Source organism: Lygodium microphyllum, chromosome 3 (genome assembly GCF_053477565.2).
Source record: "Lygodium microphyllum isolate KBCC chromosome 3, Lygodium_microphyllum_v1.1.10, whole genome shotgun sequence".
Classification (NCBI taxonomy): Eukaryota; Viridiplantae; Streptophyta; class Polypodiopsida; order Schizaeales; family Lygodiaceae; genus Lygodium; species Lygodium microphyllum.
In genome coordinates, this window is record NC_141137.1 from 164,356,052 (window position 1) to 164,428,140 (window position 72,089).

Sequence of the window (72,089 nt, forward strand, 5' to 3'; positions counted from 1 at the left end):
AGGTGCTGTTGTTGTAGCATGTGAGGTAGTATGGGTGCAAAAGTTATTGACTGATTTAGATGTGCAGGTGGAATGTCTAGTTGTCATTTATTGTGACAACATGAGCAGTATACGGTTGGCTACTAGGAACCCTGTGTTCCATGCTAGGACAAAACATATTGAGGTATACTGCCACTTTGTGAGAGAGAAGGTACTAGCAGGTGAGATTGACTTGGTGTATGTCAGCACACAGGATCAGATAGCTGACATCTTCACGAAGGCATTGGGTACAGAGAAGCTTCAAAAGTTTCAAAGCTTACTTGGAGTTGTAGAGATGCAGTTGAGCTTGAGGGGGAGTGTTGAGATGACAAGCTCAACATATGCAGACATTAATGATGGACCGCCTGGTTAGATGGGTCCACACATCTACACTTAGCATGTGAGTGGTCATTATGACTCTCACATGGCCACTGACTCATTACTTATTATATTCAAGTTGTTACACCTATTTACAGTTGGCATAGTTATAGTGCCAATCGACTAGTGTAATTGGTTATGCATTGTTTGAGTTAGTAGGCCACTTTCCTTTATGTTGTATCTTATCTATACTTTGTGTACGTTGTAAAGTGTGTGGAAGAAGAAGAAGAAACCAGCAAGAAAACATTTTGGCCTCCATCTCTCTTCTTGTCTCTTGAGTGAGCTTCTCCTTGTGCATTCTGTGTGTGTTCAGCGCAGCATCTTGAGCAAGTCCCCCCACCACGCGATTCGTGACATAAACAAGAATCACGGAGTCTTAGTGGACCAAAAACATCATCTACTACTACACCTACAGTTAGCCCTTGGTCTGGGAGACTAAGGAGTAGCCCCACATCTTCAAGTGGATCTATAAGTGTTGCAGGGAAGGACAAAGGAAAGAAGAAAGTGCTGGATGGTAATGATGCATCTACCAATCATTTGGGATTTGATGGAGATTCTAGTGGTTTGGGGAGTTTGAATGATGAGCTTGGCATTCCTTCAGTCAGGACGCCAGGTATACAGAGAGCTCATAGTATTGTAAAGACTCCATTGAAGGTTATGCAGCTCACAATTATGCTTATATGGTGAAACTAGTTGAGGATGTTGAGCCCATTTGTTTTGAGGATCCGATGGTACGCAGATCTAGTAGGATCATATACCTTGTTAAACTATTTGGTTTTGAAGGTTATGCAGCTCACAATTATGCTTATATGGTGAAACTAGTTGAGGATGTTGAGCCCATTTGTTTTGAGGATGCTATTGGTCATGCTCATTGGGATGTAGCAATGGATGAGGAGATGGCTGTATTAGAAGCCAATAAGACTTGGGACTTAGTACCCTTATCTAAGGGTAAGAAAGCTATTGGATGTAAGTGGGTTTATAAGATTAAGCACAATGCAGATGGTTCTATTAATAGGTACAAAGCTAGGCTAGTTGTAAAAGGCTATGCCCAGACATATGGCATAGATTATGAAGAACCTTTAGTCCAGTTGCTAGGATGGAAACTGTTAGATATGTGATTGCTTTGGCAGCAGCCAAAGGTTGGAGGTTGCAACAAAATGGATGTGAAGAATGCCTTCTTGCATGGTGCTTTGCAGGAAGAAGTGTATATGGATGAGCCAGCAGGTTATGAAGATTTAGAGCATCCCATGTATGTGTGCAGGTTGAAGAAGGCACTATATGGGCTCAAGCAAGCACCTAGAGCAAGGCATGACAAGATCAGAGAGTATCTTGTCAATATTGGTTTTTATGTTTCTGATGCTGATCACTCACTTTATGTGAGAAAGGGAGATGTAGGTTTGGTCATCATAGTCATCTATGTGGATGACTTGATTATTATAGGTGACAGTGATAGTGGGATTGCTGAAGTCAAGGACTTTTTGAAGAAGAAGTTTGAGATGAAGGATTTAGGTGAGCTAAGGTACTTCCTTGGCATTGAGGTGATCAGATGTGATGATGGTATATGGCTGTCCCAAAGACAATATGGCTTGGATATGTTCTCCAAGTATGGTATGACAACATGCAAACCACTTTCAGTCCCGTTGGAGCAGAATGCAAAGTTGAGTACTGATGTTGGGGATGAGATAGAAGACCCTACTATGTTCAGGAGGATAGTAGGGAGTTTGGTTTACATGACTATCACAAGGCCAGACTTAAGCTATGCCGTTGGCCTTGTCAGTCAATTCATGTAGATGCCTAGAAAGCCTCATTTGGATGCAGTTAGACGTATATTGAGATACGTGAAGTCCACTTTACATTATGGAATTTTTTATGAGGCAAGTAAGGACGTACATGTCTTTGGATAGATAGATGCATATTGGGCTGGTAGCATGTCAGACAAAAGATCTACAAGTGGATTCATGTTTTCCCTTGGTAGTGCAGTAGTTACATGGAGTAGCAAAAAGCAACCTACAGTTGCTTTATCGAGTACAAAGGCTGAGTATAGAGGTGCTGCTATGGTAGCATATGAGGTGGTATGGCTGCAAAAGTTATTAGGTGATTTGGATGTGTAGGGAGATGGTCCAATTGTCATTCATTGTGACAACATGAGCAGCATACAACTAGCTAGGAATCCAAAGTTCCATGCTAGGACAAAACACATTGAGGTGCACTACCACTTTGTGAGAGAGAAGGTACTTGTAGGAGAGATTGACTTGGTATATGTCAGTACACAAGATCAGATAGTTGGCATTTTCACAAAGGAATTGGGTGTAGAGAAGCTTCGAAAGTTTCGAAGCTTACTTGGAGTTGCAGAGATAGAGTTGAGCTTGAGGGGAGTGTTGAGATGGCAACCTTAACACATGCAGACATGGATGATGGACCGCCTGGCTAGATGGGCCTGCACGTCTACACTTAGCACGTTGGTGGTCACTATGATACTCACATGGCCACTAACTTATCACTTATTATATTTACTTTGTTACACCTACATATACCTAGCAAAGACATAGCGCCAGTTGATTAGTGTAGCCGGTTATGCACTGTTTGACTTAGTAGGCCACTTTCCTTTATGTTGCATCTTATCTATACTTTGTGTACATTGTATAGTGTGTGGAGGAAGAAGAAGAAACTAGCAAGAAAACTTTTTGGCCTCCATCTCTCGTCTTGTGTTCTTGAGTGAGCTTCCTCTTGTGTATACAGTGTGTGTTTGGCACATCAGCTCAAGCAAGTCCCCCCACCACGCGATTCTTGACACTCATGGCATAGCTTGCCTCAGTACAAGCTCTAATATATGAAGTGGATGCTATTGATATTCTCCTAAAAACTATGAAAAAGGAGTTTCCTACCCTCGTAACCACTCTTACCAACATTCCAAATCCTACTACCAATCCAATCTAGTTTGGATGAAGAAAAGAGGAACTAGAAAGAAAGAAACACCAGCCATGCATCTTCAACATCCTGTGATCACATTTTGGTACATACAGTTCTCACTAAATGTTCTTTTTGTAAGAAAGAAGGGCATATTGTAAACAATTGTTGGAAGAAGTATCCCGAAAAAATGAAATGTAACAAATGCAAGAAGACAACGCATATCACTAGTAAATGCTCCAACAATCCTAAAGTACCCAAAGAACTGGTGGTGGCCAACTATGTCTCCAATCAATCTAATGATCGAATTTTTTGAGTCTCCAAACCATCTATCTATAAACACTCTTGTAGCCTGATCTATAAAGGCATCCCATTTTTTTGAAGGGGGGGACATCTTACATGCTTTGTAATCCAATGCCACCCTGGCATTGAGGGGGGGTGTTAGAAGATATGCATAGGAACCCACCGTAAGCAAGGGTGTATGAGGGCAGATGGGTGTGAATAGGGTGAAGGACAAGGAAAACCTTAACTCTAGCTTGGCAGTGGCTATATAAATAGCCTATGGGTCACTATCAAGGTGTGAGAGAGTGTACCCAAGTTGTACTTGTAAGCAACTTAGTAAACAAGATTTAGTTCTTGTACTTTGAGCTCTCTTCTCCCTCTTGTGCACACATTCCGATGCTTTTCTCTCTAATATTTTCACATGGCATAAGAGTTGTCTCTCATGTACTCAACTTCCCACAGTTGTATCTCAGTTAAGTGTACAAGAAGAACTCCATTTTTTCATCCTATCTTCTTCACCTCCATAGCATGTTTTGGACCCCCTGACCTTGGTGGACTTGCTGCATGCATAAGAGGGCATTTGAGCTCCTGCTATCTTCTGTAAACCTTCTCTCCACCTTGGGGCATAGCTCTATGGCATGTCAAAGCTTGACATTGGGCAACTAAGAGAACGACATTGCGGGTTTTCTTAGAATGGCATAGTTTTGAGAACATTCTAACAGTGTGTACAATGGCGCGACCTGTAGCAGGCGCAATGATGGCGGTGACCATGGAGCTTTGATAGCCCCCCAAGTGGGATATCTCCACACAAGAGGGTTTCCTGAAACTCTTCCTCTGCTGCTCCCACAGAGTTAAACCCTAACTGTGGGTTTCATGGCAGCCATAGCCACAAGCTTGAAAGATTGACCTTCTTTTTTTTTGTCATCTCCTACTGTCACTTACAATGATTTTAATCACTGAGTTATCTCTTCCAGAGTTAGTTACTAATCTGGAAACTCCATTTGAGAGGTTCTTTCACTTGGTAGGGCATCACCAAGCTCATGAAGACTCTACCATCTCTAGTAGCATAAACTAGAGATGAGTGCTTATAAGCACTAAAGCACATTGCTCAATTATTTTGCTACTGGTATTTAATTAATCTGAGTTTTTCATTAGAAAATCAAAACCATTAAGTTCTCTACTTCATTTTGTGAGGCTATGTGTACAACTATAAAGACATAGACCATCCTATCCTAAACTTGTGTTGCTTGCTACATATCATGTGTGGTTTCTTTCAAATATCTTGGTCAATGAAATTAGAGAGACGAGTGTCATTGTACTCTCCTCAGAGTCATGAGAAACAAGCGTTGAAATCATAGACCGTCCAACACAAGGTTCATCTACTAAACCATACCACAAGGAGGAGCTAGAAGTACAGTCTAGGTTCATGTCGTTGAAGCCTAAAAAGACCATTAAACCTCAAAAGAAGATTGCACATAAGAAAGGACCACCAAAGTCATATTTTGAAGTGCTACATATGTATGATTTTTAGCCTTTCTCTTCATTGCATTTTTGAATATCAATTTTTTGTAAGGGCATCCTTGATTTTCTTTCGCATTCATTGGCAAGTTTGTAAGGGACTAGACACTTCCCTTGTCTTAGCAAGTGGTAAGACCTTCCCAATGGCTAGAACATATGCTGATGTCCACCCTCAAATTCGTAAATTTGATGGCAAATATTTCCAACCATGGTAGGTACTTATCAAGTACACGATGATGGAGGGAGGGTATTGGCCTCTCATTAAAGGCACTAGAGTTGTAAACTCTACAAATTCGGTTGATGTAGAGGATGAAGAATGTGCCAAAGAAATCATCATGTTACACTTAGATGAGTCCTTGAGTCATCATGTTGATGAACTAAATACTGCTAAAGAGAAAAGCTCTATGGAGCCACTGGTAAAAATACTAAAATCTTCCTTAAAATTGAATTCTTTAGCTTGGAATATAAATCATGAGAAGACTTGGAAAAATTCATTTCTCACAAGAAGGGTCTCATGGCACAGCTTGCCTCAGTACAAGCTCCAATACATGAAGAGGATGCTATTGCTATTCTCCTAAAAACTATGAAAAAGGTGTTTCCTACCCTTATAACCACTCTTACTAACATTCCAGATCCTAGTACCAATCCAATCTTGTTTGGATGAAGAAAAGAGGAACCACAAAGAAGGAAGCACCAGCGAGGATCAGCGTACGCCTACTGGAAAGCATTGCGGCAGGGGTCCTAGAGGAGGTGGACTGGAACGATTTCGTCCAGAAGACTATAAAGAGTTCAGTCGCCCTTCTAGCTCCAGCTGCAACGCCAGCCGGTGGGGAATCCTCAGCCTCCATCGCGCGATCCACGAGGAAAAAACTTGCCATCAAGGCCTCCACGATCAGGTACGGAGGTATACTTACAGCAATCATTGACGAGGCCATCAAGGGTGCTGGCGTGGAGGGAGAGAAGATTGAGCACCAAGACTCACCATGTCGAGAGGAGGAAGTCTCAAGTGAAAGGACGGCTAGCGATGTAGGGGACCCTGAAGTACCACCCCCGCAAAAGACCGGGCCTTAAAAGCAAACGAAGGATTGCAAGGGCCAAAAGAAGGTGAAGACACTGAGCAAAAGGGAGCGAGCCGAGGTGAAGAGGGCTCGAAAAGATCCATGTGGGTTGGAAGAACAACTGCAGGAGGAGGAGGAGGAAGAACTCGCAAGAGTTAAAGAGGAGTCAAAAAGGGCAGAAGAGGAATGGCAGAGAAGGGCAGAAGAGGAAGCCTACGAACTGAGCATGAAGGAACTGGCTGAGTTGGCTGAGGCCACTCGTAGGTCTGTTGAAGAAACTCACAGACTAGGAGAAATCAACCCCTATGGTCCTCACCATGAAGCTGAAGTGAGTGGTAGTGCGAGGGCAGCCCCGATGATCGCAGGCAAGGGAAAGTCACCATTACACCCCCTTCCTCCCTCCTTCGTGTCAACGCCAACAGACACCCCAAATGCCCCACAAGTGTTAAAGAGAAATCAAGGCCAAATTCCCCAATCCCAAGCAATAACAAGATGCCATCGTCAACTTTAAATAAGAGGATGCCATCAACTCAATAGTCTATCCTAGATGCTAAGGAGGGGAAGTTTAAGTAGAAAGTGCCAACATTGTCTACGATGAACTCCAACAAGGACCTTCCAAGAGGAGCCAATTGTGAAGACCCCTTGCCACCCAACACCTCCAACACACCATTGCCAATGCCAGCCCCTACAGTGAGACTGAAATCAAACTAAATCCTCCCAAGAGGTTAGGTAATGATATGTGCCAAGTATGCCACACTAAACCTAAACTATCGAGTGAATTAATACCTACATACTATCATCCATCCATAGTCCAGCTTCTTGCAATAGGCATGGTTGCCAATCCAAGTGATAGCTTGGTCAATAGCATAAGACACCTTGATAAGAGCTTCACCTTACTGCATCTATGAACGCCTTGACTTAGGTCTAGATGAAGCTACATCTATAGCTATTAGAAGCCTTCATTGTTCTTGGGAGGAATTTGATTTTATCTTCACCAAGCATGCTTCTATTGCCAAAGAATTCATAGGCACTCAAGTGATGCAAGAGCAAGCTTTGATAGGCCATTTGATTATGCCTTTTAAACATGATGATGTAGAAGCTACATAAGAAATCACAAACTTAGAGGCACTTGCCAAACCTGATTCTCCCTATTGCAGAAATATTTACCCTTTGAGTGTAATGGGAAAGACTAGGTTGTCAGATAATGACAAATGTTGAACAATGGTGGGCCAAAAAACTACTAAGTATAACCTCACCTCCATTGCACCAATGTCATTTTGAGTGGTAACCATCACATAGAGTTAACCTTTAGAGAATCATGTCTTGCTCCACCCTTATCTAGAATGAATTCTTAATGAAGAAGAGCTTCACATTGCTAGTTGTGTCAAGATGACCTGAGACTTTCTTATAAACATCCTCACTTACATCACACATGTGGGCATATAAACAAGTGACATGGATCGTTATGCTGTGATGGAGTACACAATGTGTGCATGAATTTTTGTTAATTTTCTTCCCTTTTTCTTCATCATCGGTATGCACTCTTGAGCCAAAAAGTCACTGTGAGGTGCCTCCTCCAACAGGTCTAGAGGAGTCCTCTTAGTAGTTGATTGAAATTCATATTCATGCACATCACCATCACCTCTCCCCATGGGAAACCTTGGACTTAGTTGAACATGGGAATCTCAGTTCTACTTCACATGGGAAGCATGGACAAGTCACCCCTTAATAGCAGTCTAACACCCACTTAAGAAAGGCCATTTTGCAATTAATCAAAGGCAGGAGTGAGGTTAACATCGCACTTGGTTCAAAGAGAGTGAGAGATGGGGGAGAATGTAACTCGATCCCCCTACCCATAAGGTACAATCTCACCTCCGGCCCCCTAAAACGGTGTTAAACTTGGTAACTAATCCTATCAATATTGGGAGGGTAGCTCTATCTAATGCTGGTTACCTGACTTATCCGGTCCACCCACCCATAGGCATCCAATCGTCAGGATCGAAGCCTCCCACTTTCCTCGATGGGGTTTGTTTAGTTTTCTAATTAGCAAAGCATACTATCACACTATTTGGACATATAAAATCAGCTTCCCTTTATTAATTCGTTAAACTAGGTTCGTTAAACTCAATCTTTAGCACATAATAAACAATTTGAGAATTAGATAATTTATTTCACATCACTCCATAGAGTGGTACAAAAGGGTCTTTCCATAAAAAGACACCGTCCATAGGACCTTCCAATCCCTTGGTATTGGGTTGTATGTGATCGCACTCCATCCACAGTCAACATGGAATTTACTGGCTCAAAGCCCCTCTAAGCTTCCTTGAGCCTTTGGATCCATCCTACATAACAGGGGCACTTACCACTTGGCCCTTTGCCCTCTCAGGGGCTTGAGTGATTAAAAACCAAAAACACCTACCTCCCTCGGGAGCATAGGACCCCCACTTGTAGGTGAGTTTTTCCACACTCCGCAAAGTGTTAGGGAGCATTGGGTTGGGGATCCTAATGTCCCGAACCACCACAATCCAGAACTCGTCTGGCTGTGCAAGCCCAGAATCATAAGAGCCATAACTCATCATTCACAAATCCAAAAGCAACCATAACCATAGAACATTTTTAACACTGCTGTCAATGTATGTGATGCATAGAATCCATCCCCTTCATGAATTTCCGTGTTCCTTCCTGAAAATCATTTGGTAATACTAACATGATTTTACAAGTTTAAGTAAGTTCTAACTAATGGTGATCCTTTCCTTATGTACTAACCTGATTATCTCCGTTCAGCCATCCATCATGATTACGGTTTATGGCAGAAGTCTTGGTTTGTTGTGGAATAACCCATCCTTTGGGTTGAATGGATCCGGGATTAACTTCCACTTACATTTCAATAGCAGCGAGACTACTTATTCACGTTGGGGAGTTCTCTGAGCGTGACCTTGCTCAACATCTCGATGTCTCTTGGGATTCATGGAAGAAGCTTGATGGATTCGAGTAGCGCTTCCGCGTAGGGGAGAGAGAGAGAGAGAGAGAGAGAGAGAGAGAGAGTGTGTGTGTGTGTGTGTGTGCGTGTGTGTGTGTGTGTGTGTGATTTGTAGTAGAGCTTCGTCACGTCCAATAGCAGAGAGACTTCTGCACGGGTCGTGTGTGTCTGTTTGTGTGTCTATGTGTGTTTGACGTGACGTTATACCCCTGTTTATATAGTAATTGGGGGGGTGAAGCGATGATGCTTGCTTTTTAGAGTTTTTGATGATGTCATCGATGATAAAGAGAGAACACTTTCTTTTAGCATTTTTGAAGACATCATTGATGACGTTAGAGAGGGGGCTCTATTTTTGTAGCGTCAAGATAAAAATTGACGAGCATATGGGTGAGGACACACTAGGCGGGCATCACTCCAAGGCGTATGACCAAGGCATAGACCTTGGCATCTTGGCCCTTGGCATACTTGGCAATATGTTACGAAGGCTTTGTTGGCGCCATTGGCTATACATGAGAAGCTCCCACTAGCTTGTAGGAAAATCTTCTTGGAGGGTCACCCATCTTAAAGTGTTATTACCCAAGTGCACTTAACTGCCAAGGGACTATCCATTAGACTAGTTCTTTTTGTTGTTCTATACTACAAACATAGTTTTAATAAGCTAGTCTTGGGAGGGTTTCCCAAGTCTTTCTTCCATGAACTAGCATATAATACCTCATTAATAATAACAATTATCTTCACAATTAGAACTAGTTTTTAAAAATGTGTAACATAAATCAATTTTCTTTGGAATGTATATGCACATTGTTTATTAAAATAAACTAAGTAATGGGGACATTACAGTCACTTAGCACTACCTCCTATAGGCTATGAGAAGCATTTCAATTTTTAGGGAAGGAGGGGAGTTAAGTAAATATTTAAAAATAGGGAATAAATAAATAATTAGAAACATAAGTGATTTTCTCTGAATTTTTGAGAGACACATAAGCTCTAAGAAAATATGGTGAACTTGCTATCTCGGCCTCTCATTACATGCCTTTCTTCTTTTGTAAATACATTAGGAAATGGCATGGGTTGACAAAAGGGTGGTCTATGGTGTTAGATATGCTCAATGCCCCACCCTCATAAGGTGCCACCAATGATCCATGGTGCTCAAAATTGTAAGGCCCCCATTATGAGGAGAAGCCAAATGTGAGCCTGGACATTGGTTGAGTCCTGACTTGTATATCAGATGATGTTTATGTGACCGGATGGAAAAAAGGTGACCATTGTGGGTCTAATCTTTGGGTTGGAATGAGTAGTTAAGTTGGTAGCAACTCGAGGCACATTGCATCGAGTTGCGGGGTAAGGGAGTTAAAAGGGGTCCCTATTTTGGGATCCGGGGGCAGCGCCCTCGGCCCGACGATAAAGGGAATATTCCCTAGCCGACTAGTGGAGGCTCATATGGTAGGTTGGTCATGCCGGCCTAACCGCCTTCACGGGCTATAACAGCTAAACCCCTTCACAGCCATCAATCATCTATCTTTCACCCAGTCAGAGTTGTTCTAGCTAGCCTTAAGCTCTTCACCTATCTTCTGTCTAGATTGCCATCTAAGCTTCACTATGGAAGCGCACGAGTGGACAGAGCCATCTCTGTATCACTTGTTTGGAGCGAAAGAAATTTTCTAATTCTCCTCTTATCTGTTGTGTACTCTCTATCTCTATCTCTTTCTCAGATTCTGTTCGCTGTGCCGTGTAATTTTTACATGTGGAAGGAATGGGAAGCTGTATATCCCTTTCACAAATGCAGAATTGGCAAAATATAACATGAATGCAGACATCCTGAGGAATGGAAACTTGAGGTATAGGAAAATCCATAATCTCAATTAGGTCATAGATGAGGAGTGGAAAGCCCAAGAACTAGTGGAGATATGTTCCTTGACCAAGTATGTGGAGAAGTTTGGGGGAAGAGTTAACCACCCTAAATGTATTGAGTTCCTACCTAACTATGATGTGGACAAAAGGACAAGGATTGTGACGGTAAAAAGAAAAGAGGGGCTTCAAAAAGTGGAGATTCCTCCCTCCACAAAATTGGTGCATTGAGCTCTAGTTTTGCTAGAATTCCCTTTGAAACTAAAAAAGAAAATAGATGTAGTTTCAAAGTTTAACTTCACAAAACAAGAAATAGGTAATGGTGACATCAAGCTAGAAGCATCCCTGAACTAGACCCGCAATTATAGGACAAGTTAATACACACGTTGTTCTTTAGCACTTACCACAATGCTGCAATGAACAAGATCCACTTGATCATGTTTGAAGACTTGGTTATGGGGCACTTGAAGGATGTGCACTTGAATGCACATACAAGAAGCACACTACATGTAATAGCCAAGTTACTTAGTGAGGTAGGTGGAGTCTAAAGAGGTCATTATGGGAAGTAGGAAACCTAAAAAGGGAAGAGCTATAGGAACCATGGTTCCATTTGGAGATGTTCAAACCGCCATTGTCAAAGAAGCTTTAAATGGCCCAAATATAGATAGGAATTAATAACAAGCACTCAAGAGGACACAACAACATCCTTAGCATAGGAAGTTACCTCAAAGGAAAGAATGGCACACAAGATAGGATCCAACACCCAAGAAAAGAAAAGGCATACACAATAAAAGGAGGGTTTGTAGACAACCCCACACTAGGGGAAAATACAAATGTTGAGGGACAAGATTGAAGAAGAGAGAAGGAAAAGAGCAAAAGAGGCAAGGAGGAGGAAGCTAAGAATGGAGAAGAGGCACAAAAGGAAACCCAAGAGAAAAGTAAGGACAAAGGGATTGCAATAGGGGGAAGACAAAATACACTACAAAGGAAAAGGGCAAGGGGAAAGGAACACTATCAGAGGAGAATGATACCCTTGAAATGGCCATGGAAGAGTCTCACAAGGCAGTGAAAGAATGCCAAGACAAAGAAAGGTGGGAGAAGGAAGAATACCATTAGGACATAAGGAACTCTATAGAGTAGATATGAGGAGAAATAAGAGCAGAAATTGAAGCTCCACCTGATCCACCCCAACCTAGAGTAGGGCTCAAGTAAGAGTGCAAAGAAATTAGGGAGCTCAATTAGTGGGGAACAACATAAGACTAAAGGAAAAGGGAAGGAACTGGCCCAACCCTTACCATCACTCCTTCCACCAAGACAACAAGTGGAAAGAGCCACCCTACCACTAAAAATTGCATATAGCTAGAGAGGTACTTAGGAGCACTTTAGAAACTCTACCTTAGCTACCACAGTATGCACTTACAAGAAATGAGATGACATGCTAGCTCAAGGAAGAGGGGATCTCAGATGAAAGACTAATTTTGTGGAATAGAACATCCACCATTGTCTTCATTGCCACCAAAATTGGGTAAGTGTGGCATGCCAAATGTTGGAGACACCACTCCCCCTAACTAGCCTACCACGGGAAACTTGTTAGATCAATCAACTTCATCATATGCATTGAAGGATCCAAATTAGAAAATATGGTGAGAATATATAAACTCAGAGAATGGTGCAAAGTGACACCCCTAAGAGGTGGCGAACACCTTCCTCCATAGGATGAGAGGGGCAACCATAAAATATAGGAAGGAGGAGATTGCTACATTGGGGAGGTTTGAGTTGGACATACTCATACAATTTGAGTTTAATGTGATGACAAGGAAACTCAAGGTAACACTTCCTATCAACATAGTGGAACGAGTAATACAAACAAGGGAAGCCTTGGGAAAGTGTTGGATTGATCATAAACTACAAGACCCAGGGTTGTGGCACTTGGAAGAGGAGGACTATTGGAGTGACAAGGTTAGAGAAATGCCTAGAAGAGTTTGGGGATTTGAAGCACAATTGGCCTAGTGGAGATCCATCTTAGAGACTAGCAACATGGCATGGGTGGCCTTCTATAATGCTACATTAGTAGAGAGAGGAAACCTCTCCTTCTTACCTTATCCTAAGAGGCATGGAATCAAATATGACCCTAAAACCCAGGCAAAATACCACTTTCCACTCATCTATGATGTCAGATCCATAGGGGTGGATGATTGCCTCAAATTCCAAGAAAGAGACTTGGTACCAACATTCAGACAATTTGTGGATATGTTCCAAAATGTTTTGAATCCAAACTTCTTGGTCACATGTAGTTACCTCAAGCTACTAATAGTCTTGCTAAACCAAAAAAGAGCAGTAATGGCTACACTTACTCTACATGCCACCATGCTACTGGCATTCTATCTAAACCTATTAGGAGACATGAATGGAACATGCTTCACAAGTTGTGGTTATCCCTTCCTATGCATGACCCCCTTTGACAATTTTCATGGCCATGAAGAACTACCTTATGAGCAAACCTTGTCTTGAACACTCCCTAGAACCTCTACTTCCTCCATCCTAGGAAAATAGAAAAAATGGAACAGTTGAAAAGAAGAAGAAGAAGAAGAAGAAGAAGAAGAAGAAGAAGAAGAAGAAGAAGAAGAAGAAGAAGAAGAAAACGAACAAGATATACATCTAGTACCCTTGCACAATAGCTAGGGGTCCTCAAGCTTGAGAGTGCCTAGTGATCTTTGTTGGTTGTCTCTATACTGAACCCCCTAGCCCATTTCTTCCCCACAACATGTTTAGGGTCCTAAAAAATAGGACACCCCAAGAAATTGGTAGACCAGTCTCCCTAAACATTGCTTCATAGAACACCTCATCTCTCATTGATAATTCGGTCCTCAAGTGTGGGACAAATCTAGAAAGCCTCGACTTCTCTAGTGCAGACCCATCTGTACGTGGATTTTTTATCTCAAAAGAAAGCGTACGTCGAGTCAATTCTATTTTTGGAATAGCAAAGGAGATGTCTCCCTGTACAATATGGATTCAAGATATTCATGAATTGAGTGTTCATGGTTCGTATCGCAAATTAGAAGCTGATCCCAGATTTTTACTTTGCCTAGTATTGAGGAATATTCATAATGAGAACGGTTTCAACGTATTTTGTGGATAGTTTCTCAGAAATCTATAGCATTCTGTTGGAACACATCCTGTCTTTTAACCTTCGTAGTTCTATGCATAGTTGTATAGCAAGTGTCATAAAGCAGAAATTTGGCTAATTCATTTTATTTTGGGCAAGCGGGTGCCTTCGTGGTTAAGATTTTAGGGCGTCGAAACGGATTTTGGAACCTATTTACATTTTTTATGAAAGGCCGAATCTCACCATTCACCTACCACACACCAACCCTTCCTTTGCAAGTACTTAAGGAGCAATGAGGAACCATCAATAGTCCCCCCCCCCTCCTCTCATCATCACATGGCCTCTTACCCTCCCTTTTGTCATTTCGCATGGGTTCCATGCACTTTCACCAATGCCATGGGATTGGCACATCAATAGTGAGGGGGTAATGTTAACTTGTTACAAGTGACAAAATAGAGTGGAACAAGAAAGAAAGAATCAAAGCAAGTGAGAAATGGCCAAGAAGTAATAAAAAGTAGGTCAAAATAAAGAAAAATTTAAGAGAGCGCAAATGCAAAGAAAAGGATAAGCATCGTGTGGTGCAAAATCTGATGACATTAAAAATCACACAGCATGAGGGTAGAAAGTGTAAAATTAAATTTCTCGAAAGCATTGGGCTCACTCCCGTGCAAATTGTAAATCCAAGCGCAATAATAGCACGCAAGTGTGTGAGTAAGTTTTTTTTGAAAAATAGAGGTTCAGATAGGTCACAGGATCCTTAAGACAAGTTTTAGAGGAACATGAAGTGGGCACTAATGAGAACTTAGGCCTTGCCCAAGGCCCAAAAATTTAAATCTCATATATAAGGTCCAAAAACCTTAGTGTAAAACATTCCATGAGTACTGTAACTTGAGCTTATCTTTTTCTCTACCTCCGTTTGGTTCTCCATCTCTGAAGCAATCTGTGCATGCAAGTATTCTGTGAAGCAGGGAAGGATTCCTGGGAGGGCTTGTGAGCTAGTTCTTGGCTTTGTGTTGTCTACTCCTCCATCTCTTCTCCTCACTTTCTTGGGATCCTTCCTAGTTTGAGAGGTTGAGGGAGAGAGTTGTTGCAACAAAGGCATAGATGTTGAGGGGGCTAGAGAGAGAGAGAGAGAGAGAGAGAGAAGGAAGACTTGTTTCAAATTGGACAAACAAGCGAAGGAGATTCAACTTCTTGCATGCAAGGATGATAGATCGAGACGCATGAAGCTTGGAATGTGGATGTCCATGGAGTTTTTGGAGCTTTGGAGCTCACAACAAACATCTAGACTACAACACAGTGAGTTCCTTTGACTCGACTATTCTTTTGTGATATTCTTCTTGCTTGGTAGGTAGTGGGTAGCAATCTATAGCTAGCTAAGTGAGCAATATTAGATGGTAGGAGAGCTTGTGGGGTGAGAGACTGCGCAAAATCTTGGCTTGAGAGGGTGGATGATCAATATGTGTGTCTCATATTCAATGAAGGGCCATAAATATGGTTTAACCAGTGCTATAGCCAACTGATGTCAGTTGGGTCCCTATAGAGGCCAAGCTTATTCGTTGCTAGGAAAGTACCAATTGATTTTGACAGTAGAGACTAAAAGAATTCTGATATTCTTTTACATTTCATTGAATTCTTTCTTTAGAGAGAAATCACTAGAAAACCAAACCAAGCCAATTCCACAATCCAAGTCCCAAAAAACATCCGGCTAGACTATGCATAAGATATTCACAACCATTGCACCCAATGAGATCTCTAGGCCCATGCTAATTTATCAATCAAGCACCCCATTGTGAACCCTTTTGTTTCTCATGAATTGCCTACACCACCAAAATCTAAGTGCATACAAGATCAAGTAACATTTCAAGTAGCTAATAATCATATCATAACCACCCTTGATCACCCAATGCTTCAAGAAAACAACCACAATACATCTTAGGACTCAATTGGCCTAGCCCAACAAACCAATGGCTCTCCAATAGAATGCTTTCTATAAACTTAACCTTTGGTACATTCATGGAACTCTTTGCTATGATCAATTTAGGTCTAGTTGATGATGAAATGATTATGCTCTCATCCTAATAGCACTCTATGTGGGAAGAGAAAAAGCATATATATTGGAACATCATTCCCTCTAGGAGCAACTCGCACATAAAGTTTCCAAGAAATAACTGCAAAAGTCTAGAGTAGTGTTGGGGGTAAAGGCGCCTCCGCCTAGCCACTCGTGTATTACTACACTGATATTACCCGCCACTGCACACTGCAGCTGGTGGGCGCCTATCACAGTCACTTATTCTTTATTCTTTTAGTGAAATTTTGAATAAAGAAAGGCTTGGCCACACATTGTGGTTGTTGGAGTCCCCACTTTTGAGTCTCTCTCTCTCTCTCTCTCTCTCTCTCTCTCTCTCTCTCTCTCTCTCTCTCTCTCTCGGCTCTTGCTCTCCATCCGCCATAGCTCTCATCGCCAAGCTTCTTCCTCTTGGGTTCCACTTCCCTTTCAACTGGTATTTAAGCAAAGGAATTGGAGCTTTCTCGGCATTCTCTTCAGCCCGGATTTGAAGAGCTTCAACCCGAGCTTCAATGGCAACCATGGCACCTTCATTTGCAAGTACATTTTGATTTCCCACCTCCTCCCCGAGCTTCCGGACCTTCATCGGGGCTTCTTCCTGGGCTGCATTAGAGCCCACTTGACCTTCTAAGTGCCCCCGAGGGCTGTTGTAGATTCCCCATCCCCTAGGAACAAGCAGCACAATTTTCGGTGCATTTTTAGGGGGCTGGGTTGATCTGCTCCCCAGCATTTCCCTACTCCTTCTCAGCTTCCCGACACTCTTGGTAACCTTCCTGAGCATTGCTTGACTCCCCGGCCTTGGTGCTTCACTCCTAGTGATTGATTCGAGTGCTTTCCCCTTCATCCCATTGCTGTATACACAGTCCCAGGACTATCAAAACAGGGCAACACTTGACATTTATTGTTTAATGCTTCTTGGCATTGCTCGCTTGATGTCTATTGATGCTCGATGATGCCCGGATGTTATGGGATGCTATGTCTATGCTTTGGGACTAATTTGGAGCATATTTGAGCACCGTTTGAGCTTCATATAATAGTAAATTGCTTGCTGTAATACAGTGGGCTGAAGCTCATTTACTTGGTGTATGCATTGGTTCATGGATATGGGGTGCTTCCTGGAGGTTTGAATAATCATACCGATGTATCTAGAGGTTGTCAAATGCTTCTTCTTGGTTCGGAATGCTTTTGAGCTTGTATTAGGCTCTGACTTGGTTGTTCTTCACTAGCATTTGGCTTCAGTTGGGCATGCTTTTGACCGGTCTATGCCTATTTTCACTGCTTGACATTTAGGCTTCTTGCATTTATGCTTTGGTCAGATATGGATGCCACTTGGTTTGCCCATGCTTGACAGTTACGTGGAGCTTCCTCTTCAGATGTACTTGAGCATTTTGGATCTGCTGGGCATTCCCTTTGGTTATTAGTTACACACTCTTTGGATGCTTTCATGCTTATGCTTTACGAGTTTGAGATAGCTTGGGATTTATGCTCCGGGTGTACCCTACTAGGATTCGGCATGTCTGATGCTATGTATTTGATGTATTAGAGCGTTGCTTGCTCTTTTTGCATCTGACTTCACTTCCAATGGGAGCCTCTTGGTATATTCGCATATACATAGAGTCTTATTTATAGATGAGCTTGAGCTTGTGGGACAGTTGCATGCATTTGCTCTCTTGAGAGCTTTATGTCTGCAATTTGTCTGTAGTGGTCTGATTTGATATGCCTATCGAGGCAAGCACCTATCTCTGTCATAGGTTTGTCAGTTTTGTATGCATCTTGGATGGTTATGTATTGAGCTTCTTGCTCTATCAGTTATGCTTGTGCTTGGTCTCTTCTCTTAACCCGAGATCCATTACATGCATGACTTCTGGACCTATGAGATGTCTCTTGCTTGACAGGTTATTGGTTTGACAGTTCTTGGTACCTTCTTACCCCTGGAAACTCACTGTTGGATGTATCTTGCTACTTGGCAGTTGCAGTGGCATATGTATCAGTGATTGCTTCACTTTGGGACAGTTTTATATACTGCTATAATTTATTATCGCAAGATAAAATTTGTAGATTTTGAGCACTTCTATGAGGGTAATGCTTACTATTTGATGTTATCTTGGTCATATTTGATGGATAGGTGCTTCTCTTGGTGAAATCCACCCTTTCGGCCAATTTTAGCAGTGGTTTTAGTGCATTTTCTACTAATTACAGCAACATGCAATTTTTCTTTTTTGCTTTGATTTGGGACAGTATGGCTGGTCATCCGAAAAATACAGCTCTCTTTAACATTGCCAAGTTGGATGGTACCAACTATGGGTATTGGAAGTCCCAAATATGGCAGGTTTTGGTGCAGAAGTTGCATATTAAACCCTTACGTTTCAAGGGTGTCAAACCTGTGGATATGGATGATGATGTTTGGATGGAAGTTGATGAGCTATGCAAGTCTACCATTATTTTGTCACTCTCAGAAGAGGTCCATCATAATGTTGTTGAAGATGAAAATCAGAGTGCATGGGATTTATGGGAGAAGATTCAGGAGCTCGATGTGCAGCAAAGTCCTGCGTCATAGATGTATTGACTGAAGTAGTTAATGGACCTTTGCATGAAGGAGGGGACCTCCATTTCATCTCATTTCAATCAGTTTCATGCTATCATGAAGAGTCTATTGTCACAGGGTATTGAGTTCAAAGACAACTTGCACTCGTTGTTTCTATTTGGCACCTTGCCTGAATCATGGGATGTACTCCGTACTGCCATATGCATGAACAAGCTTGATGGGCCAAAAATCAAAGATGTCAAGAGTGCTTTATTGACTGAGGAAATCAACATGAGAAACAATGATGCTTTCCACTCTTCACATGCATTGACCATTAGAGGTGGCAGACATGGCAGTCATGATAATGATTATAAGGATAGGGACTCTCAGAAGTCCAGGTCCAAGTCACGTGGTCGCAGTAAGTCCCGTGGACGGAAGTCTAATCTTACCTGTCATTATTGTGGGAAAGCAGGACATATTAGGCCACAGTGCCATAAAATGCATGATGATAAGTGCAAGGAAAATGGAAAAGAAAAAGTGCTTCTGAGCGCAGTATTGTACCTGCAAAGTCCAGTGTGAAAATATAAGAGGTTAATGTCATGCAGGCCACTGATTCATATGATGATTACATACTTGCAGCTTCTTCATGCGATGCCTTACAGGCTTTTGAGATACATTCTATGTATGTGCAGTGCTGGCTCTTGGATTCGGGTGCGTCCTTTCATGTGACACCCTATAGAGATTGGTTTCATACCTTTCGTACCATGTCTAATTCTGTGCGTCTTGGTGATGACAGGTCTCTTGACATTGTGGGCATTGGAGATGTTAGGCTGCAATTTTCTTCTAGGAGTTCTTTTGTTTTGCATGATGTACGCCATGTACCTACGTTGACTTGCAGCCTTATGTCAGCTGGATAGCTTGATGATGTAGGGTATTTTCTGTCGTTTGGAGACTCTGCATGGAATATTACTTGTGACAGACTTGTACTGGCAAGAGGTGCCAAGTCTGGCAACCTCTATCCCTTACTTGTATCTGGAGCTACATTGGATCATGTTGTATAAGTTCGATGCTTTTATGCAGTCGCTACAGCCATAGTGCTATGGATCCGTGGTTGTACAGAAGAAAGCCCGTGATGGATCTTTACTGATTTTGGTACTCTATGTGGATGACATGCTTCTAGCAGGGACAACTCATGAGGAGCTAGATGCTCTTAAGGCTCAGCTCAAGAAGAGCTTTGAGATGAAAGATCTGGGACAAGCCTCTCATATACTTGGTATGTGCATTATGCGTGATAGATCTCAGGGACTACTCTATCTGTCATCACAAAGGGAGTACATTCATAAAGTCCTTGAGCGCTTCCGCATGCAGGATGTTAAGCCTATTGGCTATCCATTACCTTCTCATGTGAAGGTTTCACAGTCTGATTATCTGTAGACAGATGAGTAGAGGGCCAAGGTGGCCAAGATTCCCTATGCATCAGTCGTGGGCATTCTTATGTATGCCATGATAGCCACCCATCCAGTTATCGCTTTTGCAGTTGGGGTTGTGTCACATTATATGGCTACACTTAGCAAGTAACATTGGGATGCCATAGGGTATCATGAGGTACCTGAAGGGCACAACAAATATGTGTCTCTGTTATGGTAGCTAGGATACAGGATCCGTGGGGTACACTGACTTTGATTATACAGGACATGCAAATAGTAGGAAGTCCACTTCTGGCTATCTGTTCACTTATGTTTGAGGGGCTATCTCTTGGATGTCCAGAGCGTAGAAGTGTACGACCCTTTCTACTATAGAGGCCGAGTATATTGTAGCCACAGAGGCTTGTAAGGAGGCTATCTGGTTAGGCCGTTTGAATGCAGACCTTGGTATGACAGATGCTATGCCTACACTGCATTCGGATTTTATGAGTGCCACTCAATTGGCCAAGAATCCGATCTTCCATGCGAAGACGAAACATATTGAGGTGAGGTATCACTTCATTCACAAGGTCATTGAGGACAAGTTTGTTGACCTTGTCAAGATTCTGACTAAGCAGAATCCTGTAGACTTGCTCACAAAGAGCCTCACTACTGAGCGCTTTGCCTTCCTCAAGAGATTGATGGGCATTGGATGAGATGACATCTTTTTCTCATCCTGTTGTACATGTGTACATTTTATACTGTCTTTTCTTTTTTCTCTCTCCCACTGGGGCAGATTTGCCTTTAAGTGGGAGGTTGTTGGGGGTAAAGGCACCTCCACCTAGCCGCTCATGTATTACTACACTGACAGTACCCGCCACTGCACACTGCAGGTGGCGGGCGCCTGTCACAATCACTTATTCTTTATTCTTTTAGTGACAGTTTGAATAAAGGAAGGTCCGGCTACACATTGTGGTGGTTGGAGTTCCCACTTTTGAGTCTCTCTCTCTCTTGGCTCTTGTTCTCCATCTGCCATAGCTCTCACTGCCAAGCTTCTTCCTCCTGGGTTCCACTTCCCTTTTAAGTACTTTCCAACTATGCATTTGCTAAAGCTTACGAACCCATTCAAGGTGGAGGTAGTCAATCAACAATATAACTCCTCCAACCACTTTGCACAAAGTTGGTACCAACTTTGATATGACATGGCTACCAAAAGCAACCATCTCATCACCTTGGCCAAACAAGTTTGTGCAATTAGTTTGCTAAGATGCAACTCCACATATTGCACATCTACTTCTTTACGATCCATCAAGTCCCACAAACTAGACAGACCAAAAGAGTTACTTCATCACCCACTTTTGATAAGATCAGACTAAAAAGGAGCTCCACATTTCTAGTTTCTTTAATGGCCCCTCATTGCTCAATGATATTACGTCCTATCTATGTGTGCTCATGGTTCAACCTTTACACCTAGATGGCCTCATTGACTTGAGTATAACCTTGATTTCCATGACTATTGGGTCTTTATCACAACCGTTGTATATAAATACAACCACTCTTGTTGTAAATATCGATCAAATACTCATTCTTAACTAAATCAAAACTCAAAAGAATTCTTGCATACACTTTAAGCGAGTCCTTAAGCTCAGAAGCTTGCCTTCTTTTCTTTAGGAAGGAAAGCCCAAAGACTATGTCCATGCATATCCAAATCACCCAAAAACTTTTATAGCTATACCACATTACATGCTCTCATTGCAAGACCTCTATACTTAGCCTTTGTACTTGATAAATCAATCATAGTTTTCTTTTTGCTACTCCACATAAGTGCTACATAAGAGAAAACATGAGTACACTAGTAGATCTTCTATTAGACATGCTATCAACTGAATCTACATTTGTGTACCCAAATACATGTACATCCTTACCTACCTCATAAAAAAGTCCATAATGCAAGATGGACTTTGCATACCTCAATATGCATCCAAATGAGGATTCCCAAGTAGCTACATAAAGTGAGTCACAAGCCCAACAATATAGCTCAAGTGTGGCCTTGTGATAGTCATGTAAATCAAATTCTCTTCTATCCTCCTTCTAAACATAGTACTGTCTTCTATCTCATCCCCAACATCAGAACTCAACTTTACATTTTAATCCAATGGCACTAAAAGAGGCTTACAAGCTATCATACTATACTTGGATAATATATTCAAGCCACATTGCCTTTGTCACTATCACATGTAATAATCAAGTCATCCACATAAATAACTATTACAACCAAACATGATCACCCTTCCTCACATAAAGTGAGTGATTTGCATAAAAAATATAAAAGTAAATGTTGACAAGATAACCTCTGATCTTGTTAGACCATACTCTAGATGCTTGCTTTGGTCCATAGAGCACCTTCTTTAACTTGCACATATATGTGGAATGATGTAAATCTTCATAACTTGTTGGGTACCCTATATACACATATTCTTACAAATCATTATGTAAGAATGTATTCTTCATATCCATATGCTAAAACCTCGAACCTTTGATTATTTCCAAAGTAATCACACATTTATTGGTTTCCATCCTAGTAATTGTACTAAATGTCTCTTCATAATCTATGCAATATGTCAGTGCGTAGCCTTTTGCAACCAGCCTGGCCTTATACTTGCTAATAGAATCAAGTACATTATAATTTATTTTATAGATCCACTATAGCCAATAGCTTTCTTACCCTTGGCAGCACTGATACTAGATCCAAATTCTTGTTGGCCTTTAATGTAGCCATCTCTTCATCCATTGATGTATCCTAAATGAGCATGACCAACATCCTCCTCAAAACAAGTGAGCTCAAAATTCTTAACTACCTTTACTATATTAGCATAATGGTGAGCTATGTAACCCTTAAAACCAAATCTTCTAATATGATATCTTACCCTGCTAGACCTATGTATCACTAGATCACTCAATGGAGCCTTTATATTACCTTGTGCTCTCTGTATACTTGACTCCCTGACTAAAGGAATACCAAGCTCATTATCCAAACTCTCAGACCCACTAGATTCCTCCTTTATATATACTAGATTTTGGTGTGTAGATACTTTAAAGATTAAATCTAGAGCTATGCTTCCTATTAACGTGTCATCCATGTGCTAATTTTGATGATCAACCCTTAAAGCATCCTTTCTATTCAAGAAGCTATTATTCTAGTATTCGAAATCATAGCACTCTTTTCTTGAACCAACCTTCTATAGTTGCCAAGAAATTGTGTATGCATTGCTTAAACTATGGAAGTGAATGCATTGTTGTGCTAATGGAGGGACAATGAAATTGTGCTAGAGGCGGTACTTTATTAGATGTTGATCAATTTTTATTTTATACTCCAAAATATTGCTTAGAAAAAGGACTTCCTCTAAATATTACATCTCTCCAAACTATTAGTATGGTTTGTCATATGATTAGATGCATTTAAGTTAACATATCTTAGATCAATACTAGTCTCGTTTGCCATAACAATATTCATCATATGATGCATGACAAATAAATGCTCATTTTTATCATCATTCTACCTTGATACATCACATTTTTGTCCTTTGCATTCCACTATTTCTATGTCTTTAATTCTCTTACGAAGGTTCACTTAGCTCTCTCTCCTTTTCTTCACCTATAGTAAGCTCATATATGCCTTTTCCAATAAGAAAGTTTGTCACATGAAACTTCCATGAAAGATAGTTATTTTTATCTAGCTTCTCAATGATGGAGTTTCCAATATTCTCATGCATCATTATAAATTTGTGCAATCAAGTCTTATGCAACCCTCTAATGAATATGTACAATTACAAGCCAGGTAATCCTTTTCATTGACTAGTCAATAATACATACAATCCATAATTTATTTGTGGAAAGATCTTCATTTTCTTCTTACAAAAAACTCAAATCTATAGATTTGAAATCTGTAATTTGTGCACCTGAGAATGGTTGACATAACATAAATTATACTATACCTTGAAAGTGATGTTGATACCTTGCAAAGGTATAATGGGGCATGAAAGAGCCTTAGATGGCTAGAAAATCAGTGCAATAGCCTTTAGATCTAATCTAGAGAATATACAACATTTTTCTTGCACAAAAATCTGAGATTTTTGCTTGCTTTCATTAGCTCCACATGCACTATCAAGGAGAAAGAATGAAGAATATGAGAGGTTTTTACCATTACTTGCTTACTCAAATCCTTGCTCCTTCTTTACTCTAGTCTGGAAAATACCTCCTAATAATGGTGCGGCTTTGATACAATGCCACAAATCATGTGGTGGGAGACTCGCTCAAACTACTACATTGAACACACAGAATACATGCGTAGTGAAGCTTACTTAAGTACATAAGAACAACATAGATGGAGACCAAAACATTTTCTTACTGGATTTTTTCTTTTTTCCACACACTATAGAATACACAAAGTATATGTAAGATATACTATAATGAAAAGTGGCCTATCAAGTCAAACATTCCATATCTGACTATATTAGTTAATTGGTGCTATAACTATGCTAGTTATACATAGATGTAACTAACCAAATACAATAAGCGATGAGTCAATGGCCATGTGAAGGTCATAATGACCACTAACATGCTAAGTATAGACTTGTGGACCCATCTACCTACATGGTCCATAATCAATGCATGCATGTGTCGAGCTTGCCATCTCAATATCTCTCACTTTGCTTATGGGACAATACATATGCCTCTAGCACCAATCTACTAACAATCCAAAGATGATGCTTCTTCTTCTTTAGATTAGGGATCAATTATGATGGGTTAGCAGTGGATTACACCTTTAATGATAGTAAAGTGGAAGGACTTTTCTCTGCCTCTAGTTATGCTATTGCTCTAAAAATACCGCATCATGGCTCATTATGATCTCCTTTGTCTTATGGTCATATAATCTATAATATTTTTTCTCATCATTGAAATCCAAGAAGATATGTTTGGTGCTTTTTGGTTGTAAATTGTTCTTATTCTCATCCAGAACATGCACATAGCATCCGCACCCAAAGGTTTCAATATGCAAAAAATATGGTTCTTTCTACCAATCTAAGCCTCATCAAGTATTTTCCATCAAGAGCCTTACTATAGCTTTGATTTAATATGAAATCTCTAGCACTAGTATCATTGAGACACAAAATCGGTTATGCAATCACTTTCCCTTAAGCATGTACTTTGGCATTAATCCTTAAGAGTACTTAGTTCATAGATGTTGTTCCTCCTTTCACCTTTTACTAACAAGCTTTCTAGGATTATCTAGAATTTCTGCACTTCTATCCTCATGAGGGTGTTTTGCACTGCTACCGACCATCATGGTGATGGACTCTTGTAGAGGCTATATAGAATTGTGTTTAATACCTACTATGAGTCAATCATTCACTCGCATTGAACTGAGAAGCAACATTTCTCAAAGGTAGTTGTGTGAATAACTCAAGCTTTGCTTGATTCGTATTGTTGTCTCCCCCTCTTTACTTTTCAAGATATCCATTTGACTCATCAACAAGAAAGCTTTAACACCTCAAGCATCAAGAGGAGTTTTTTGCACTGTTAATAAAGGAGGAATTGTGGCTTAAAGCTTGAGAAGAAAGGAGCAGTGGAGATACTACATTCCCCACGAGTGCGAAAGAAAAAGATGACTGCTCAATGATAACTTTTTTCTCCAAGTGAGTCACCTTAAAGATTTTCGAATAGTTCAACTATATATATCATGGAGCTCACAGAACTTTGGGACATTTTGATGTTTTTATGAAATAGCTCTAGTTCTAAATGCAAGGTTCATAAAAGAGTGACAATGAGGGGCTAATAGAGCGACACTCAAGGATGTATTGCTTTAAGGTCTTACATTAAACTTATATGTAATATATGAAAAAAAAAATTGTATCATAATGTGAGTGGCTAAAGAAGTTGCATCTTGTTTTCAGAATTCCATTGGGGTGGGAGGTGTGTTGTCTATTGGCCCTTTTACCATTTTTACCTTCAAATCGATGATCAATCGTCTCTCTCTGTGGCTCTCTCTAAATAAATTTAAGGAAAATAAAGTTCCATGGCCCGGATGAATAATTGGATGATTTATGGTCCTGACGAGAGGTTCACCTTCTTATAGCCCATGAAGGTTGTAGGTTGTCTTGATTGACATATCATATTATTAACCTTTGCCAATAAAGTAGGGAATATTTGCTTTACTAGTGGGTCATGACACTGAGTTGAATCCCTGCTAAGGGGATCATTGTCTCGATTGGAGCCCTAGCTAGGGTGCATCTCTAATGGGACCAAATTTAGGGGTCCCTGATAACTTCCAAAACTTGAGACAAAATTCATTGTGCCTTGAGTTAGCTGCTCCATCTAACTTGTAGGCTAGAGCTACATAGGTTTCCTTTTTGGCCATATGGTCAAATAAACCTTACTCGACATTTAAGTTAGGGCTCAATTGGTGTCAGGACACACGCACAACATGGCTCCTTTTCATATCAAGTATACCATGCTATTTCTAGGTTCTCGTGAGCTACAACTATCCTAACAGGTACGAGGCACACTGTAACAATCGTTTAGATGCTTTTCAAGCACTAATGACAACTTTAAGACTAATTGCATCCTACATATATAACAACACCATCCTCGAACAATAAGCACCAACTTTAAGACTAATTAGGTAGCTAATCTAGCCTACACGAACAATAAGCACCAACTTTAAGTTTGTTAATATCATAATAATGCGAGTAAGGTCCCAGTTAAGCGAGGATCCATAATCGTTGAGGTTTTGCGCTCGCTTCGACCCCTCCTATCTACGCGTAACACAGCCGGGGTACCCCTGAGAGAGCAGAGGCTTGTTACGGTGCATCGAGCTTGCTCAAACCCGTAAGCACTGCGCTGCCGCGCAAGATGCTCTATATGGACGCGCAGGCGGATGCGCTTCCTCTCTCACGACTATACTTGAACAGGATCTGTTCTATAGTTCGTACCTCTTGCCTGGACATTCCAGTACAGACAAGCCCTGCACAGCCCGGAAGACGAGGCATGGCTCGGCCGCCAGAGCGCGAATAGTTTGTCGCCGCGGGGATGAGAAGGGCTCGCCCTTCCCTTCTCCCGGGCGCCTTGATGAACGTCCCACTGTGCGCATTCCAGCCGGTGGTGAAGGCTGTCGGGCGATCTGACGGGTCTCCTCTTTTTGCGGGCTCGCACTCAATACTTCAACTGCTATTGTAGGCACTCAACATTACAAAGGATTAATCAAGATGAGGGGGAATTCAAATCTAATGTATAATCCAATTCAGGCAAACTATTCTTCCGCCATTCACCATGTGCTTCATATCCATATATTGTCATTGGTGGGTGCTTTAAAGATCTTTCCTATATTTTGCGGGGCGCCTTGACGAACGTCCCACTGTGCGCATTCCAGCCGGTGGTGAAGGCTGTCGGGCGATCTGACGGGTCTCCTCTTTTTGCGGGCTCGCACTCAATACTTCAACTGCTATTGTAGGCACTCAACATTACAAAGGATTAATCAAGATGAGGGGGAATTCAAATCTAATGTATAATCCAATTCAGGCAAACTATTCTTCCGCCATTCACCATGTGCTTCATATCCATATATTGTCATTGGTGGGTGCTTTAAAGATCTTTCCTATATTTTGCGGGCTCGCACTCAATACTTCAACTGCTATTGTAGGCACTCAACATTACAAAGGATTAATCAAGATGAGGGGGAATTCAAATCTAATGTATAATCCAATTCAGGCAAACTATTCTTCCGCCATTCACCATGTGCTTCATATCCATATATTGTCATTGGTGGGTGCTTTAAAGATCTTTCCTATAGAGTATCCTTCCTGCTTCATATCCATATATTGTCCTCGGTGCTTTAAATATCTGAGTATCCTTCCTGCTCATGCAGCAAATGCCTTGGGGCTTGTATCGCTTGGTCAGAAGCTATCTTTTTCATTGTGCTGCTCCTTCCTTCCTTGACAACGCTTTGCATTACCTTTGGAGGAATCCTTTTTATGCCCAAAATGTTCTTCCACCATTCACTCTATGCTTCATACCCAGATACATTCATTGGTGCTTCAAAAATCTTTTTCCTATATAATATCCTTCCTGCTCATGCATGAGCAGCAAAGGCCTTGGGTCTTGTATGCTTGGTCAAAAGCTATTTTTTTCCCCTTGCACTACTCTTGTCTCAATAACTTGTTAATTTACCTTTGTAGGAATCGTTTTTATGTCCATCACACCTTGTGCATCTTGTAGCGCACCTTCCATTTTGTGCTCATCACAACAAGTACATCTACAAAGAAGAACGTCTTGCCCTAGTTGATAGAGTTGACCAGTAATCATCTGATCGGTTCCAGTTCTTGATTAGAAGACGGATAACACGCACCTTTTCAATGGGTCTCTTTGACAGTCCCCTTTCTAATATATAGATGATATCGTCTTCCCAATGTGCTGTAAGATCTGCCTTTATTTAAGAGTTCAGATTCTTAACTAGACTACTTTCGTGGGCTAGAAAAGGAAGACCCTTCTAAAGCCATCGTCAATCTATCCTTCACCTAATCAGAGTTCTTCCAACTATCCTTAAGATCTTTGCGCCTATCATCTGTCTGAATCACCATCTAAGCTTCACAGTGGAAGCGCACAAGTGAACACAGCCATCTTTGTATCAGTTGGTTTGAAATTAAAGCAATTTTTGTTCTTCTCACTCCTTGCTCAGCGTCTATCCATTGTGCCATGTAATTTCTACATGGTATTAGAGCCCAAGGGTCTCTAAGGAGTGAAGAGTACGCAAGAGGCGAGGGCTTCAACAACGAAAATGAGAAATATTATATGTTGCATTAGGTAGCGATGCTGGCGCATCAGGTGGTGGTGGTGTTGTACTGAGAGTTCAACAATGAGGATTCGTCCCACCAACCTTCGGTGAAGGCAAGTTAGATGGTACAAACTACACTTTGTGGAAGTTTAAAATTACAACTATACTTAATTCTTATGTGCTTTTGGAGATGGTGTTGCTGGGGATTGACCTAGAATTTTAACCCACCTCGGCCCATCAGATTCAATTTTTATGATATTTTCAAATGCGTATATTTTATTAGCTTGAAAATAAAGGAATGCGGATGCATTGTGTGTCCTAGTTACAAGTTGTTTTGACAATGTTTTGACCTTGATTCAGCATACAACCAAGGCATCAGAGGCTTGGAACGTACTGAGGAGTTAGTATGACATATAGAATCAAACAAGGATTCAGAACTTGGAGAATCAAGTAGCAGCATAGAAGTTTGCTGAAGGAGACACAACTGAAGTATTTATCACTCAGATCAAGAATCTCGGCGACTAGATGGTTAGTGCTCGGATACAAAAGACTAGTGAGGAGCTAGCTCGGAGGTGTCTTTAGATTTGTCCACCAGAGTTTGATGGATTGATGACCATCCTAAATACTCACGTGAGACCCCAAGCTTTGATGTTTGAGGAATTTTTTGCACTACTAATGGATAAGGAGTCGTAGCTTAAAGCCCAAGAAGGTAGCATCAGTGGGAGATGTTGCATTCTCCACCAATGCGAAAGTCAAAAGTGGTTCCTCTACCAATGGTGACAAAAAGAAGAAGGGTGGTGAGAAAAATTTTCAAGGAGAGTGCTTCTATTGCAAGAAGAAAGGACATGCAATTGCAGATTGTCGTGTCAAGAATGTAGATGAAAAGAATGGCACCGGAAGACTAAAGGAAAGGAGACAGTCAATATAGTTGAAGCAAAGTTGGAGTTATTAATGGAGCAATCATTGAGAAAATGTATTCCTCGGCACAAGAAATATCTACCACTAACTCATGGGTATTGGATAGTGGCGCCTTTGCAAGAATCCATCACTATGATGATGATGCAAAATGCCCTACTAAGGGCACATGTACTATTTCCTTTGTTACTTGAAATTGTAAACTAAAAAATCTTTCAAAGATATTGTATGTTCCAGATATTAAGAAAAATATGCTATTATTTGCTTCTGTAACTAATCTTGGCCATGAGGTGAGATTCACTAAGATAGGTGTAATTATTGATAGTGTTTGCAAAGTTGTCAAAAAAGGAGAAATAAGGAACAACCTATATGAGCTAAGTGCTCATATAGCCACCACTGGTGTTGGCACAAGTAAAATTTGGCATGAAAGATTTGGTCACATTGGTATTGTAGTGTTAAAGGAGACACATAAGCAAGGTATGGTTGCTCACCTACTTGTAGTAACTAGGAACCATGTGAAGCTTGTATGATGGGCAAGCAATAGAGAAAGGCATTTCCACAAGAAAACAAGAATAGATTGACAGCTCCTCTAGAGTTAGTGTATATTGACTTATGTAGTAAAATACCTATACAAGCCTTGGGAGGATCTTCTTATTTTATGTTGATCGCTCGTCGATGACTATACTAGGAAGATGTGGGTATACTTCCTTCATGATAAGACTCAAGCTTTTTGTAAGTTTACAAAATGGGGTAAAACTTGTTGAGAATGAAACATGGAAAAGTTTGAGGGAGTTTAGAACAGATGGTGGTGGTCAGTTCAGCTCAAATAATTTTGAAGACTTTTGCAAGAGCAAAGGGATTAAGTGTCAATTGATGATACCTCATACACCTTAGCAAAATGGCATTGTTAAACATTGAAATCGCACTATTATGGAAATGGCAAGGTACATGCTTAAGGGCAAGGGAAACGGTGTTGGGCAGAAGCTGCTAATACTGCACTCTACATTCTCAATTGAAGTTATACAAAGGCTCTTAAGGGAAATGCTCCTCAAGAGGGCTATTCTGGTAAGAAACCATCTATCTCACATTTTATAACATTTGGATGTGATTGTCATGCACATGTTCCAAAGTATAAGAGAATCAAGTTAAATCCAAAAAGCACAAAATGTATATTCTTAGGTTATAGTGATAAGCTGCTTACAAATTGTATGAGCAAGAGGAAAAGAAGATCATAGCGAGCTGTGATGTGGTGTTCAAGGAGTAGCCATATACTGTGGAGGAGGAGAATATAATTTCTTCCACTTTATTATCTAGCGAAGAAGTAGTCCACTATATGAACCTATCCTAAGAGTTGTCCCTACCCTCAAGGAAGGAGGAAGCATCATCTTCAAATGATGAAGAAAAAGTCCACCAACTTGCAATCATGCCATTAAAAAAGTCATTTTTGCCTTAAGTTTGTAAGTTGAAGAAGGCATTCTATGGGATGAAACAAGACCCTCTAGCATGATACCAATGGATAGATGAATTCTTTTTATGCTTGAATTTCAAAATATGTGCCTCAGATTCTAACTTGTATGTTTACAGTCCATCAGACTCTAAAGGCTTTGAGCTCTAAGTTTGAAATGACAGACTTGGGCTTGTTGCACTACTGTTTGGGGATTGAAGTCTAGCAAGAGTCTAGAAAAATCTTCATCTATCAAAAGAAGTATGCATGGGAGATCTTAAAAGGATTTGGCATGACGGTGTGTAAGGAGATAGCTACACATATGGGGGTCAATGTGAAGTTACTCATTGAGGATACATCAATACTAGTAGACATTGGGAGGTATAGTAGGTTGGTTGACAACCCCACCTACTTGTGTAACACCAAGCCACATATTAATTTTGCTATTGGTGTTTTAAGCAAGTTCTCAAACAAATCACGAGAAAGTCATTGGAAAGATAGAATACAAGTGGTTAAATACTTGAACGGAAATCTTGACTATGGTATCACATACAATTTTGAAAGTGCTCTTATGGAGAACCGTGACTCAGATTGGAGGGCAAGTGACGGGTGGTTCTAGGAAATTAATTTTTGGATATTGTTTCTATTTAGGTTCAAGAATATTTTCTTGGATCAATAAGAAGCAACCAACTATGGCATTGTTTTCTACGAAAGTAGAGTATAGATACCTTGCTTTGTTGCATGTGAAGTAGTATGGTTAAGGAGGAGGATCCTATGGCATATCAGAGTACAAGATGAAGATACAACCGTGCTAAGATGTGACAATCAAAGTTGCATCACCATATGGCTTCAGTGGCTACAACATACTCATACGACTCAATGGTGAAAAGAGCCATACACTTCTACACCTTGGACATCCAAGCACCTCCAGCATAGGTGAAAACATAGCCAGAAGTGAACTTCCTACTATCTGCATACCTTATATATTCAAAGTTAGTGTACCCACAACTCCTGTATCCTGGCTGCCATAGCATATGCACATATCTGCAGTGCCCTTGAAGTACCTCACAATACCCTTCACGGCATCCCAATGCTTCTTGCCAGGTGTAGTCATATAGCATGCCACAAAAAAGGCAATATCTAGACGAGTGGCTATCATGGCATATATGAGACCTGCCCATTGTAGATGCACAGGGAATCTTGGCCATCTCGGCCCTCTGCTCATCTACCTGCAGACAATTGGCATGTGATACATTCACATAAGAAGGCAATGAATAGCCAATAGCATTCATGTCCTGCATGTGGAATCACTCAAGGAGTTTATGAATGTACTCCCTCTGTGACAAGTAGAGGAGTCCTTGATTCCTATTGCGTCTAATGCACATACCAAGTATGTGAGAGGCATGTCCTAGATCCTTCATCTCAAAGCTCTTCTTGAGCTGAGCCTTAAGAGCATCTAGCTCATCATGAGCTTTTCCTGCTAATAGCATGTCATCCACATAGAGTGCTAAAATAAAAAAAGATCCATCACGGGATTTCTTTTGTACAAGCACGGATCCATAGCACTATGGCTATAGCCCTGTGACTACATAAAAGCATCGAACTTATGGTACCATTCCCTAAGTGCCTTCTTCAAGCCATAAATACTTTTCTTCAACTTGCACACTAGGTGCTCCCTGCCAAGCTCTGTAAAGCCCTTAGGCTGCTCCATGTAAATCTCATCATGCAAATCTCCATGTAAAAATGCTATCTTGATATCCATTTGATACAAGTCCAAGTCAAGTTGCGCTACTAAGGCCAAAACCCAATCATCTTAACCACAGGAGAAAATAATTCATCAAAGTCAACTCCATGCTCATGTTTAAAACCCTTAGCAACAAGTATTTCCTTATAAGCCGGCTTCGGATGTTGGCTTGGGGTGTCCATGCCGAGTACTCTTCAACTTGTACACCCATTTGGATATAGTAGAGTCTTCTTGCCACAAGGCAAGGAAACCAAATCCCAAGTCTCATTCTTATGCAAGGGTTCTATCTCAGACTGCATATCCCTCTCCTAAGAGTGACAGTCACCTTTGCGCATAGCATCATCATAAGTGAAGGGCTATCCTGCATCTATAACTAAGACATAACGCATCAAGGGCTGAAATTGTCAGGGGGGTTTCTATCTCTAGTAGAACACCGCATTGCAGGCTTTGTTGCATGCCCAATATTCTAACCAACACCCTGTCCATGAGTACCTGTTGCTGTTGCAGGCTCTCCAGCTGGCTGTACGAGAGCTCGTGGCTCCTCTTGAAATATAACCTTGCGTATCTCCACTATCTTCTCAAGCTACCTATGCATCTTGCCTTCAAGGAAGACTACATCATCGCTGCGTATGACTTTCTGTGCCTGCATATCCCATAGACGGTAACCCATATCTCTTGCATCTCCATAGCCAAGGAATATGCATTTAACACTCTTAGGATCTAGCTTGTTATGCTTGTCCTTGAGCACATAGCAAAATACCTCACATCATCCAAAGACACGTAAATGCACATAAGAGGGAGGCTTTTGTGTCCATACCTCCTCTGCAACTTGGAAATCAATGGCACTATAGGGCGATCTATTAATGATATGCACGGCAGTTGTAACTACCTCAGCCCAAAAGTGTTGGGGTAGGCCTGCATGGCTAAGTATACTACGAATCCTTTCCCGGATGGTCCTATTCATCCGCTTAGTCCTACCATTCAAGGGAGGAGCGTAGGGGGTAGTCGATTGACACTTGATACCCCTCTCATCACATAACTGCTCAAAAGCACGTGAGACACACTCACCCCCATTATCTATCCTTAGGCATTTCAACTTATGCCTACCAGACTGGTTTTCTGCCAAAGCAAGCCATCTCTCAAAAACTTTCAATACATTGGACTTCTGCTTTATGGGATGTTCCCATAATTTATGTGAAAAATTATCTATGAAAGTAACAAAATACTTCACACCACCCATAGACTAACATGGCATGGGCCCACAAACATCAGAATGAACCAAAGCCAAGGGATCACTCATGCATGACATACCAAACTTCTTATGCATAGACCTAGTCTGCCTCCCATAAAGATAATGATCACGAGAATCAAAATGAGAATACTCAAGGAGTGGTAATGATTGTAAACCAGAAAGCATTTTCATTCCCTTAACAAACATGTGTTCCAAACGGGCATGCCAAAGAGATACATGAGGCAAAGAGCCCACAGACAAAGCATGATCAACTTTAAATAAAAAAACAACTAAAGTGTAGAGGCTGCCAACCTTGGCACCTCTCAATAGCACAAGCTTGCTAAGAGTAATCTTTCATGCAGAGTCTCCAAGAGATACATGATATCCTGCATCATCAAGCTATCCAACGAACATGAGACTGCATGTCAATGTAGGTACATGATATACATCGTGCATAAAAAAACTGTTGCTAGAAGAAAATTGTAGCCTAACATCACCAATACTGACAATCTCAAGACACTTGTCATCACCCAAGCACACAGAACCCGAAACAGAACGGTATGAATGGAACCACCCTTGGAAAGGTGTCACATGAAAGGATGCACCTGAGTCCAAGAGCCAACACTGTGCATACATAGAGTGTATCTTTGTCATCTGCGAAGCACTAGATGAAGCTGCTGTAAGCATATAATCCCCATCACTATCCTTGGGTTGTATAACATTGATCTCTTTAATTATATTGGAGTAGACATCCCCTAAGGTGTGACAAATCCTACAGGTGATGCAACTCCACCAGAACGATGAGACGGAGGCAGTGCATCGGTGCTTCCACAACAACCACCTAAGCCACCCTCTCTCAAACCTACACGAGAGCGAGGAGTAGCGCGTGTATCTCGAGCCGACCATAGGCTCACCACATCCACATCTTTGCAGCATCCCCCAGAACCACTCCCTTCATCAGGCCCAGGTCTGGAGCGTCGACCTCATCTCTAAAAACCGAAGCATCAGAGCGTACTAAAGTAGATCTAACCGAACGGCCTAATGGTGCCTGAGATAGCTCTTGGTCCACCATATCTCTTAATTGAGCCATCTGATTTGGAGACATACGTGTGAATATCTCCTGCAACTCCTCGTCACTCATCCCTTGACTCATATTTTCAAAGGTCACCTGCACAAAAAGAAAGTGATGGTAGCATAATCAATATAAAGATTCAAGCAAAGCACGGTCCCATGCCAATGTCTTGGCACAACTCCACATACACTGGAAGGTTGATAGACACGTCACCACAAAAGAACGAGTCCACCTCATTCCCAAAGAATTCTCGACCTCCTGTCTTTCCGTCATCGTTACTGGATTCTATCTCCTCTACAGACTCCAGGTCATCTTCGACCTCCACCCCTTGTAATATTGACCCCTCCATCTATATACTGTCCTCGTCTACATTGGGGATTGTCAAGTTTTGGGAAAGTAAGAATAACCTTTGCAAATTCATGCTCATGTTGATCACCCAGTAGGGATGGGGAGAGTCTCTGGTGATGAGAAGAAATAGAGAAAGACAAAGACACAAGGAGAACATGTTGTTGACAATGATCAATAGTCCACTAACATTGAGGATCAATAATAGGAAAATGATCACAAGATAGTTGATGAGAAATAGTTGCCATTGATGATTAACTCCAGGTTGATTGTGGTGGCATGAAGCACTCTGTATTTGGTGGTGGTTGATGGTGGGAGTGGATGGATACAAGTGTGACACAACACCATACCCAATTAGAGCTAGGTGGTTCCCTTAGAGGGTGGTAATGGCAATCAAGCAATAGGAAAAAAAAGCAATGATGGCTTCATGTGAGGGTTGAAGCCAGTTAGGTAAGCTTTGATAAGAAAGGGGGTTAACCTCTTTATGGTTACCCCTCCTACAAAGGAAAATTTAATTTTTATTTTCTTAAATTTTTCAATTATAAATAACATTTCAAAATACTTCCTCAAGGGCCTAATTGCTCCCATGGTCTCATGCAAGGATCCTCTCTTTTGACATGGCTTGAGCCTATTTTTATATACAAAAGGGTCTTTCCCTCCTCTCATTTCTCTTATCTTACAAACTATTCCCCTTCTCACATGTCCAAGATGTTTTAGCTACCTTGCTTTCTTTCCTCTTGGATTGTTCTTGCTCACATGTGAGGAGGCTTCTTTAACTTGATGTAACAAAGAAAACTTCAAATAAGAATTGTCCTTTTTCCTATCTTTGTTTAAAACTGTCCTCTTATTCCTATATATGACACATTTTCATGGAAATTCTATAAAAAAAATTGTTCTACATTAGCTTTTTTAAAATCACTCTATGTTTGACTAATAACGAGCAAAGATGAACTATTCCCATGCTTTTTTGGAGTTGTAACTAGTGTACCCCCTCCTAATGCACATTGCAACACATGTGAGCAACTGGTCACCACAATGAAACCAAAATGTTTCTACAAGCTCAATGTCAAAACCAATAGATACACCCTTATTCTTTCAAGGACTTGATGTATAAAATTTTACATATAAACTTTTTTTGATCACTCTATCTTTGATTAATAACAAGAAAAGACTAACTATTCCCATGCATTTTGGAGTTGTCACTAGTGTAGCCCCTCCTAATGCACATCACAACACATGTGATAAAATTTATGGTCAATGTGCCCTTGGTCACTACAATGAAACCAAAATGTAGCTACAAGCTCAATGTCAAAACCATTAGATACACCATTATTCTTTCAAGGATTTGATGTATAGAACCATGACTATCTCTCAAATAGCCTACGCACATACATACAAATCTAACGATTCAATGTGATGTAGTGAGAAAAATTACCAATACTTCTCACAGGTAGTTGTTATTTGCATAATCAAGCTACACCACGATCCATGCGTCCACACTTGCTTCTGTTGTCATCCATATGCTTGAGAGGGGTCAATACTACGAACAAGAGGAGATGAAGAGATAGAGAATAACTTCACATTGAATGTCTCTCACATCCGCTCACAAAATAAACATCAAACATTGTTGCTCAAGCACTCAACTCGCCACACAAGGATGATGATGAAGAGAAGAGAATAAATTATATGAAGCTTCACCATACATAAGTCCCTCACTCCACATACACTGTCCTACACTCCCTCTTTTTTTCATTCTCATACACTTGGACAATAGAGTAGCAAGAGAGATAGAAAGCTAAGTTAGCACACACATGAAATGGCCTCTTCTATTCTTTTTAATCCTTTTTATACATGATTGTTAGGGTTAGGGTCTCCCTATTCCCTTAGTCATCTAGCCCACCTTGGAGCCACGTGACTAAATTTCCCTCCTTTGCATGCACATAGACCTTACTCTTAGTATAAAAGGTAATAATACATATCCTATTCTTATGGTGCCACTAAATTTTGCATACAATTTTCACAAGAGAAATCTCGCTCTCCATAAAATATACAAAATGATTAATACAATAGTGTTTTTTTAAAAATTATGGAGGCCTTTCATAGTTGTAGTTAACACAAATCATCATAAACTTTAAACCCAACATTCATAGTGCTTTGCTCATTGGTGGAGGAGTAGTTAGGATGAACTAAAATAATCAAACTTGGCTTGAGTACCTTGAGGTAGTTGACTATGAATGGGTAGGGCTCAACCAAGCCAAATTAGCAATTCTATATTAAGTAGGAGTGAAATAACAAGCTATGACTCCTAGGTGAAACACCCTTGTCTAGGAAAGGATGTGGCTTTAACTATGAATCCAAAGCTATCTTAGAGAGTGACCCATAATATATTCCTCAATCTTCTAAAACCCAATGCACCAAATGAGACATTTTTGTCCATCAAAGGTAGAAAAGGTTAAATGAGGAAGGGGAGAAAATAGATAAGGTTTCAAAAGTAGGCAATAGAGAAAATCTCTTGATCTCCCTAAGAATTTCACAAAGTTTAGGAAAGAAGATCATATGTTGGTATTGCTAAGTGCCAAGCAATAAGGATAGGCCAGTAAACCAATCAAAGAACCCACCAAAGTAAAGAAAGTCAACTTGGCTAGTGGAGGGAAAAAGCCTCAACTCATGTTCATATGCAATGGCCTAACTAAGAACATAGATAAACATTATGATCTTCTTGAGAGATGTTAACCCCAACACGAAGAAAGCCCCAACACGAAGAAAGCAAAAGGAAGTGGAAAAGACGCAGGGCAAAGGCGGAAAAAAGGTAGCCCGACTGAAGAAAGAAGAGGAGAAAATGCCAAAAGCGCAAGGGCAACCTTAAAAGTCCAAGGCAAAGGCAAAAGGGGAAGACACATTTTAAAATAAAAAGGCACACCCTGAAATCTTGTAAAAGAGTGCCGAGCTCTCACCCATGCAATTTGTAAATGTAGACGGGCGGTGGACAGGAAGCTAGGAAGATAGAAGGACAATGGGAAAAGGGCCTAGGCTACGGCCGGCCGTGTAAAAAAGGGGAAAAGGGGATGACCGCCCAAAAGGGATTTAGGGTTTTGTATATAAAGTTGAAAAGTGAATGAGAAGCTCATTCTTGTGTGTGGCCAAAAGTAGCTCTCTTCTTCTTCTTCTTCTTCTTGTTCTTGCTTGAGCGTGTGCTTGAGAGAGGGAGTGTGAGAGTGTGAGGGAGTGAGTGTGTGAGGGTGAGGGACCGAGGAGGAGAAGCTCTCCATCTTCTCCTGTCTTCTTCTCTTCTCTTCTCTTCTCTTGTCTTGCTCGCGGCAATGGAGCTTGGAGTATGGAGCTTGAGGATGGAGCTTGCCTGAAACTTGCACTTGGATCGTGGAGCTACCGGAGTGCGCGGGAGAGGAGGTAACTCGAACAGCATGGAGGTAAGCTCACTACACCCGTAGATATGGATGGCCCGTCGGCTATGTGAGAGGTAGCCATTAGTGCTCGGCTTGAAACGCTTGAAAGAATAAGCGGTCTGAGGGTCTTGGTGGTTGAGCGAAAGCTCCCACATTTTGGTTCCGTTGCCGGGACCAACGGATTCAAGCCTTGAGCGCTTGCGCGCTTCGAATCGAGCATTGGAGTAGGGTTTGTCCCAAACTGGTGCTTGAGATAGGTAGGAAGTGAGGGGGTTGAAGATGGTATTTGATCTCCTTGGCAAGTAGGTTTTTTGTTTTGTTTGAGGTTTATGTGTGAGACGGAGTAGTGTAGGTATTTACTTTGTGATTTGGATACATTAGAGTAGGAGAGAAAAAAGAAAAAACAAAGAAAATAAGCGTTAGGGTTACTGTTGCAAAACAGGGTAGAAACAGGGCAAGAATCATGCAAAAGTGGTAAAAAACTTACTTGTGATGCCTAAGGTCAGTAAATGAGTTATTGGAGGTGCCAATACCATACCTGGAAGAGGGTATAAGGGCCAGAAGTGGCAAGAAAGGCCACATTGTGCATTGCAGGGTTTTAGGAGAGCAGGAGAGAAGAAGAAAGCTTGGCAAGGAAATCCACTTCAATCTTGGCATCAAGGAGATCTTCAGCTAGCCTAGGTAATTCTACACCTCCCCCTACAGTAGTAGGACCAATCTGGAGTTGCACAACAAGGGGGAAGACCCCCAGCGCCCTGCACGTCGGATTTTGAGAGCTGCGGCAAAAAAACGTGCGGCGTTCGGCGCGTCCGAGTCACGTCGACTTTGGTCCGAGGCCCAAACTCGGCCCTCGGACCACCCGACCCACTCGGCCAAACCCTAGTCGGCCTCGGACCGTCCGAGTCGACCCATCCAAGACTCAAATTTGGCCCTCGGCCCAAGTGCCTCGGCCCGACCGAGTGACCTTGTCCGAATTCATCCAAATCGTCCGAACTTAGCCCTCGGCCCGTCCGAGTGACCCATTCGGACCCTGTAATTCGGACCTATTAGGCCGAATTTAGATTTTCTCAAATTTTGACCTGGAGATAGTGAAATTAACTGAGAAACCATATAGAGCCGAAACCATATCATAGATCCATTACCGGGCTGAAACTGAGAGTAAGTGGTTCAAATTTGGCTATAAACGGTCCTCCAAATTGTGCATGGCTTTTACCGTAACGGCCCTGCGGGCCGGGGGGGACTGCCCCCCCGGACCCCCGCAGAGGGGGCTCAGCCCCCTTCGCACCTCCCCCGGGTAGGTTGGAGAGAAAACGCGCGCTATGATAGGTCCTTCAAATTGGACCCTAGTGTAGCAATGGCTCTACATGAGCAGGGAGCCTCACTTGCAATAGAGCAACCAAAAGCCCATACCCGAACAGGGAGAAACAGAGACCCTAGAACATCAATGGGCCAATCTAGCCATCAAGGGCAAAAAGGCCACACCACGAGAACACAAAGACATTGTGTTCATACCTTGTCTAGTCAGAGCGAAATGCAACATCAGCAAGCTACAAATGCCAAGATGACTAGACATGACACTCTTGACGAGAGATGTTCCTTAAATAGCACTGCACTGACGATCCAAGACAACAGTGGAGAATCCACATCTGGTCATACAGTCAAGAATCCAAGGACATCTATCAGAAGGCTTAAATTTACGAGCCAAGACCCGGAAGATGAGGACATAGTACCACCTGCTTATCTTAGGGTCAAACTCACCGCGAAAAGAGAGCATACTATTGATGCTCTAATCGATGAAGGAATAGATTTTAATATCTTGACCTATGAATCATGGACCCTACTGGGCCAACCAGAGCTCACATCGACTGATGCAACTCTTAAACCTTACGGGGAACACCCACGAGCACTTCTAGGGAAGTGCAGAATCCTTGTAACAATTGAAACAGAAAGCTTGCCACTCCTGTTCTATGTCCTTCCCAGTAGCAAGAATGGTGCAAAGGAAAACCTCCTAGGAAGGCCCTTCAAAAAGGCTACCAAGTGTGAGGCGGACTACGTAGCTCAGAGGATACACTTGACATTACCATGTGTGAGGATAGTCACGACCTTTAGCAAGGGTGACTTCGGCAAACCTCGAGGGAAAGGCAAGGAAGGTGCTGACATAACAGTCGAGCCCATTAACGAGAACAAGGACTTGTTGGAAGAATTAATACAAGCACAGGTCGAACAATGAGAGCTGGTAAGTGAGGCCATGCCTGAACCAAGGAGGTCAAGAGACAATGCCAAGGACAGGCTTTGGACTTACAAATATCGTAGGAGACCCCAAAAGAAGCCCAAGCCTTATAGACAAAAGTATCGATGGAGAGCTAGCACAACGCCACGATGGATATCCAAGACGTGGCTTCGGGCTCAAGGGTATTATGGAGGCAACCGATGGATTTGGGTGCCAAAACCCCTTGCTAAACCTCCGTGGACGACTGAAGGCCAGATCGTATCAAGAGCAAGGAAGCGTAGGAGGAGATCTAAGCGAAAAACCAAGTCTCGAGTCAACAACAGTGGAGTGATCGAGCCCCTCATGGTCGACATCAAGAAACCAAACGGGAAAAATCAGAGGGTAGATCCTCGGCCTACCGTGCTCGACAAGCAGATGCCAGATGTAATCGTTGGGGATACGCAGAAGCCGTTGGTGCCCAAGGAGCCTTTGATTCCCCAAGAGGATAGCAAGCATCATAGGCACAACATTGCTCAGGACAAGGTTGAGCGCTCAATAAAGCAAATAGCACAATCATCTAACAGCCACGAGCAAATCTCCAAGCCAGTGTCAAAGCCCCTTAGGAGTCCTAAGTCCCCTGCACCCTCCTCCCCTACATGGACACATGAAGCACAACACTCGTTAGGTGCGGCTATTCAATCCTAATCTCGACCTACATCAAAGCTTCCAAATGTCCGAGAGGCAAGACACGACACCATCTGTGGCTCTCGGCCCAAGGATATGACTATGCAACCTAAGGAGGCTACCTCAACTGTGTCAAGAATCGCGTGGTGGGAGGAGGTTGCTCAAGATGTTGCGCCGAACACACACAGAATGCACAAGGAGAAGCTCACTCAAGAGACAAGAAGAGAGATGGAGGCCAAAACGTTTTCTTGCTGATTTCTTCTTCTTCTTCCACACTCTTTACAATGTACACAAAGTATAGATAAGATACAACATAAAAGGAAAGTGGCCTACTACGTCAAACAATGCATAACCGAGTACACTAGTCGACTGGCACTATAACTATGCCAGCTATAAATAGGTATAACGACCTAAATATAATAAGTAATGAGTCAGTGGCCATGTGAGATGCATAATGACCACCGACGTGCTAAGTGTAGACGTGTGGACCCATCTAACCAGGCGGTCCATCATCAACATCCGCATGTGTTGAGCTTGTCATCTCAACACTCCCCCTCAAGCTCAACTGCATCTCTGCAACTCCAAGTAAGCTTCGAAACTTTTGAAGCTTCTCTGTACCCAATGCCTTCGTGAAGATGTCAGCTATCTGATCCTGTGTGCTGACATACACCAAGTCAATCTCACCTACTAGTACCTTCTCTCTCACAAAGTGGTAGTGTACCTCAATATGTTTTGTCCTGGCATGGAACATAGGGTTCCTAGCCAACTGTATACTGCTCATGTTGTCACAATAAATGATAACTGGACCTTCCACTTGCACATCCAAATCAGCCAATAACTTTTGCAGCCATACTACCTCACATGCTGCAATAGCAGTGTCAAGATTGTGGGAGAGAAGGAAGGAGTCTCACTTGTAGCTTTCTTGCTTGCACAATGGGGGAATACACACAAAGGTGGAGGCTGAAAACAGTTTTCCTCTTTTTAGTTGTGTAAGCCAAAAAAGAACTCTAGTACAAAGAAATAGAAGAACCCTATATATGGGTCTCAAACCAAACTCAACTAACTAAGGTGGCATACTAACTGAGCCACGAACTAGAGTAGATAAGGATAGCTATCATGTAGCTATTATTCATGGGCGGTGTACCAACCGCGTCTGCAACTGACAAGTCGGTGACATAAATACACAACGGTCACCCTGGCGTATCACGAGTGGAGCTCGATATCTCAACACTCCCCCTCGAGCTCAATCCCAATTCCTGCACACCAAGCAGGTCTCTGAACTTGCGCAGCTTCTCTGCGCCCAATGCCTTCGTAAATATGTCAGCTACCTGATCCTCTGTGCTGACATAAACTAGATCAATAAGACCTAGTAAAACCCTCTTCCGCACATAGTGATAATGCACCTCAATGTGCTTTGTTCTAGCATGATAGACTGGGTTATTTGCCAAGTGTATACTACTCATGTTGTCACAATAAATGACAACTGGTCCATCTGTAGACTGGTGCATATCATAAAGTAGCTTATGCAACCAAGCTACCTCACATGTAGCCATTGCTGCACCCCTGTACTCAGCCTTTGTGTTCGACAAGGCAACTGTAGGCTGTTTCTTGCTGCTCCAAGTGACTGTAGCACTCCCAAAAGAGAACACATATCCACTGGTAGATCGTCTATCAGAAATACTACCAGCCCAATCAGCATCAGTGTATCCATGCAACTGTATCTGAACCCCAGTCTCATAAAATAGTCCATACTGCAATGTGGACTTCACATACCTGAGTATGCGTCTAGCCGCATCCAAATGTGGTTTCCTTGGAGCCTGCATAAACTGACTTACCAATCCAACAACATAGCTCAAATCTGGCCTGGTAATAGTCATATAAATCAAACTTCCTACTATGCGTCTGTACATAGTAGGGTCTTCTAGAAGCTCACATGCATCTGTGCTCAGCTTCACATTCTGCTCCAAAGGAACTGAAATAGGCTTACAGCCTGTCATCCCATATTTGGACATCATGTCCAATCCATACTGCCTCTGCAAGAGCTGTATCCCACTTGGTGATCTAATCACCTCAATGCCCAAGAAATAACACAGCTCTCCCAAATCCTTCATCTCAAACTTTTGCTTCAATAGCATTTTCACATGAAGGATATCTTCATCACTGTCACCTGTCATAATCAAATCATCAACATAAATGACAAGTAGCATAATACCTTTCTCTGTTTTTCTCACATAAAGTGAGAAATCTGCCTTGGAAATCTGAAAGCCAATAGTGACAAGATACTGTCCTATCTTGTCAGACCATGCTCTAGGTGCTTGCTTCAAGCTATACAAGGCTTTCTTCAACCTACAAACAAACTCAGGATGAACAGCATGCACATAACCTGGTGGCTGCTCCATATAGACCTCTTCTTGCAAATCACCATGCAAGAAGGCATTCTTTACATCCATCTGATGTAAAGACCATCCCTTTGATGCAGCCATAGCAATGACTGCTTTTACGGTTGCCATCCTTGCAACCGGACTGAATGTTTCTTCATAGTCAATGCCATATGTTTGTGCATACCCCTTGACTACTAATCTTGCCTTGTATCTATTCATAGAACCATCTGTATTGTGCTTCACCTTATAAACCCACTTACAGCCAATTGCATTTTTACCTTTAGGCAAAGGTACCAATTCCCATGTAGCATTTGCTTCCAAGGCATCCATTTCTTCATCCATGGCTTTCTCCCATTTTTCTTTTCCCATGGCTTCCTCAAAAGAAGTGGGTTCTGGTTCCTGTATCACTTTAACCATATATGCATAGTGAATGCTGTAAATCCATCATATTTCAGCCTATCCACAGGATACCTAGCTCTCATAGACCTGCGCAAAGTAGGTTCACTCCCAGGTGCTCTCAAAACATCCCTGATCTTCCTTACTCTAGGTCTAACAATCGAAGGAATACCCAACTCATCATCAATGCTCTGTTCTGAGCCACTAGATTCACCATCCACATAAGAGTGACCTGCATTCACATCAAACATGGGCTGATCAACCTTCTCTTTTCCTTTTCGTGATACATGCATACCACTATCTGCATTACTTTGAGAAGATTCTCCTGATCTCAATCTACATGTCCATGGCGAAGAATGTGAACCACTACTTGAGGATGCTCCAGGTCCACTAATATTTTGTGACTGCTGCTGTGAATTTTGTGCAGCATTACCATTTTGTGCATCTACATCATCAATCACATTTAGTGGTTTATACCAGCTACTCATCTCATAAAAAACAACATCTCTGCTCACTGTAAACTTACGAGTAGAAGGGTTATAGCATCTATACCCTTTTTGCTGCAGAGAGTAACCAATAAAGATGCACTTCTCAGCTTTTGGATCCAACTTGGATCTCAACTCATCTGGCACATGTACATAGGCAATGCAACCAAAAATTTTCAAATGAGAAATATCTGGTTTCCTACGAGTATACCTCTCCTCTAGAGTCATTCCATGTATTGCTGTAGTGGGAGTCCTGTTCATTATGTAGACTGCTGTAGCAACTGCTGCAGCCCAATAAAAATCTGGCAAGTCTTTTTCATTGAGAATGGCACGAGATACCTCTCCAATATCCCTATTTTTTCTTTCTGCAATTCCATTTTGTTGTGGGGTATGACTGCATGAATATTGCTGCTTTATGCCATGCTCCTGCAGGAACCTTGCAAACTCATTTGAGAGGTACTCTCCCCCTCCATCTGACCTTAGGCATTTTATCTGCAGGCCTGTTTCTTTTTCAACCATAGCTTTAAGAGTTTTGAAATGCCCAAAAACTTCACTTTTCTTTTTCATAAAATACACCCAAACTTTTCTGCTATAGTCATCAATAAAACTGACAAAATAATGACAGCCTCCAAGAGATGCAGCTTTAGTTGTCCACACATCAGAGTGGATTAATTCCAATGGCTTCTTACTCTCTTGAACATGTCTAGGAAATGGTTTCCTTGCCTGTTTTCCAAACTAATAGGCTTCACATACCTTATGCATTTCTGCAACCTTGAATTTCGGCAAACCTGCAATAATATTTTGGGCCTGCATTGATTTAAGTCGCTGTACATTAACATGACCAATGCGTTTATGCCAGATATCAATATCTGCAACTACACCGGTCCCATGTGCAAACATTGTTGCACTCAATTCAGACATGTCTGCATCCAATGTAAACATTCTGCCCTTCTTCTTTCCTTTTGCTATCAAGCGACCTTTATTTTTCATATCCTCAACAAAGCATCCATGAGGATTAAATCTGACCTGCAAGCCCTGCTCAACCATTTGACCAATAGAAACCAGATTCTTGGTGATATTCGGGACATGAAATACATCGGACATGTATTTTTTTTTCCCATCTTGCATAGACAAATGAATTTTTCCAATCTGCACAATAGGATGTGCAGTATCATCACCAGTCTCCACAAATCCTGGTTTTTCCATTTTCCTTGCATCCTCCATCCATTCTGCATGACCTGTCATATGGTTTGATACACCTGAGTCAACATACAATACATCGTTGCTTTCTTCTGCACTTGTCACATAATTGTTCATGTGCTGCACCATAAACAAATGCTCATTTCTGTCAACACCCTGTCTACTAGAGGATGCATAATTTCCTTGTTGCAGTTTTCCATTCATGATGTCATTCTGCTTTTTATAGCAGTCTTTAGCCATATGACCCATTTTACCACAATAGTAGCATTCAACATTACTGTTTGCATTTTGGCCTCTTTGCCATCCACCACGACCTCTTTGGCTCCCCCTGCCTCTAGAGTTACAACATCCTCCTCCATAGGACTGGTTTTCTTGAGTTTGCTGCATATTCTGATTTCTACCACGGCCTCCATATCGGCCTCCTCTACCTCTGCCTCTACCTCTTCCAGCATTTGAGTAGAAGACAGCTTCTTTTGAAGTTCCTCCTGAAGAAGATGCACCACCATTTCTTTGCTCCTCAGAAATTAGAAGAGCAATCAGCTCCTCAAAATCAGGAAATCTTTCACGAACTGAAATGGATGTCCAAAACTGTGCATAATCCTTTCCTAGACCATTCAAGGTCACAGAAACTAAATCATCATATTCCACTGGTGACCCAATGGAAGCAAGTGCATCTGCAATCTTCTTCACCTTCATGTGGTAGTCGTTGATGCTCATATTTTCCCTTTGCACATTGTGCAACTCTTGCTTGAGCTGCATTTTCCTGGCTTGCGTATTTGTGCTATACATTTTTGACAAAGTATCCCATGCCTCCTTTGGCGTACTTGCATCCTGAATATGCACAATCATAGAGTCTGAAATACTGATAGACAGCCAATACATAACTTTCCTGGCTCTCTCATGCCATGCTTTAAATGCCTGCATTTGCTGTTGATTGGAAACATCAGGAAGAACTGGTTCTTCTTCATTTCCTGCAACAAATTCCCAATATCCTTTTCCCATAAGGAAATCCGTCATTCTAAACTTCCATGCTTGGAAGTTGTTCTTGTCAAGCTTTTCAGTGACAATCTGTGAAAGAGAATCAGATGCCATTACAGAAGAGTGCAAAAAATTCTGTCACTGCAAAAACCACAGCTTCACCCCCACAAGGGAAAAATCTGCAAAACTGACGAAAGTGGTATTTGACCACACAGTCACTTCCTAGTGACGATTTTGCGTCAACAGGAAACAGGGATGATTCTGTAACTCCCAATGTCTCTGTGCACAAGCATACAATGCAAATTTTACAATAACTATTCACCGACCTGTAGAACAGTGGCTACACAGCATAAAACTGGGCCTTTTCCTGAGTGCGTGCAGAAAACTTCCGCCTCCAAAACAGGCCCCGAAATGGCCTCAAATAAAAAAAACAAGGTCGCCAAGGGCTAAAGCCCTTACCCGCAGCATATACTGCCCTCTTGCTTCACCGCGAAGGGCGTCTCAACCTGAGATAATGCACTCTTGCAATTTTCGGCTGTGCTACCTGCAGAGATCTGCTCCCAAAACAAAAAATGAAAGCAACACTGCTCCTCTTACCAGACCACCGTTAGCTTGGCTTGCTTTCTTGAGCTCCTTACCACGAACAAGGCTCTGATACCATGTCAAGATTTTGGGAGAGAAGGAAGGAGTCTCACTTGTAGCTTTCTTGCTTGCACAATGGGGGAATACACACAAAGGTGGAGGCTGAAAACAATTTTCCTCTTCTTAGTTGTGTAAGCCAAAAAAGAACTCTAGTACAAAGAAATAGAAGAACCCTATATATGGGTCTCAAACCAAACTCAACTAACTAAGGTGGCATACTAACTGAGCCACGAACTAGAGTAGATAAGGATAGCTATCATGTAGCTATTATTCATGGGCGGTGTACCAACCGCATCTGCAACTGACAAGTCGGTGACATAAATGCACAACGGTCACCCTGGCGTATCACGAGTGGAGCTCGATATCTCAACAAGCAGCACCTCTATACTCAGCCTCTGTACTCGACAAAGCAACTGTAGATTGCTTTTTGCTGCTCCATGCAACTGCTGCACTACCAAGAGAGAACATGTATCCGCTGGTAGATCTTCTATCAGACATACTACCAGCCCAATCTGCATCTGTGTATCCAAACACCTGTACCTCTATACCTGCCTCATAGAAAAGTCCATAATGTAATGTGGACTTCACATATCTCAATATGCGTCTGACTGCATCCAAATGTGGCTTTCTAGGTACTTGCATAAACTGATTCACAAGACCAACAGCGTAGCTCAAGTCTAGCCTTGTAATGGTCATGTAGATCAAACTTCCCACTATCCTCCTGAACATAGTAGAGTCTTCTATCTCATCCCCAATATCAGCACTCAGCTTTACATTCTGCTCCAATGGGACTGAAAGTGGTTTTCATGCAGTCATACCATACTTGGACAACATATCCAAGCCATACTGTCTTTGGGACAGCCATATACCATCATCACATCTGATCACCTCAATGCCAAGGAAGTACCTTAGCTCACCTAAATCCTTCATCTCAAACTTCATCTTCAAACAGCCCTTGACTTCAGCAATTCCACTATCACTATCACCTGTAATAATCAAGTCATCCACATAGATGACTATGATGACCAAACCTGCATCTCCCTTTCTCACATAAAGTGAGTGATCAGCATCAAAAACATAAAAGCCAATATTGACAAGATACTCTCTAATCTTGTCAGACCATTCTCTAGGTGCTTGCTTGAGCCCATAGAGTGCCTTCTTCAACCTGCACACATACGTGGGATGCTCTAAATCTTCATAACCTGCTGGCTGATCCATATACACTTCTTCCTGCAAATCACCATGCAAGAAGGCATTCTTTACATCCATTTGCTGCAACCTCCAACCTTTGGCTGCTGCCAAAGCAATCACACATCTGACAGTTGCCATCCTAGCAACTGGACTGAAGGTTTCATCATAATCTATGCCATATGTTTGGGCATAGCCTTTTGCAACCAACCTAGCTTTGTACCTGCTAATAGAACCATCTGCATTGTGCTTAATCTTATAAACCCACTTACATCCAATAGCTTTCTTTCCCTTTGGCAATGATACTAGATCCCAAGTCTTATTGGCCTCTAATGCAGCCATCTCCTCATCCATTGCTGCATCCCAATGAGCATGACCAACAGCCTCCTCAAAACATGTGGGCTCAACATCCTCAACTAGTTTCACCATATAAGCATAATGGTGAGTTGGATAACCTTCAAAACCAAATCTTTTAAGAGGGTATCTCACCCTGCTAGACCTGCGTACCACTGGATCACTCAATGGAGTCTTTGCATTAACGCGTGCTCTCTGCACACCTGGAGTCCTCACTAAAGGAATGCCAAGCTCATCATCCAAGCTCTCTGAGCCACTGGAGTCTTCATCAAGAACTGCATCAATGCCTTCTGACACTTTATTCTTTCCTTTGTCTTTACCTGTAGTGCTACTAGATGCACTCGAAGATGTAGAGGTACTCCTTAGTCTCCCAGACCAAGGACTACCAGATGATGTCTCTGGTCCACTAAGAGTTCGTGATTCTTGCTTTTCAGCCTGCACATGAGTGTCATGATCATCATCATCATCCAATGCATTACCACTAGATGCATACCAACTACTCATTTCATCAAAGATGACATCCCTACTCACTCTGAACTTACATGTGACAGGGTTGTAACAGCGATACCCTTTCTGCTCTAAAGAGTATCCAATAAAGACACACTTTTCAGCCTTTGGATCCAGTTTCTTCCGCAACTCATCTGGCACATGAACATACGCAATGCAGCCAAATACTTTCAAGTGTGAAACATCAGGCTTCTTACCTGTAAAACATTCTTCGGGGGTCATACCATGAACTGCAGCTGTGGGAGTTCTGCTCATAATATAAACAGCAGTATGAATAGCCTCAGACCAAAAATGCTTAGGCATATTCTTTTCAGCCATCAAGGCACGTGCAACTTCTGCAATATGCCTGTTTTTCCTTTCTGCAACCCCATTTTGCTGTGGGGTATACCTGCATGTGAACTATCTCTTTATCCCATGAGACCTCAGAAAATCACTGAACTCATTGGAGAGGTACTCTCCCCCTCCATCTAACCTCAAGCACTTTACTTTCAAGCCTGTTTCTCTTTCAACTGCAGCCTTGAAAGTTCTAAAGTGCTCAAAAGCTTCACTCTTTTCCTTCATAAAATATACCCACAGCTTTCTAGAACAATCATCAATGAATGTGACGAAGTATGAACTACCTCCAAGAGATATATTTTGTGTAGGGCTCCAAATGTCTGTATGCACAACATCAAGAATATTTCTTCTTACATCTCTGTCATGTGAAAAGGGTTGTCTTGCCTGCTTACCAAACTGACATGCTTCACATACCTTCTGAAATTCTGCAACTTTAAATGTAGGCAAACCTGTAACCAACCCTTTGGACTACATTAATTTTAGCCTTTGTACATTTGCATGTCCAATGCGTTTGTGCCAAATTTCAATGTCTGCAACAACACCTTTTCCTTTGGCATACATAGCAGCATTCATAGTAGGAATTCCAGCATCTAGAGTGAGCATACGTCCAACTCTACTTCCCTTTGCTACCAACCTGCACTTGTCATTGAAGTCTTCTACAAAGCAGCCCTTTGCATTAAATCTGACTTGCAGCCCTTGCTCTACCATTTGACCGACTGACACCAAGTTCTTTGTAATAGATGGCACATGTAATACATCTGAAAGACTCTTTGTCTTACCATCATGCAAGGACAAGGGAACTTTTCCAATGTGTGAAATTGGGTGGCATGAGTCATCACCCGTCTGCACATAACCTGCATTCTGCAAATCCTGCATCTCTCCAAACCATTCTGCATGGCTGGTCATATGGTTAGATGCACCTGAATCAACATACCAAACATCTTCATGTGTTCCCTTCCCTGTAACAGCATTCAACATATGCTGCATAACGAACAAACGCTCATTTTTGTCTTCATTCTGTCGTGAAGACGATGCATAGTTTCCTTGCTGCAACTTACCACTGTGGATATAATCTTTCTTAGCATAACATTGGGCTGCAATATGACCTGTTTTGCCACAGTAGTGGCACACAATACCAGAGTTGTTAGAACCTCTATTCTGCCATCCACCTCTTCCTCTAATGCTCCCCCTGCCTCTAAAGTTACCACGACCTCCTGAAACCTGCATATTGCCAAATTACTGATTCAATCTGTTTTGCTGGTTGTCACTACCACGTCCTGTACCACGGCCTCTTGAAGAGAACTTGCCACGTCCCCTTCCAGAACTGGAGTAGAAAGCTTGGACTTGTTCACCACTTCTTTCAGATGTCTGACTCTGCATGTTGATCTCTTCAATGATCATAAGGGAAACCAATTCATCAAAATCTGGAAATGGTTTTCTGACATATACGGAAGTTACAAAAGACTTCCAAGCCTTTTCATTGTTAAGTCCACCCAAGGTAGACGACACCAAATCATCATCATCGGGCATTGCATCAATCGCTACCAATGCATCTGCAATGCTTCTTACTTTCAGTGCATACTCATTGATAGACATCTTCCCTTTCTTCAATGTATTCAACTCTTGCTTGAGTTGAATCTTTCGTGCCTTTGTATTTACAAAAACATACTTTCAAGTATGGTCCAAGCTGCATATGAATTCTCTGCATTTCTAATGTGTCCCAACATATTATTGTCAATTACTGCAGACAACCAATACATGACCTTTTTATCCTTTGCATTCCATTCTTTCCGTGCCTTTGTCTCTTCTGCAGTTGGAGGATCACTCATCTCTGGCTCCTTTTCTTCACCTGAAACGAACTCGCAGAGGCCTTTTCCAATAAGGAAGTTCGTGACACGAAACTTCCATGATGGGTAGTTGTTCTTGTCAAGATTCTCAATGATGGGGCTTCCACTGTTCTCTGCCATTATCACAAAATTAATACCAACAGCAAGCAAATCTTCTGCAACCCTTGACTTGTAGTGCATAGCAATACACTAGACAACCTTTTTCACTGTCTGCTCAACAATACATGCAATCTGCAACCTATTTGCAGATAAACCTTGTGTTTACTCACTAGTAAACATATTTAAACTTACAGATCTGAAATCTGTAACTTTCGCATCCACGTTCGGTCAATACAGTCGAAGTCACAGTGTACCGTGAAACTACTGTCCGCAACCTTGCGGCTCTAAAACGGGCCCTGAAACGGCCTCAGATGCCCAAAATAACTGCACGAAAAATCCTAAAGGGCTTATCTGCAGAATATATAGCGCTCTTCGCACACACCAAATCTCACTGCAATCTGAGATTTTTTCTCTGCCCTGCTTCCGGTGCCTCCACAGGCACTATGCAAGAGAAAGAGTTAAAGGATGGAAGAGCTTCTTACCCGTGGCTTGCTTGCTCGAACCTTGCTTCTTCTTCTTTCCTTCAACCTTAGAAATTAGCCTCTCTCAATGGCGCGGCTCTGATACCATGTCAAGAATCGCGTGGTGGGAGGAGGTTGCTCAAGATGTTGCTCCAAACACACACAGAATGCACAAGGAGAAGTTCACTCAAGAGACAAGAAGAGAGATGGAGGCCAAAACGTTTTCTTGCTGATTTCTTCTTCTTCTTCCACACTCTTTACAATGTACACAAAGTATAGATAAGATACAACATAAAAGGAAAGTGGCCTACTAAGTCAGACAATGCATAACCAAGTACACTAGTCGACTGGCGCTATAACTATGCTAGCTGTAAATAGGTGTAACGACCTGAATATAATAAGTAATGAGTCAGTGGCCATGTGAGATGCATAATGACCACCGACATGCTAAGTGTAGACATGTGGACCCATCTAACCAGGCGGTCCATCATCAACATCCGCATGTGTTGAGCTTGTCATCTCAACAAACTGATACTCGGCCTACACGAGGGAATTCTCTAAGAGAAACGACCACTTCTAATTGCCCTAAGGACTTGACACCGCAACCCACCAAGGGTAGCCAGCCCACTAGACTAGCTGCTCCTACTTCCAATCAGGAATCATAGCAGTCACATCCCTTAGCCGTGACAAGACCCCTTGCACACAGTGTCCTTAGTAGTTTACGTATGGAAAAGGTGTCACAACCAACTTCCTAAAAAACTCCAGCACTTTCAGAGTGCCTAAAACCTAGGCTGGAGGAGTTAAACTCAAGGGAGTTGGCTGAAGAGCTAGACTCTCCAAAAAGGGAGGTAATTGTGCTCTCACAACCTAGCAAGGCTATTTAGCAGGCCACGGCCATGTCCCGTAAGGACACAGTAGAGGAAGAGAATGCTGAGGCCCAACCAAGCACATCAACGGTTGATCTAGTTCAGGGTCCTGAGTCGTTGAGCGATGCACCTTCATTGACCAAGAAAAAGAGGAGAAAACACAAAAGGCAACAACAATCACAAGTGGTTGTGGGGCCCAAGAGCATCAAGAGTGATGGGGAACTGGGGAATAAAGCATCGAGTCCATCCACCAAAGAACCCGTTAATGCCTCCCTTAATAGTGGTGAGCCCTCAGACGCACCCGGGTGCTCTGAAAAACCAAAGCAACCGTTGCCATCAACAGTTTCTTGCAGCACTCTATCCACACTGACAAGAGAACTCGCATTGACCAATTAAGAGTGGATACAACGTCATCACAACAGGGTGACAAATCTATACCAGTCACATCCAAGAAGAACCATGACAAAATAGCAGCAAAACCTCAGGAGAAACATGAGAACCCCAAGAGCATAAGAGATCCTAGCGTTGACCAATCTTGCTCATCTAGGCCTGAGCCCCCAGCCATGCTAAAGCCTAAGGAAAATCTTAGAACTTTGCATGAGATAGCAACCGATCAAGCCCTCGTTGAACATAGAAGTATCACAAAATGCTTAGCTGAGTTGGATGCTAAGTTCAAAATGGTTGCATGTGTCTACGCCCTGGCAGACATGGGCACAATCCCCAAGGAGCAGCTTGGAGAGTACTTGACCTTTCCTCTATCATGGGAAGAGCAAGAACATCTTAATGAGCACTATGATAGGCTCCTGCATGAACACATGCGACTCATATCTGACGAGGAGGCTAACGAACTGCGCTTAACCGTCACGTTTAATGAAATGCTCTGCCGATCGAATCTCGTAGACATAGAGCAACTAAAGCAATTGTCAGCAAGCCAGAGTCAATTTGAGCAGCATTGGTGCGAAAGCCGCGTTGTAATGGCCAAATTAGGAGCTCAGATCATGACAGTCTCAAAAGAGTGATTGGCCAAATGGCGGTCTCAAAAGGACCCAACCTATCTAGCACCAACTTCCCTTCGAGTGCTAGCTGACATTCGGGGTACGGACTTAGCTGGAACTAGGCTACAGGGCCCTTTGATTGATAAGGTTCTCACTGAGGAGGAGTTACATATTGCCAGTAGACTCGGTCAAGGTTCCATGCTACTCGACGTGGCAAAATATCTATCAGCATTAAGTAAGCTGCCCGCGAATACTAGATGCGTGTGCCATGCTCCGGTACAACCCCGAGTTCTACACTTGGTTCTTATTCTCGTGAAGTGACATGGATTCATAAATATGTATATAAATAAACACTGCTTTTTTGTGTCACCATGTATAAACAATGTCAACACACACAAGCAATGATAGTCAAGCGCAGGGAGAAGAGTGGGGTCAGATAAACTAAGCTCCTCAAGTCCTCCTCTCATCACGCATTTAAAAGCCGTGTGACCAGCCCCACCTCCAAGTGAAGGGCATGCAACCCACATTGCCACCATAGGAAGCCTTGACCAACAACTCTAATGGTGTAGACGGGGTGTAGTCCCTTTCAATACACCTGCTTCCCTTTTTGGTCTATCCTTTCGAGGATGTGCCCTGTCCCACTCCACGACAACCAGTCCAAGCGACTTAGCATAAACTAATATCTGCTAATGACTGGAGGCAACGCGAACATCAGCATGGGGGCCATTCCTCTACAACAAACACCGCATGCCTCACCCCTCCCCTTCTTGTCATATGCGCTTGACAAACCACACTAAAATCCCTTCCATGCAAATAGTTGTATCCTATATCTAGGTCTAACCCTTGGATTGCATCTTGCAAGCTTCCTTTTTGACAGAACGCATGGAGAACCATGGACATCTAGCATGCAAAGACGCTCTTCGCAAACGACGGGAGCATGTGGCATGCGCTCCTCCACCGGAGCGCTATATGTCCACCCTCAAGAGGTATGCCAAGAAGCAAGGCCCTAAGTGACACTGTCCAGGGCGAAGGCCGAAGAATCCTCGAGTCAAGAAAGTCAAGACTCAAAACGCGCAACAGGTGGCAGCACTAGTGGCACAAACCCCCAACTCACGCTCGGGCCCCAGATGCTCAAGGGCAGAAAGGGCAGCTCGGGAAAGGGAAGAATTTAATGAATTGTTTAAAGACATTCTGGAAACGGTAGCGGGCCGAGACTACACCATTCATGTCCCGGCCGACATGTTCCCTACCCAACCCCACAGGAGCCCCACACTAGCAGAGCCCCAATCACCCAGCCACCCAGACTCGCCCCGCCTCGTACAAATAGAGTAGCCCCATGTTGTATAAAGGGCTTAGCAAATGCTACCTGGCCATAACTTTTTGTCTTTAAATGGTTAAGTGTTGACATGTTTCCGAATTGTATGAACTTTTCATATCTGCGTTTAATATATTTCACGTCTTTAGCAAAAGAAAAAGCTAATCAAGTGCAGGTGATAAATGTCTAAGTCAACACCATAGAATTCAGATAAGTGATGTCTCCTTGCATTGCACTGGTTTATTATAGTTGCAGCATATACCATGCATGTACTCTCATGAAGCGACAACTGGATACAGGATGAGACAGGTCTTTGGAGGAAAGTGTTCAATGCCCGATCACTGCAAGACCATCGACCCCACAAGGAGCCACGGCAAAGCCATGCTGCCGAAAGCACGAATCACCCTTGCCCAAAGCACATTCCTGGGCCACGCTCCCTTTCTGGGTCAAGCTCTATAGTTGGCTCACGGCATTCGTTACCTCAATTGTACCAACATCGCATGTGCCGCAAGGAGGTTTGCAATATCTCAAGTGTATCTCCCCATTTCGCCAACTGCTTCTCTAACAATGAGGCTAGGGCACAATCATCATTGTACTATCCATTTTCTGAGCCTTCGAAGCTTTGACATTTTCCAAACCATTGAAAGGCTGATAGCCTCAACATATTGTAATGATTGTACTCAAGCAAGTCCAAAAAAAAAAAGAAAAGAAAATAAAAGAAAAGAAATGAATGAAAAGATAAGAAGCACCCACGAGCACAGCACAGCACCTAGGGGTCCTCAAATTAGGTACGTCCGGTGACCTTGTTCGATTGGCTCCGTCCCTAGTCTCCTAGCCCTTTAACATCACCCACAATTGTTCAGGGCACATCAAGGGCAGGACACACCTGGGGAGCTTGTCTCCCCTATGGTTAGACCTGTCACCCTGACCCACTTGCACAATTCCCTCTTGCACTCTACCTTAACACCATTGCAATCCATTGTGGTAAGCACCGCACGATTGGCCATGAAATATACACCGTCCTCATCAAGCAAGTCCAATAGCTTCCTACTATACCGAAAGTGCAGTGTCCCTATATTCAATTATGCTCCGTCATGCAGTCACAATGCAAAGGATGTCTCATATACCTTCATGTGTACTTCTTCTCAACATAGACAACTTTGCTTCATCCACACTTTGTTATGAGAAACTAGCCCATGTTCTTCTACCTACGTAATATCTAAGTATGCACGAGCACTTATATAATATCTGCACCAAAGTATATACACAGTTTGGGTCCTCAAGTGCAGGACAATACTCTCAGCTTGCTTAGAGTTCGACCTGTCTCCCAAACTAATCAAATATGTCTTGTGCACGATAAGAATACTAGCACTACCCCTTAGGGAGAGACCACACGAGAGGTTTCCAAATTGCAGGTATTGAAGCCTCCAATGAAATTTCAATCGCTCTTCAGTGACACCCAACCCTGAATGCTTATCCCTTACCATTCGACAAGCCCGCAAAGAATCAACATGTGCAGAATCCCCAACAAACCAACACTTGTGCTGGCCGTCAATGCAATCCTAAACACAAATCAGCCCTACCGCCAACTCCAACAACCTTCCACCAGCCACCTTGGCCCCAGGACCTTCTTCCACACCACCACCAACACTCCTCCACGGAACCCACATGCGTCCTTATCACCCATGTCTTCGGTGCATGCTACAGCTTGCGACCTACGACGGTGAGTGCCATGGGACTGGCACTCGTCTAGGAGGGGGGTAATGTTAACCCCAACACGAAGAAAGCCCCAACATGAAGAAAGCAAAAGGAAGTGGAAAAGACGCAGGGCAAAGGCGGAAAAAAGGTAGCCCGACTGAAGAAAGAAGAGGAGAAAAGGCCAAAAGTGCAAGGGCAACCTTAAAAGTCCAAGGCAAAGGCAAAAGGGGAAGGCACATTTTAAAATAAAAAGGTGCACCCTGAAATCTTGTAAAAGAGTGCCGAGCTCTCACCCATGCAATTTGTAAATGTAGACGGGCGGTGGACAGGAAGCTAGGAAGATAGAAGGACAATGGGAAAAGGGCATAGGCTACGACCGGCCGTGTAAAAAAGGGGAAAAGGGGATGACCGCCCAAAAGGGATTTAGGGTTTTGTATATAAAGTTGAAAAGTGAATGAGAAGCTCATTCTTGTGTGTGGCCAAAAGTAGCTCTCTTCTTCTTCTTCTTCTTCTTGTTCTTGCTTGAGCGTGCGCTTGAGAGAGGGAGTGTGAGAGTTTGAGGGAGTGAGTGTGTGAGGGTGAGGGACCGAGGAGGAGAAGCTCTCCATCTTCTCCTCTCTTCTTCTCTTCTCTTCTCTTCTCTTGTCTTGCTCGCGGCAATGGAGCTTGGAGTGTGGAGCTTGAGGATGGAGCTTGCTTGAAGCTTGCACTTGGATTGTGGAGCTATCAGAGTGCGCGGGAGAGGAGGTAACTCGAACGGCATGGAGGTAAGCTCACTACACCCGTAGATATAGATGGTGTGTCGTCTATGTGAGAGGTAGTCATTAGTGCTTGGCTTGAAACGCTTGAAAGAATAAGCGGTCCGAGGGTCTTGGCGGTTGAGCGAAAGCTACCACAAGAGAGTTGGATGCATTCTGGCAATTCTAGTTAACACATGAGTTGAATTTTAGAATCAATCACTCGAGACTTTAAGTCCTTCCTCTCTTATACACTTTTAAAGAATAGGTTTAAGGATCTTAGATTCAATCCCTCAAGATTTTCATTCATGGACTTTGTGAAATGGTACATTTACAAAATAAGGAGGTTTCCCATTTACTTCTAGGGCTTTGTAAATTGAAGTCAAGGGAGTATCCTTGGATTAGCATAGCCATTTTGGGCATGTCTTCTATAAACTAGTATGTGGTTAGGAGGTATAGTTGATGGCCTTTTTATATATCTAACAATGGAAGGTCATCATTGCTCCATTAATATTTATTGTATCAATAACCCTTTGTTCTTCAAATAGGATGGATTGGACTATCTTCAATTCTTCAATCCACCAAATTATTGTAAGTTCAACTAGAAGGTTTACCATTTGATCAAGATTGCTTGTGAAGAACTCGTGAGCCATTTGTCTCATGATATTCCTCTAAACCATCCCCATTAGATCTGAGTGTCCTGAGAATCTAATGTATTTTCAAGGATTGTCATCATGGTTTTTTGAAACTTAATCTTCGAGGATTGGAAATAAACTATAAACGTGCTCTTGAATACCATGAACTAATTAATAAGGTTGGCCAACATCCTAAGGGATCATAGTGAAGAGAATTAAAGTGGATGTACAACAGAAGGAGAAATGGCATAAGATATGGAGGCTCAATCAATCTTCTTCTTCTTTATTTTCATTATTCTCATTCTCTCATTATCAATTGAGTACAAACAAAGTATCTTCCAAATGTGGTAGATACCTTTTAACCTTTAAGTTAATTTACACAAATCTTCTACTTTATTTATTCATACATAGGATATAGACTTAGCATATATCTATTTCTCAACACTTCTCCTCAAGGAAAAAATGAGCTTGAAGATACAATAAATCAAGTGCACTTCTAAAGTACTCAAATTTATCTTTACCTAATGCTTTGGTAAAGATATCTATGACTTGGTCATTAGTTTTGACATGTACCAAGTCTATCTCTCCATCCATAACCTTCCCTCTAATAAAATTGTAGTGCACCTTAATATGCTTCATCCTTGAGTAGTAGAGTTGCTAATGCTATCACAATACATAATAACTCCACCATCTATCTCTATTCCCATATCACATAATAGTAATCTCAGTCATGTCTACTCACATGCTGCCAATGCTATATCCTTGTACTCTACTTCTATACTATATTAAAAAATTATGGGTTGCTTCTTTTTGCTCCAACTTACCATGGATAAACCAAATGAAAAATAATAATCAATGGTAGATCTCATATCCATGATACTTCCTGCCTAGTCTGCATCTGTGTTGTGTATCCACACAATGTAGGCTTGATCCCTTTCTGATAGATCAAGCCAAAGCTAACTGTCTTCTTCACATATCTCAAGATTCTCTTCATTGCATTCAAATGTGACTTGTATTTCTTTTGCATGAATTGGCTAATCACTCCCACTGAATAACTTATGGTTAGGTAGATCAAGCTACCAATCATCTTCTGGAACATAGTAATATCTTCCACATATTGTCCATCGTCCACCATCTTTATGTTTTGATCCAATGGTGTACCCATTGGCTTACATGTTTTCATTCCATACTTCTCTAGCATCTCTGATGATTATTTCCTTTGCATTAAGCAAACTCCATGTGGAGTGTCAATCCCTTCAATTCCAAGAAAGCAACTCAATATACCAAGGTCCTTTGTGTAAAAATTACACAGTGCAGCAAACAGAATCTGAGAAAGAGATAGAGATAGAGAGTACACAACAGGTAAGAGGAGAATTAGAAAATTTATTTAGCTCCAAAAAATTAATACAAAGATGGCTCTATCCACCTGTGCGCTTCCATAGTGAAGCTTAGATGGTGATCTAGACAAAAGATAGGTGAAGAGCTTAAGGCTAGCTAGAACAACTCTGACTGGGCAAAAGATAGATGATCGATGGCTATGAAGGGGTTTAACTTTTATATCCTGTGAAGGCGATTAGGTCGGCATGACGGACCTACCATATGAGCCTTTACTAGTCAGCCAGGGAATATTCCCTTTACTGTCGGGCTGGGAGCGCTGCCCTTGGATCCCCACCCCCCATCCAAGGTCGCTTCCGCAGCCCTTGGACCCCAAAATAGGGGCCCTTTTAAACTCCCTTACCCCACAACTCGATGCAATGTGCCTCGAGTTGCTACCAACTTAACTACTTAGTCCAACCCAAAGATTAGACCCACAATGGTCACCTTTTTGCCATCCGATCACATAGACCTCATCTGATATACAAGTCAAGACTCAACCAATGTCCGAGCTCACATTTGGATTCTTCTCATAATGGGGGTCTTACAACTTTAAGCACCATGGATCATTGGTGGCACCTTATGAGGGTGGGGCATTGAGCATGTCTAACACCCCCCCTCAATGTCCACCCATAGGTGAACTATCTCCTCGGCCCAATGCCGAGTCTTTGAAGATGAACTTGAAGCATATCCTTCGTAAGTGCTTTGGTGAAGATATCCACTCTATTCTCCTCTACTGGACAGTAGATCAACTCCATTATCCCATCCTCCATCAAATCACACACATAGTGATATTGGATCTCTATATCTTTGGTGTGTGCATGAAACACTGGATTTTTGAAAATGGCAATGCAACTTTGATTGTCACATCTCAGCACAGTTGGTTCTTCATCCTACACTCCCATATTCCATAGGATCCTTCTCAACCATACTGCTTCACATGCAGAAAAAAAAACTACATTGTACTCTGCTTTGGTAGAAGACAATGCCACTATTGGCTGCTTCTTACTAATCCAATAGAAAATTCCCGAACCCAAAGAGAAACAATAACTAGAAAATGACTTCCTGGAATCACTGTCTCCTGCCCAATCTGAGTCACAATTCCCCACAAGAGAAGTTTCGGAATTGTATGTGATACCATAGTCAAGAGTTTCCTTCAAGTATCTGAGCACCCACATCCCAGCCTTCAATGACTCTCATGAGGTTTGTTTTAGAACCTACTCAAAACACCAACAACAAAACTAATATCAGGTTTGGTATTACACAAGTAGATCAAACTGCCAACCATCCTCCTGTACCTTCCAATGTCTGCCAATGCTAATGTATCCTCAATGGATAACTTTGCATTCACCTCCATAGGTATAGCTATCTCCTTGCACTCAATCATGCTAAATGCCTTCAAGATCTCCCATGCATACTTCTTCTGAGAGATGAAGATCTTTCCTAGCTCTTGGTAGACTTCAATTCCCAAAAAATAGTGCAGTAAGACCAAGTTTGTCATTTCAAACTCAGAACTCAAATCCTTTCAAGTTTGGTTGATCATATCTTCATAGTCACCTGTAATAAGAAGGTCATCCACATATAGGACAATCACTACAGACTTTTCACCAACCCTGTAAACATACAAGTTAGCATCTAAGGCACATATTTTGAAGTTTAAGCTTAAAAAGAACTTATCTATCCGTTGGTACCATGCTCTGGGGGCTTGTTTCATCCCATACAATGCCTTCTTCAGCTTACACACTTTGTTCTCAGAATGGGGGGCCTCAAACCCTGGTGGCTGAGCCACGTATACCTCCTCCTTGAGGTCACCATTTAAGAACATTGACTTAACATCCATTTGGTAAACTGGCCACTGCTTGTGGGCGGCCACTACAAGTACCGTGCAAATAGTGGTCATTCTGGTAGTTGGGGAAAATGACTCTTGAAAATCAAACCCTTCAACCTATGAAAATCCTTGGGTAACTAGTCTAGCTTTGTACTTTTCTAAGGTACCATCAGCCTTGTACTTTACCTTCTAGAGCCACTTGTTGCCAATAACCTTCCACTTTGCTGGCCGATCCAATAGCTCCCAAGTGTCATTCTTCATTATGCTGTCATACTCGACTTGCATAGCTATTGGATCTGCAAGTGCTTCTTCTAAGTCAGTTGGCTCCTTTACTTCTCTCATAATCTCAGCCAAATCAAGGCCATATTGACAATGTGAGAAGAAGCCCTCCTTTGCTCCTCTATTCTCTGAGGCCTCCTTGGTGCGTCTGCCTTCTCCTCAACAGATGTGGGCATAGGATTATTATGGTCATAGAGTTGCTTCACCCAATGCGGCAATGGATTTTTGGTGGGGTGATGTCAGGTTGGTGAACTTTTTCCTTGTCATCTGAAGATGATGCTTCCTCCTCCTTAGGGATAGGGACAGCCCTCGGGACAGGTTCATAGTGGACTACTTCTTCTCTTGATGATAAAGTGTAAGAACTTGCCTTCTCCTCCTCCGCTGTATGTAGCTGCCACTTAAACATCACATCATGGCTCGCGATGATATTCTTTGTCTCTTGGTCATATAATTTGTAAGCCTTCTGCTCATCACTATAACCCAAGAAGATACATTTTTTGCTTTTGGATTTTAACTTGTTTCTCTTCTCATCTGGAATATGTGCATAACATTCAAATCCAAAAATTTTGGTGTGAGACAGATGACAGATGGTTTCTTACGAGTGTAAGCCTCATGAGGTGTTTTTCCCTTGAGAGCCATTGTAGACTGCAATATTAATAGCTTCAGCTAAAAAATGGTTAGGCAATCACTTTCCCTTTAGCATGCATCTTGCCATCTCCGCAATGGTGCGATTCCTGTGTTCCACAACACCGTTCTGCTGAGGTGTGTGAGGCGCCGTCAATTGATGCTTGATCCCTTTGCTCTTACAAAAGTCTTCAAACTCCTTTGAGTTGAACTCACCACCACCAGCTATTCTAAATTTCTTCATAGTTTTCCCTATTTCATTCTCAACAAGTGTTAGCCATTCTTTAAACTCACCAAAAGATTGAGCCTATCACGAAGGAAGTTCACCCACATCTTCCTACTGTAGTCATCGACAATCAACATAAAATAAGAAGATCCCCCCAAGGCCCGTGTAGGCATCTTTCTGCGCAAGTCAACATGCACCAACTCTAGAGAAGCATGTGCTCTATTCTTGCTTTCTTGTGGAAATGCCTTTCTCTGTTGCTTGCCCATCATATAAACTTCACATGGTTCCTTCATTTCATTCATTGTAGGTAGGTGAGCAACCATACCTTGCTTGTGCATCTCCTTCAACACTGCAAATCCAATATGCCCAAACATTTCATGCCAAAGCTTACTTGTGCCCACTCCAATGGTGGATGTAAGAGCACTTAACTCATATAGGTTGTTCCTTCTTTCTCCTTTGCCAATAACTTTGCCATCACTGTCAAGAATTTTTGCACCTGTCTTAAACCTCACTTCATGACCAAGATCAGTTATGGCAGCAACTGATAACAGATTTCTTCTAATTTCGGGAACATACAACTCATTTGAAAGCTTTTTGACATCATCATTTGCAACAACAAATGAAATAGTACATGTGTCCACAGTAAGGCATTTTGCATCATTTCCAACCGTCACAGTGATGGATTCTTGTAGAGGCTACACAGAATTGTATAAACCTTTCTTGTTGGTCATGTGACGGGAGGCCCCACTATCCAACACCCATGAGTTAGTGGTAGATTCTTCTTGCACCGAGGAGCACACCTCCTCAATGGTCGCCATGAATAAGTCCAACTCTGCTTCAGCTGTATTGGCTGTCTCTTTCCCTTTACTTTTAAGGGTACCATTCTTTTTATCTGCATTTTTGACACGACAATCTGCAATTGCATGTCCTTTCTTCTTGTAGTAGAAGCACTCTCCTTGAAACTTCTTCTTGCCGCCCTTCTTCTTTTTGTCATCACCATCATTTTTGGTGGAGGAACCACCGTTGTCTTTTGCATTGATAGAGAATGTAGCATCTCCATTGTTGCTTTCTTCTCAGGCTTTCAACCTTAGCTCCTCCTCTAGCAATAATGCACAAAACTCCTCAAAACTCAAAGCTTGAGGTCTCACCTGAGTATTAAGGGCAGTTCTAGTCCATCAAAATTTTGTGGACAAATCCGAAGACACCTCCTCGCTAGCTCCTTGTTAGTCTTTTGTATCCCAGTACCAGCCATCTGGTCGCGCAGATTCTTAATCCGAGTGATGAATGCTTCATCTATCTCTCCTTCAACAAACTTCTCCACTACTAGTTGTTTCTCCAAGTTTTGTATCCTTGCTTGGTTTTACGTTTCATATTGACTCCTCAGTACATTCCAAACCTCTGATGCTTTGGTTGTATGCTGAATCAAAGTCAGAACACTATCAGAACAGCTTATAAATAAGGCACACAATGCATCTGTATTCCTTCGTTTCCAAGCTCGTAGAAGATCTGCATTCAGAGGAATCATCACACTAGGATTTAATGGGCCTGGGGTAGGCTGTGGTTCTACATCAATCCCCAGCACAGTCTCCAAAAGCTCATAAGAATCAAGGATAGTTGTACTTTTGAACTTCCACAAGGTATAGTTTGTACCATCTAACTTTCCTTCGCTGAAGGTTGGTGGACCTCACTGTTTGAATAGCTGGTACAATAGCACCACCTCCTGCACTGCTTCCTAATGCGCCAGAACCACTTCCGAAAGACGACATTGTTCCTCTTTGCTATTGAAGCCTTTGCCTCTTGCACACTCTTCGATCCCTAGAGCCCCCTGGGCTCTGATACCATGTAAAAATTACACGGCGCAGTGAACAGAATCTGAGAAAGAGATAGAGATAGAGAGTGCACAACAGGTAAGAGGAGAATTAGAAAATTTCTTTAGCTCCAAAAAACTGATACAGAGATGGCTTTGTCCACCGGTGCACTTCCACAGTGAAGCTTAGATGGCAATCTAGACAGAAGATAGATGAAGAGCTTAATGCTAGCTGGAATAACTCTAACTAGGTGAAAGATAGATGATTGATGGCTGTGAAGGGGTTTAGATTTTATAACCCGTGAAGGCGGTTAGGTCGGCATGACCGACCTACCATATGAGCCTCCACTAGTCGGCTAGGGAATATTTCCTTTACCATCGGGATGGGGGCGTTGCCCGGGGACCCTCGCTAGGGGGGCTGCTGGCCCCCATGGGACCCCCTAGCCAAGAGCTGCTTCAGTAGCCCCCAAACCCCAAAATAGGGGCCCCTTTTAACTCCCTTATCCCACAACTCGATGCAATGTGCCTCGAGTTGCTATCAGCTTAACTACTCAGTCCAACCCAAAGATTAGACCCACAATGGTCACATTTTTGTCATCCGGTCACATAGACCTCATCTGATATACAAGTCGGGACGAATCAACCAATGTCCAGGTTCACATTTGGCTTCTCCTCATAATGGGGGCCTTACAACTTTAAGCAACATGGATCATTGGTGGCACCTTATGAGGGTAGGGCATTGAGTTTATCTAACACTTTGATGTCAAAGTCCTTGTGCAGCTCATGTTTTACTTCATTAATTTCTCTTTCAACAATCTCTCTACACTAACCAAACTCCATGTGGAGTGTCAATCACTTCAATGCCAAGAAAGTACCTCAACAAACCAAGGTCATGACCACAATGACCATTCCATCCACTGTATATCTAACATAAAGTGAATAATCGGCCATGCTTTGCTAAAATTCCATGCAACATAAGAACTTATAGATCCTCTCACACCAAGATCTAGGTGCTCGCTTCAATTTGTACAATGCCTTCCTCAAAAATCACACATAATGTGGATATTTTGGATGTATGTACCCTTTTGGTTGTTCCATGTATATATCTTCTTCCAATGTACCATTCAAGAAAGAATTCTTCACATCCATTTGGTATAATTTCCAACCATAGATAGAAGCTAATGCAATTACCAATCTCCAAGAAAGAATTCTTCACATCCATTTGGTATAATTTCCAACCATAGATAGAAGCTAATGCAATTGCCAATCTCACTGTAGTCATCTTAGCCATTGGACTAAATGTCTCCTCATAGTCTAAACCATGTGTCTATGTATAACCCTTTGCCACCAACCTTGCTTTGTATCTCTCCAATGAGCCATAAGATTTGCACTTGACCTTATGCACCAACTATACACCTACTTGCAACCAATTGCCTTCTTGCCATATGTTGATTTCTTTGACCATTATTAGCCACAATTTTGTTTCTATAACCATCATCATCACTACTCTCTCAACTACAACTTTTAGTCTATACCAAGACTCATACTCATTGAATCTTACATCCCTACTTATGTAGACCTATTTAGTGATAGGATCATAGCACTTGTAACTCTTCTTCTCATGTGGATACCCAATAAAAATGATTTAACAACCTTTGGTTCCGTCTTTATACTCAAATCATTAGGGACATGTCTATAACATTCACAATTAAACACCCTAAGGTATGCAATGGTAGGTCTCCTTCCATACATATTCTCATATAGAGGCATGTGATGAGTTAAAGCTACAGGAGTCTTATTCATGATATGGATTGCAATATGTATTGCCTCTACCCAATAAGTCAAGGACATGTGCATTTGATTCATCATTGCCCTTACTACTTTTGCAATAATCATGTTCTTCCTTTCTACCACCATACCATTTTGTTGTGGTGTATACTTGCATATAACCTGTCTTTTGATCCCATGATCCCTCAAATAGCAAGAGAAATCGTTTGATATATATTCTTCTCCATTATTTGATCTCAAGAGTTTTATGTAGCTCCCAAATTTCTTTTCTTCCCCATGGCTCCAAACTCCAAAAACTTTTCAAATGCTTCACTTTTATATTGCAAAAAGTACATCCATATCATCCTACTAAAATCATAAATGAAAGTGATATAGAACCTACATTTTCCACTCAAGAGACATTTTGACACATACACCAAATATCTAAATGTATCATTTTCAAAGGATAACTACTCACTCTCCCCCTCTTTGGAAATGGGAGTCTAGACTGCATGCCAAACTCACAAGCCTTGCATACATGATCATAATTTACATAACCAACTTGTGGAAGCCCACAAACTACTTGTCTAGATTGCATCTACTTAAGACTTTGCAAAATTTCATGCCCAATTCTTCTATGCCATAGTTTGATATCTTTATCTTATCCATGATTTATCTTAACATATATAGATATTTGTATGATAGGAGTTCTTGCAACCAAAGCAAATAACCTACCTTTCTTTTTACCACAAGCAATAATCCTGCTAGGTTTTTCATTCCAAAAATCCTCAATGAGTCAACCATACTTGTTGAACCTTGCTTGCAACCCTTGATCCCAAACTGAAGACTAACTTTTAGTGATGGTAGGTACATACAAAACATCCCCAAGCTGATTTTCTGTCCCATCTGTAGTCACCAAGGGAACGTTGCCAATATGCATTATCTTATGCAATGTGTCATCTCATGTAGCCACATACTCTTCAATTCGCATTTTTTCTTTCTATCAAAACATTCTGCATGATGTATCATGTGGTTTATTGCTCTTGAATCCAAAATCTAGTCATCCTCTTTAGGAGGATGCATACTACCAAGTGCATACTCCATAGTGAAGAGATGACCACTATGTGATGAATCATCTTTAGAACCATAGCCACCACCACTATATCCACCTACATAGTGCCCAAGCTTGATTCCTCCCTCGACCCCTAAACATAGCATTCTTTTTATGAAGGCAGTCTTGCTCAAAGTGACTAAACTTCTCACAATAATGACATGCACCCTCTCTTTGTAGACTGGAGCATCCTCTACCTCTAGAGTATGATCTCATGTTCTTTGCGGCATAAAATCACCACATTCAAAGGTACTACAACCACATGAAAATCTATTTGCATGACCATATGATGATCCTCTAGCTCTAGATGAGCTACCATAGATTTGTCAAAGATATAATACACTATCCTGATTTGCATTCTTTCCACTCCTAAGATGCATTTAATGTGACAAATACCAAGTAATCATCATTAAAACACGATCCTTTGCAACTTCTTTTATTTCCGCCACATAGTCATTGATGTTTTTATTTCCACATCATGCACCATGCAGTCTCTACTTTAGCTGTATCTTCGTAGTCTCCATCCCAAGCATCTTTGCATATGTACTAGCCTTTTTAATGTGTGGAATCAATGTCTTTGAGATACATATAGATATCCAATGCAAGACCTTTTTCCTTTTACTTGTCCAATCCTTGTATGCCCTTTTCTATTCTTTTGTGGGATCATCAAGAAGTTTTGGGCATGCATCTTCACAAGTAATAAGGTCCCATAGACCTCTCCATATCAAGAAATTATGTGAACAAGTAGTAATGTGCAATTTTTTACATTATAATAGCTACAAATTTAGTAAAACCAATAGTATATAATGTATCAAATCACTATCTAAGCATGTGAAAAAGTCCAAGCATCATTCACTCAAAACTGAGACAAAAAATGATTAAAAATGTCCATGAAAATGCACATAAATTTGAGTTCCAATGTTATGGCTATTACACATGTATCCAACTATTGTCACATACACCCAGACATCATACCCATATTACACTTTTCCCCTTTAAATCGACACCCAAAAATGGCATGAAAATTGATCTTTTGACTACAAAACAACTAGTTTTGATCTTTGTAGTGTGAAGAATCAACTTGTGAATCAATTTTGCAAAATAACTAGTTCAAAGTTTTCCAATGGGAATCCAACTTGGTGAAATACCTAGTTCCTCAGATCTTAGTGTGAACTCGTTAGATGGAATTAGTTCAGAAGGGGTAAGTGTGAGTAAAGTGTAATTTTGGAGAGGGGGACTTAGCCTTAACAATGATTATTATGTAATATTTTTTAAAAGAGCTTTAATCATGGTTCTTTTGACTATCTATCACATTCTTCAATGGCATGATCCATGGCAGGTCTTATACATTGGATGACGAAATCGAATGTGCACCAACATCTTCTTATCCTTCTCACCCAGATTTAGAGCTTTAAGCTCTATTGAGCAAAAGCAATCAATTACACACCACAAATGAACTTCTCTTCCTCTTCTCTATTCACTAACAATCATAAGCCCTCTACTTCTCAACAAATAGACCATGTGCTTTGATTCACAAGCAGGCCCCCTAATTAAGCAAGCGCCTTGAGCCCAAGCTGCCCATGTGCTTCTAGATATCAATACATAGACCAATTCGAAAGAGCTAGGAGGCAATGTAAAGAGACTTGAAATAATGTAACACTTATTAGTTCTAAGCATGAAAGAGGAGAGGAGCAACGAACAAACACAAAGTTGAAAAGATATTGATGGGGATTTCTCTCAATGCTAATCATGGAGCTTGGCATGTATAGCACAATTAGAGCTTGGAATCCTCATTAGGAATATGATAGGATACTACAGAGCTTGACGTGATTTGCATAGGAGAGAATTAATGTTTTTTTCCTCGAAGAGGAAGGTTTATATAGAAGATGGAAGAGGGGGAGCTCAACATGATTTTTACTTCTCACTAGATTTTAAATAAAAAACTCTTTTTAAAAATTACCTAGTTGAGCATCTCCTTCAAAAAAAGAATATCCTTCTTTTTGGCTTATATTTAGGCTCTTGTATTTCTAAAGGAAAATAAAATTTCAACTTCTATTTATCTTTTAAAATGTTTTTTTTCTTCTCCTTATTTTTGTTGAGATGGCAAGCTCAACATATGCGGACATTGATGATGGACCATCTGACTAGATGGGTCTGCACATCTACACTTAGCATATTGGTGGTCATTATGATACTCACATGGCCACTGACTTATCACTTATTATATGTAGTTTGTTACACCTACCTACAGCTGGCAAAGACATAGCGCCAATCGATTAATGTAGTCGGTTATGCACTGTTTGACTTAGTAGGCCACTTTCCTTTATGTTATCTTATCTATGCTTTGTGTACATTGTATACTGTGTGGAATAAGACGAAGAAACTAGCAAGAAAATGTTTTGGCCTCCATCTCTCTTCTTGTGTTCTTGAGTGAGCTTCATCTTGTGTATACAGTGTGTGTTTGGCGGCCGCAGCTCAAGCAAGTCCCCCCACCACGTGATTCTTGATATGGTATCAAAGCCATGCCATTGAGAGAGGCTGATTTCAAAGGCTGAAGTGAAGGAAAAGAAGCAAGGTTCAAGCAAGCAAGCAACGGGTAAGAAGCTCTCCCATTCTTCCACTCTCTCTCTTGGATAGTGCCTGTGGAGGCACGGAAAGCATGGCCGAGCAAAAATCTCAGATTGCTGTGAGATTTGGTGTGTAATGCAACTTTGCAGCCTCACTGTAAATTTTGCAGATAAGCCCTTTAGGGCTTGCTCGTAGTTATTTTGGGCGTCTGAGGCCATTTCAGGCCCCATTTTAGAGCCGCAAGGTTGTGGACAATAGTTTCAACGTACACTGTGATTTCGGCTATATTGTCTGAAAGTGGGTGCAGATGTTACAGATTGCGAATTTGTAATTTTTTAGGTGTTTGCAGGAATCAAACATAAGGTTTATCTGCAAATAGGTTGCAGATTACATGTACTATTGAGCAATTAGTGAAAAAGGTTGCTTGGTGTATTGCTGTGCACGTGTTGTGAAAGATTGCAGAAGACTAGCTTGTTGTGTTGTATCCTTGTTTGTGATAATGGTAGAGAACAATGGAAATCCCATTATTGAGAAGCTCGACAAGAACAACTACCCTTCATGGAAGTTCCATGTGATGAACTTCCTCATTGGAAAGGGCCTTTATGAGTTTATCTCAGGTAAAGAAAAGGAGCCAGAGCTAGGTATCCCTTCGACTGCAGATGAATTAAAAGCATGGAAAGAGTGGAATGCGAAAGATAAAAAGGTGATGTATTGGCTATCTGCAGTCATTCATAATACTATGCTGGGACATATCAGGAATGCCGGATGATGATGATTTGGTTTCATCCACTCTGAGTGGCCTTAACAATGAGAAGGCATGGAAATCATTTATGAGACAAAAGATGTTTGACCTTTACTTTTCCTAGAACAATATTTTATCATGTGAGCCTTTTGGACTTCACATTTTACATTGCTTTATAATTGAAAATTTTCCAAGAGTTACAAAAGCCAAATGCTACTTCACAAAATATGTTCCCATGTGGAGCACATTTTGGTGCCTTTATTTGCACAAAATTTAAGTAGCATATGGCAATCTTGACCATATAGTGCCTGAAATAGAGTCATCTGAATTTTTCGATGATAGGAGGCACTATAAGCAAATTCCACTAAGGATAGATACTAAATCCACCTTTTAGGTTCCTTCTTGCAATAATATGCGCGCATAATATCCTCAATCACTTGATTAACTTGTTCTGTGTACCCATCAGTTTGTGGATGATAAAAGTAGTGCTGAAACAAAGTTGGGTTCCAATGGCTTCAAATAAACTCTTCCAGAAATAGAAATACAACTTGTGTGTTCTCATTGTCTCCAATTGTGAAGATGTGGTTCATGATCGTATTCCTCCTTAGAATAAGTTAGGACGTTGGTAGGTGAATTGGACAACACCATTGAACGCATGATCTAATATTTTCTCTT

The 72,089-nt window shown here is 41.7% G+C and overlaps 1 non-coding gene across 1 annotated transcript; it reads left to right on the forward strand.

The window, feature by feature from the left end:
- Window positions 1-27,043: 27,043 nt before the first annotated feature.
- Window positions 27,044-27,280, forward strand: LOC148039122 (small nucleolar RNA U3). The gene has a single exon (XR_015690488.1). It is a non-coding gene; the product is annotated as a small nucleolar RNA U3 (small nucleolar RNA).
- The last annotated feature ends 44,809 nt before the right edge of the window (window positions 27,281-72,089 follow it).